This window comes from Pagrus major, chromosome 18 (assembly GCF_040436345.1).
Source record: "Pagrus major chromosome 18, Pma_NU_1.0".
Taxonomy (NCBI): Eukaryota; Metazoa; Chordata; class Actinopteri; order Spariformes; family Sparidae; genus Pagrus; species Pagrus major.
The window spans coordinates 37,830,411-37,902,499 of record NC_133232.1 but is presented as its reverse complement, the minus strand read 5'-3'; the positions used below and the strand labels follow the sequence as shown (position 1 = coordinate 37,902,499).

At 40.3% G+C, this 72,089-nt stretch overlaps 1 protein-coding gene across 2 annotated transcripts; it reads right to left on the bottom strand.

The window, feature by feature from the left end:
- Positions 1-15,859: 15,859 nt before the first annotated feature.
- Positions 15,860-55,565, bottom strand: adad1 (adenosine deaminase domain containing 1 (testis-specific)). 2 transcript variants are annotated; one of them, XR_012180430.1, is made up of 16 exons: positions 55,498-55,565; positions 54,301-54,480; positions 53,897-54,037; positions 53,001-53,171; positions 52,425-52,496; positions 51,751-51,876; positions 49,887-50,010; positions 48,495-48,665; positions 47,646-47,721; positions 47,329-47,485; positions 46,564-46,798; positions 46,210-46,342; positions 16,762-16,835; positions 16,627-16,662; positions 16,137-16,277; positions 15,860-16,039 (listed from the first exon to the last, which is right to left on the bottom strand). XR_012180430.1 is itself a non-coding variant. In XM_073487038.1 (13 exons), exons 2-13 carry the CDS (start codon positions 54,458-54,460, stop codon positions 45,683-45,685), a joined length of 1,680 nt encoding a protein of 559 aa, XP_073343139.1. In that variant the 5' UTR covers positions 54,461-54,480; positions 55,498-55,565; the 3' UTR covers positions 45,073-45,682. The 2 variants fall into 2 exon arrangements, 1 of the variants encoding a protein (XP_073343139.1); XM_073487038.1 differs by lacking the exons at positions 15,860-16,039; positions 16,137-16,277; positions 16,627-16,662; positions 16,762-16,835 and adding an exon at positions 45,073-45,796.
- Positions 55,566-72,089: the final 16,524 nt, after the last annotated feature.

Here is a 72,089-nt window from a genome sequence, read left to right as displayed (position 1 = left end):
AACCAGACTACACCGGCTACTAAAAGAAAATTTCACCCGTGCCCGCGCAACACACACCCCGCTACAAAATTACTCAATCATCTCCGCTCTACGTAAAAATCCCAGCCTCCGCGACATACCAGTCAAAGCCACCTTCTCCACCCAACCACCGACGCGCACCCAACATCATTCCAGACTACACCCCCAGAAATTCATTGTTAACTCCCACAGCAAGCACGGTGCACCTATAATACAGTCCCTCCACCTCACCACACCCAACATCGTCTATGCCATCACCTGTAGGTCGTGCGGACTGCTGTACGTCGGGGAAACCGGCAAAGGCCAGATGTTGTTTGAGCCTGACCAGCAGGGGAAACCCTCAAACCAACCTCACACGCCATTTTCACCTTCACACAGTGGACAACCTCATCATCACAGGCCTGGAATCGGACCCCAGCTGGACCAGCGGACAGCGCAAGCGAGCAGAGCGCATTTGGATGTCCAAACTGGACACATTAGCACCCCACAGGCTCAATTAGATGCCCCTTCCACCAACCCTCAACTGGCTTGATCATACATATCCTGCGCACACACACACACAAACACACACAAATCTCTTCCTCCCCCGAAAACAACCGCCTGTAATAAAATCTAAAAACAAGAGAACAATAAATGATATCAAATACCCGGTCTTGGAGCATTTCTTCCTTAATCCCTTTTCTAAGTGTTTTTTTTCTCTTTTATCATGCATAATTTCCTTTTAATGTTTTCTTGTTATAACCATGTTATTATATCTCCTCGCACTTACTCTTGTTTTAATATTTATCTTTGTCATGGTTTGATGTTTGCATGCTTATAACGACTTGCACTTTTTACCTGCACTTATTTTTAATTATTAAATTATCCCTTGTTTTTACCCTTCCTTGTTTTATTTTAATATTTCGTTTTATCGTGATTCCCTGCCTGGGGACATACAGGCTTGCACTTATACTATGCACTTTACTTCCATCTACATTTACCTTGTCTGTTCCTCTTTTTCTGTCTCTTATTCTACTTACTCATGCGTCATATCCCACTACTTTTATAAAACGCATGTCTTAGCACTTACATGGCACATATCTTTATACTTTTTATCTCATTTTAATATTTCTCACAATTTAAGATGGAGCCCACTGCGACGAGGGGACATTCAGGTTTCCCTCAGAGGATGACCGCCACAAGCATGCTTCCCCCCTTTTAATACTGTTACTCACCTCTTGTGTGTTTTTTTTATATATATATATTCTGTACAATTTTGCCTTGTTTTATAAATTGCCTTTCTTAACATGTCGCCTATTTTAACTTTGATCTCCTCTGAGGGCTGCAATCCGACAGCTCCCCCTCCTCGCCGAAACTCCATCTCTCTCCCCTCCCTCGTCACACTCATACATTACCCACACCAACACAGTAGCACTTATTACCTCTCCAATTTCTGCCATACATGACCTTTGTTTGATTTCTCTCCTGCCTACACATACTACAAGTAGACGTGACATCGTACAAACATATACACACACACGTCTTTATTTAGTAACATATACATATACATCCACAACACAACATACATTGCTATAATACTAACATATTCGATATCATATGTCTCTCCTGCCTCGTTTATTCTTCTTTCTATCTCCCCCCTCGCTCTCTCTAAGCAACAACTTCATTATGATGCCCATAAATATCACCATGCTCCACACAGTTGCAACCAATGCCGTGGCACATGACGTAACACATCGGCTGGCCACTGTGGATGACCCGGGTTTGAGACCAGCTTCCTGGCTGACACCTGTTACCAATCTAAAGACATAGACAATGTCAGCCGTGCACAATCTTCTCTTATTTGCCCCTCCCTTACCCCATCATTTATACTCACCACTGTTCCAAACAGGAAACCTGGGTTCACATCCCCATTCGGCCCGTCACCACACATATACACACACACGCACACATTATTTAGAAGTAGACGGCACCTTGTCCTTCCCTGTTGCCCGTGCACAGAAACCTCCCCAGGAAACAAACCATCATTATCCCATAACCCTAACCCTTCTTCATTAACCTTAATCCCCCAACCCCCAAACCCTAATCCTAACCTTTTTCTTTCTCTTTCTTTCTTCTTTTTTGTTTTCTCCCTTCCCCCTTTTCTCCCTTTTTCTCTTCCTCTTTTTTATTATTCTCTTTTGTTTATTTTTAAATTAGATCCAGTTTACTTTCCTTCGTCATCTGGCCATGTTATTACTTTTGTAATGTTTTGAGAGCTGTGGCCTCTACCTGAGTTTTTGTTAATTAGTTTTTTTCTCTTTTATCCAAAATTTCTTTCAGATAATTGTCCATAGTTTTGTTTACTTTAGGTCCACTAATTTATTTTCCCCCTCCCCCGTCTTGTTTGATAAAGACCAGTGAGTTCGTTTTCTTTCCCTTAATTTAACTTACAAATGATATGGCCTGTGCCCGTGCCGACGTGGTCCTCCTTATGGAGTTTACTACTGTTTCTTTCCCCTCCCTAACCCTAACCCTAACCCCAGAGTACCAGAGCAATACATTTAGATAAATCTTTCATGTTTGTTATATTCCAAAAGATAACCATCTTTTTTTATGTTGTGACCCTTTGACTTCTAACATACCCTAACATTTAATGTAACTTTGTATGATATTTTAATAGGTTATTAACTTCAATCTTGACATTTATGATAACTATACTGTCTCACCTATTTTCACGTTATAATGTGAATATCAACCACTGACAATGAACATGATAGGTGGTACAGAAATTAGCTGAGAATAATGCAAAAGTGACACTAATACTTTGTTAGCAGCAAATCCAAAAAGAAAATATCCAAACTTACTCCACGAGACCATGCACACATAGATCACTATGAGAATGAGAAGAGCAACCAGCAGAATGAAACCAATGGTGAAGGGATCTCTGCACTAAGAAATAAAACAGTCATTGTATTTCATATTTACATTCTTTGGCCACAGTCATAGATACTTTTAACACTTACACAGTATTTTCCAACAGCAGCAGCTGAGTGCCTAAAGAGGATGTTTCAAGAATAAATACACACATTGAGTATTGAGTAAAATGTATAGGGATGAAAACCACTCAAATTGAGACTTTTTGCGAATAACTCGAAAGGGTCATGTCCTATCGATTCGGGACCAAGCTCCGCCAGCCCATTTGTGACCACGCCTGTTCCAACGGTACCACCCACGGGTTAGGGGCTAGGTTTAGAGAGGGGGAGAGGTTAGGATTAGGGCCAGAACTGTGGTTAGGAAAGGGGAAATTGCCCTGTCTTCCGTCTCCGCGGAAGAAAGGAGGTGCATGGTCATTCCACCCAAGGCACCCCCCCATGATCCCAGTGGCATGGTCTTTCGTCCGTATGGTCACGGGGATGACCACGCTTGCCCCGTACCATAGGGTTAGTTGTGTATTTAAGTAATTATTTATTTATTTATTTATTTATGTATTTATTTATTAGATATGAAATGAAAGTGCTCATAACAAATATTTTTTTTTAACTTAAATTATGAGAAATGAAATATGTGTGCTAATATGCCGCAACGTTTCGACCATTGTCCGTCTTCTTCAGGCGAAAAAGCACACAAAATAATACTGGCTTTTATTCTTTGCAGACTGTCAGGATGTGTATGTTCTCCTTGAGAGGCAGAATGAGGAGAGAGAGCCGTGCTTCTGCTTTCATAGCCTCCTCCTTCCTGTTTGGGGTACGCCCCTTTTCGTGTCCGGAATTGAAGGTCAGTATCAGATTAAGGTAAGTATAATTTGTATTTTTGTGTTTTTAAGGTAAGTATGGATTTTACTTTTAACTTTTGTAAAGCAAGTACACATTATAAGGTAAGTGTGGACTGGACTTTTTTACTTTGTGCGGTAATTATGAACTGTAATTTGTCTGTATTTAAGGTAAGTATGTATTGTATTTTTAAGCTTGTAGGATAAGTATGAATTGTAATTTTGGCTTTTTGTGGTTATATTTATTATTTTTTAGATAAGTATCAATTTCTTTAATTTTAGAAAGAGCGGGGAGTGGTTGGAGTTAGGGTTAGAAAAGGGAAACGGGAAGGGGAAGTAGTTAGGGTTAGAGAAGGGAAATTGGTTAGGGGTCAGGCCTAGGATTTGGATAAAAATTAGAATTAGGGTCTTAGGGTCAGGGTGAAATGTCAGTTGGTGATTGTTGGCTACATTTTGTACTGTTTTGTACTGTCAGTCCTTGTCAGTACAGTAATGAGTGTCAGTACTTTTGTTGGTATGTGTATCCCACTGCACAAAACAATCTGGATCATTTTAATCACACTCTGGAGCACTGTTGGTAACAGTCGGGCAATACTGCCAGATCCCCGCAGCAATGGACTCACCTACACCCGGGAAGCTCTGCTCCACCTCCAATCCTCCATGCCACGCAGTATCAAGCCATCCCAGGGTACTGCCAGCAGAAATCCGACCGAGGAGGAGAGGGAAGCGTGGAGTGGTTCGTACCAGGCTGAGAAGTGGGCCCTTTAAACCACCGCTACCCTCCATCATTATGGCTAATGAACGGTCTCTCGGGAACAAAATTGACACACTCCATGCAAAATGCCTGGCGGAGAGATCCTACAGGGAAATCTGCATCATAGCCCTGACTGAGACGTGGCTGGACGATTCAAGATCTCTTTGTCATTCAGCACAGAACAAAAAAAGTAGCGAGCAGAACGAAATTACGTGCATGGCTTTTTTAAAAAACACTGTAGAAAACTCTGTTAAAACACAGATGTAACAAATGTATAACAAAATGTACAAATACTTTATATAAACAGTGAGTAAATAGTACTAGCAAGGTTATTACAGATATAAAAACGAAAAGAAGTGAATTGAGCAGACATAAGTAATAGATGATAAATAGATATTGCACAGGACAATTATTATTGCACAGATAACGGATGTATTGCACCGGATATTTATTATTGCACATGTTGAGGTTAGTGTGGGTGTTTGTTAAGCAGTTCGATAACAGCAGGGTGGAAAGGTTCCTAAACCTGACCGTGCTGCTTCGCAGGCTGCGGTATCTCTTGCCTGATGGCAGGAGGGAGAACGCTCTGTGACAGGGGTGGGTGGAGTCTTTTAGGATGCTGGCGGCTTTGGTCAGTAAGTGCTTCTGGGCCAGATCCTCTATGGGTTGCAACGCCACCCCAATAGTCCTCTCTGCTGACCTCACCACTCTCCCCAGGGCATTTCTGTCTGAGGTGTTTGAGTTTTCAAACCACAGAGAGATGCTGCTGGTCAGCACACTCTCTATGGTGCCCCTGTAGAAAGTGGTGAGGATGGAAGGACTAAAGTGGGACTTCCTCAGCCGCTGCAGGAAGTGTAGGTGTTGGGGAGCCTTTTTCACCAGAGAGGAGGTGTGCAGGGACCAGGACAGGTTATCAGAGACGTGCAACCCCAAGGAACTTTGTGGTCTGAACCATCTTCACGGCAGTTCCATTGATGAAGATCGGGGTGTGCACGGGCTGTTTTTCCTGAAGTCGATCACCATCTCCTTGATTTTTTCGACATTCAGGACCAGGTTGTTTTTCCCACACCAGTCAGCAAATTGTTTCACCTCCTCTCTGTAGGTGTTCTCCTGATTGTTCTGGATCAGGCCCACCCCTGTCGTGTCGTCTGCGTACTTAATGATGTGGTTTGTACTGGACTTTGCACAGCAGTCGTGGGTCATCAGGGTGAACAGAATGGGGCTCAGGACACATCCCTGCGGCGATCCGGTGTTCAGTGAGATGGTGTATGAGGTGTTGTTGCCTACTCGCACAAACTGAGGCCTCTTTGAGAGAAAGTCTAAAATCCAGTTGCACAGTGGGGTGTTCAGTCCAAGTGGGCCGCGTTTATTGACCAGATGCTGGGGGATTATGGCATTGAATGCTGAGCTGGAATTGACAATCAACATTCGCACATGAGAGTTATTTTTCTCCAGGTGTTGGAGACTCAGGTGAAGTGCAGTGGATATAGCATCCTCAGTGGAAAGGTTTGGGTGGTAGGCAAACTGGAGTGATTCAAGTGAGGGGGGAAGGACAGAGGTTATGTGGTCCTTGACTAACCTTTCGAAGCACTTCATTATTATGGGCGTAAGTGCTACCGGTCGAAGCTGTCTCTGATGCCGAGGTGAACTTAGACAACTTCACCATTCTGCAGGCAGACCAGACGAAGGACTCTGGTAAGGAGAGGGGCAGAGGGGTAAGTGTGTACATCAACAACTGATGGTGTACCAACATCAAGATCCACAGTAAGATCTTCACTCCGAATCTGGAGATGCTTACACTATACCTCCGTCCCTTCTATCTCCCCCGGGAATTCCCCTCTGTCATCCTTAACTGTGTGTATATCCCACGAAGCACTAATGTCAACATCGCTACACAGCTAGTGACATGCAGGGGAAATATCCCGCGGCTCCCGTGTTTGCCACCGGTGATTTTAATAGCTGCAGACTCGACAAAACCTTGCCTTCATTTCAACAGTATGTGGACGTACCAACACGGGGGGGAAATACACTGGACCCCTACATTTAACAGGCACAGCCACCGCTCAGCTTCTCCGACCACAATGTTGTCTTTCTGCTCCCACACTACAGAGCAGAACTGAAGCATCAGAGGACAGCATTGCACAACTCTAAGGCTCACTGGCCTGCATAGACTGGGACATTTTCTCTGGTGGCAGTCTGAACGAGAGAGTGGAGGTCATCACGGATTACATAAAATTCTGAATCTCCTCAACAATCCCAGTCAAAGCCATCAAGAAATATCCCAACTCCAAACCTTGGACTACCCCCCACATCATTCATAGCCTGAGGGAAAAACAGAAAGCCTTCCAACAGCAGGACTTGGCCTCACCCAAATCCATAACCCGGCAAATCAAGAATGAAATTTTTAAAGCCAAACTCAGGTACAAGGAAAAATTTGAAGAGGAATTCAGCACAATGAACACAAAACAAGCCTTCCAGAAAGTGAAAACACTCACCAGCCACAACACAAAACCCACTTTACCCACAATAACTGATCCCATCTTGTTTGCTGAAAACCTGAACATCTTCTACACCCGGTTTGACACCAGGGATTATTCAGAGGACTGTAGGGCACTCCTGGAGACCATACCCCTCCCCGATCCAACACATCCCGCCCCCTTCTCTGTGGACGACGTACGCCAGCAGTTGAGCCGGTGTAAACCAGGGGAATATCCAGGGCTGGACCACATCCAAGCACGAGTCCTTAAGGAGTGTGCATCAGAGCTGTCTCCCGTCATGCACTCCCTCTTTCAAGACTCCTACAGGACTGCCACAGTGGCCACCCTTTGGAAAACATCCATTATCATTCCGGTACCCAAGAAACCCCGCCCATCAGAACCTAATCATTACCATCCAATTGCTCTAACATCAATACTCATGAAATGCCTGGAGAAGCTGGTCCTTAACATCATACTTACATCTTTCAAACCACAGCTGGACCCTAACCAGTTCGCATATAAGGCCAAGAGAGGGACTGAAGATGCAGTGCATGTCTTCTCCACTCCCTCCTACAGCACCTTGAATCCCTAGGTAATTTCGCCAGACTCCTCCTCATAGATTTCAGCTCAGCCTTCAACATCATCCAATGCCACCAGATGATAAGGAAACTCTTCCACCTCAATGTCCCACGACTCCTCATCCACTGGATATACAGTTTCCTCAGTGACAGACCACAATCCACCAGAGTGGGCAGTACTATCTCCCCACCCGCCATCACCAACACGGGAGCCCCACAAGGTTGTGTCCTGAGCCGTTTCCTGTTCACCCTATACACCAATGACTGCATCAGCCCCTCACCCATCATCACCTACTTGAAATACTCAGATGACACTGCAGTACTTGCACTACTTAAAGACAATAACTCGGTAATGGACTATTACAACTCCATCTCATATCTCACATAGTAGTACACAGACAATCACCTACAGTTAAATGTCTCCAAAACAAAATAATTGGTTTTCAACTTCTCCAGCAGGTCAACCCCTAACTCCACCCACAACCCTGTCAGCATAAACGGCGAAGCAGTTGAGATGGTGGAGAGCCACAAATATCTCGGACTCACCCTAGACATTAAACTAAGCTTTGAACAACACACCACTGACATCCATAAACGCTGCCAACAAAGACTCTCCGCCATCCGCACACTCAGAGCACTCTTAGTTGCCCCCCCACCTCCTGTTGCTACTTTATAAAAGCATCATTCAGCCCATACTCCTCTACTGTTCCCCTGCTTCTTCAACATGCTGTCAGCACCCAACAGAAACAAACTAATACAGATCACACACAAAGCTGCCAAGATCATCGGGCTCCCTACCCCCAACCTCTCAGGTCTCAATAGCACAGCCACTGCACACAGAGCACACTCCATAGCACTTGATCCCAGTCATCCCCTTAACACATATTTCACACTCCTTCCATCTGGCCAACGATACAGGTTGCTGGCTTGGAAGAAAATAAAATTCAACAAAAGCTTCATACCATATGCCATAACTGAACTAAACAAAAGAATGAAGAGATTGTAACTGTGGTGGAATGTATGTGTTTGGTGGCGGGTATATGTCTGTGGTATTGATGTTGTTCTTGTTAAGTTGTTTGTGTAATTCTTGTGGCTGTAAGGAATGTGAAAATAATTATTCTGGAAAGGACAATAAAGTCTATTTATCTATCTATCAAATGCTGCCAACAGGACCCCCCTACCATCTCTTCCTTGGTCGTTTTCTCCTCAACGGAAGGTCGTAGAGACTTGAAACTAAGTCCTTCTCTCCATAACGTCTGTATGGGCTTTCCAACGGTACCACTTTTAACTTCCTGTGACGTGGGGAAGTTGTGGTAATTAGCAAAAAAACATTTAAAAAGGCTGTATCTCCGGAAAGGGAGGTTGTAAAGACTTGAAACCAAGTCAGGCATGTTCAGCATCCTCAAATTATGATGCGACCAACTTCCAAGACCTTCCGCTCCGGAGTTTTTGAGCAAAATGTGTTCCACCATAGGAAATGAACGGGACCGGAGTTATTGGAAATTTGCCAAGTCTTTTTTGCCAAGTCCCATAGAGGTTAAGGTTAGTAAAAGAGTTTGGTCAGGTTGTACTTTAGTAAGGTAAGTATAAGGTAAATTCAAGTAATCACAATGTAATTACAAGGTAAGTATAAGGACATTTGTTGAAAGTCTTTGGTTGGTCAAAAGACCGTAAGCCCCAACACCACGTCAAGGTAGAGTTCCCGTTGGGGTTTTTTTTTTTTTTTTTTTTTTTTGGGGCGGGGTTACTGTTGTTTTTTGTTGTTTTTTAATAATCTACACTACTGAATATTTAACTAAGCCATTAAACATATGGCTATTCCACAGCACACACTAATAAATACACTGCTCACTAATAAATACACTAGTCACAGCACACATTACTCAATAAACTACATAACAGCACACACTACTTTGGTCTTACATAGCTTTCATCAACTCTCTTCTCTTTTTTGAGAAGGCAACAAATGTCCTGATATGGAGCTGCATCTCCTGACAGGACTTCATAGAGATGTTATATGCCTGTCTGTGGGTTACAGTGGGTTCTGTGTCGATCAGATTCATCTCAGTTGAACTCCACTTCAAGTGTACAGGCTTCCAAAGCACCCTGCTGACTGATCTGATGCATGGATCATCGGTTCAACGGTTCAACCTCCCCAAACACCCAAATCTCTTCTGGTTCCTGCTGTGGTTCTTTGACTTATTTGACGGGCTGTTTAGGACCAGATGGTAAGGTCTTGAACAATCTGTAATCAATGCTTTTATGGAGCTTCCAGACCTGAAAAGCCATGAGGTTCTCCATGAGGTCACGTCCTTAAATCAGCCGCTTCTGGAGTTGTGCCTGCGGCAGCAATATCTCCTCAGACAACTGCTTCAGTTGAGAATAATCAACATACTCCCCATTCATGCGGAGACCTACACAGCTGAGGAACGTCAGCTGAACCAGCTTTTGAGGCCCACTCACCTGGGGGAGTCTCCAGAGAATAGGCTTGAGCCAAGGCATGCTGTAAACCTTGTAGCACTCAAGGTTTTGTTGATAACTCAACCCCTGTCGCTCAATCTCCATGCAAATATCCCCCACTAAGCCCGCCAGCTCAGCCTCCTTTTGAAGATTTGATTTGGATGGGTGAATGGCATTGAATATGTTGGGAACTTTCTGCACAACATAGTGTTTGTTGGGGTCCGTTAGCCTCAAAACAGGGAAGAACCTCAACTTCATCTCTTCAAACCCCAACACCAGGCACTCAACAACATTGTGGCCAGCTTCAGTCACAATTGCCCTGACAAGGTTGAAGGTGAGGGGGAAGGAGAAGTTATACTTGCTTACAAGCTGCTCAGCAAGAGTCTCAATTGTTAGGCTGCCAACAAGGGCATGTCCCTCCATCAACTTGTCAGCTTGAAGAGTGGAGTATGGAATGCCCTCTAGGGAATCGGCATAGAGGGGACCCCAACACAACCCTCAAAAGAGCTTCACCCACAAGCGAGGGTGCTGCTTGCAAGACATTCGTTACAGGAAACATCTTCTTGACCCTCGACATGAGCTGTCTGTTTCCTGTCCATTTGGACAGTGGAGGAGGATCCTCCCCAACAGATGCACTATTACATGGCGCAAGGCCCAAGAAGCCCCTAGAGTGAGTCAGGTTTTTTCGGTTGACACTACAGGTGCCAAGGGCAGAACTGTAGTGTCCGTGATGCAAGGACAAGGGATGCCCATAAATGAGCTCTTCAAAGGCTAATTCTATTTGGAAGGGTTAGGTTTGGGAAACTGATACTGGATAGGAAGTGCGCACTCCGTCCAGCCCCAAGACCACCCTGTACTGATCCCACATCCACACTAAATTATAGTGGGGTATTTAATTAATAATAATAGCCAGCTATTGGTTTTTGATGAACTATATAGTTATGTTTCAGTTAGACTCATATTTAGGTCTTATTTAGACTCTTATTTGGTCTTAGTTATGCCCATTTGCGCAATATTTTTTCTTCTTATATTTTCTTCCTCAGACTTAGGCACTGCTGACCTTTGTGGCTTAGTTGTTGGAGCTAGAATGACCTTTTTATGTTAACTGCCTCCTTTTGTACCCTCCCTGTTTTGTGTTCATTAACTTATGTCTTTCTCCTCTTTTTAGGTTCTCCTGTTCCCGCCCCTTTTCCTCCAGGTAAGTTTTGGTTTTACAGATAAGATAATTCATATTAGGTTACCCTATATTTAGGTTGGCCTCTTTAATTCATGGACGGGGTTAGGGTGAGGGTACTGAAACTGCGCCCAAAAGGGCACAGGAAGTGCACGGTCCATCAACCCAGATGTCTTAATACTCTGGTCCCAATCAAGCTGGCGGTTGCGCCGGCGCCTTCGGCCATAGCGCACCTCTGTCCAACTCCCATCCATCACTTGTTTATTTTATTGTAAGTGGTGAATTTAAACAATAACAACAGGTGAGATATTTATAATATTTATTTATTGTTATATTTATTTTGTTTTATTTACATGTTTTTAAATGAAATGATCTATGAAATGAAATTAATAATTTGTGTGTTTTTTTGTTTTTAGGACTGAAAAGAAAAGGACATGTGCCACAGGGCGACGTTTCAACCCTCCGGGTCTTCCTCAGGCCTGGGCACTCGAGAAATTAAAAACTGGCTTTTTGACTCTCTCAAGGTTGGTTGTTTCCTCTCTGATGGTCTGAGCATGAATGAGCTCCCTCTCATCAGCTCTTCCTTTTATATCCCTCCAGTGGGTCCTCCCCTTTCCTCCGTTGCGTATCTATAATTGCTCTATGGAGCTTTTTGAAGGTAAGTCGATTGATTTTTCAGGTAAGTATATTAATATAAAGGTAAGTATGAAATGTTTTTTAATTTTAAAGGTAAGTATGAATTTGAACTTTTAATTGTTTTTTTAGTTTTCAGGTAAGTTTAAATGTAATTTTTAAGGTAAGTATGAAATCCAATCGTTTTAGGTTTTTAAAGGTACGTAGGTTGATTTTAAGGTAAGTATATTAATATAAAGGTAAGTCTGAAATGTTTTTTAAATTTAAAGGCAAGTATGAATTTTGAACTTTTAATTGTTTTTTAGTTTACAGGTAAGTCTAAATGTAATTTTTAAGGTAAGTATGAAATCCAATCGTTCAAGGTTTTTAAAGGGATGTAGATTGATTTTAAAGGTAAGTATGTTGAATGTAAGTAGGACTTAGAATTGTTTATTGTTTTTTAGTTTTCCGGCAAGTATAAATGTAATTTATCATTATTATTCAATCATTAAATTTATGGCTCTGGACTAGGAGCTTTGTGGTTGTTATGGGTGGTGGTGTGTAGTAGTTGGGGATATTGTTCTACCAGCGCAGGCCGCGGGCCCAAGTACAGGCCTCTGGCTGGGGGGGCCGTGGGTATGCTTACCTTAGGGAACTGGCGCTCGTCCCGCACATCCAGCTCAACCTCGGTGGTGAGCTGGGGGGTCACTGTCTGCTGCTGTTGTTGAGTCCCGCTCTGACTCCGATACGTGGGTATCATTGTGAGCGTAGGGGTTGTGGTTGAGGGAGGAAAGGACGTTAAAGGTTTCTGGGTGAAGTCTGTGGCTGTAGCGCTTTTGCGCCCAGCCCATCATCTCTGTGAGGGCAGCCTGGTTAGTCCGGATGTTAGTGTGTCGTGCTATGATCTTGATGTAATGGTTTTGTAAAAGTGACATGTTATTAGCCATCCATGTGTGGGTGTTTGTGGCTACACTATTCCTAAAGTGCTCGGTGGTTGAAGATGGTTTGATGAACGCTGTGAGGCGTTGTACCTGTCTGTTCATACCAGTCGGAAATGTGTTGGTGCATATGGCTTGGTCTATTATCTGTTTGTGGTGGAGTGCCTGAATGAGTTTGAAAATGTCTTTAGCTATAGCCCTAGTGTCTGAGTCTAATGCCTTTCTAGGTGGGGGTGCAGTGGTCTGTATGTGGTGTTTATGATTGGCTCGCCTACCATAGTGGGGCTGAGCAGGTGTATTACGGGGAATGGGCCAGTGGAAAAGCAGGGGGGGGCTGTCTGTTGTTAAAAACTGCATCTGCCTGGGGGTGATGGCCGAAATGGGTGGGTTGTCTCCTATGTGTGGAGTAGTAAACCGCGAGTGGGTGCTTACCTGCCAAAGTTGCTCACCTCTCTATACCCGCATTGTGTGTGAATGAGGAGGAATCAGCCACAGCGGTAAGGTTTGAGTTCAGAGTGGAGTCCCTCTGTCCTGGCGTCTGCGGCTCCTCGTGGTGAATGGCGGCTGTGTTATCCCTGAGAGATGCTCAAAAAGAGGTTTTCAGGTGGTTGTTGCTCCGGGGTGGAGTTTGGGCAACATAGTCAGTTTAAAGTCTTTCACACAAAAAACCACATATGCAGTTGTTGTGATTAGCAGAGTTGTGGTTTAGTCGGCTGGTTTTGCCTTCCGAGGCAGAAGAGAGGCGAGCGTTTGTAAGACACCCCCACACACAATGATCAAAATGGTAGTGCTGTTGGTGGAGTTGAAGAAGAGGGACCAAGATCCATGTAAAACCTCCATTAAACAGCTTAGGATGGTGTTTAGAGGAGCTCAGTCTGCCTTTCCTAATGCTTCCATTCACATCGCCATGGTCAACTACTCAGATACCATTCCAGAGGAGCAGCAAGAAAACCTTGCTATCATAAATGAGTTTATAGCCAACCATCTCCGCTTCCTGGAAGACCTGCCCAGGAACAAGTTCAAAACCGACAGCGATAACATTCACTGGACGTAATCAGTGGCCTTCAAAATATTAAAAAATTGGTGTTTACAGCTTGAAATAAAATGCCAGTGGGGTGTAGGGGCTCCAATCATTTCCAAATTCACCCTGGAAAACAATAACACAGTCTTGCAATTTGCTACATATAGGTGAAACAAACAAAACCCTGCCAATAATGTTTAAACAACTGTTATGGCCTCCATCAGCAGGGATTAAGCTATAGCTCAAAAACCAGGGGTTGGAGACGCATCATATAAAGGACACCACTCAGAGGATTCAGGTTTCAATCAAATGTTTTTTTATTGAATCAGTTAACAGAAAAATAAACAAACAAAAGGGGCTGAAGGTCCCGGCAAAAAGGAACAAAAGGATGGTTAGACGGTGGACCAGCCGCGCAATGGGCCATCGTTCCCCGCGTCTCCCCCTTAACCTGCCTATGTGAAAAATAAACCCTAAACAAAGAAAACCGAAAACAGGACCACCGGTAACCTTCAACCCAAATCTAGCAACATAAAACAAAACCACAAAGCCCTCGCACCCCAGCATGCATGGAGGCTGAGAAACCAACCTTCCAAAATTCAGAACCAGGAAACCACTTCTCACCAGTGCGCTGCTGCTCGCGTGTGTGTGTGTGTGTCAGCTTCCCTGTCCCTGCGCCCTCTTATCACCTCCCCCACTACAGCCAATCACCAATCACACTCAGGTGTGCTCAGGTAGGGTGGGGGATGAAAATCGGGGAGAGAGATAGAGAGAGAGAGAGAGAGCAGAACATGCGCAGTATTGAGGAAGGCAGACTGACCACCCTCCTGGTACAACACTCCCAAACTCACCCCATTCAGCACTTCTGCATCACAGGTCTACAGACCTGTGCGACACAGACGGGGGACGAGCGCAGAAGACAGGAGAGGTTGTCAATCAGTAGATTGAGGAACGAGGTGCCTTTAGCCCTAAACATAGCTAAAATTAAAGGGATAAAAAATGTTAATGCTATGATCATGCTGCCTGAGTAGAGTTGCCATAAAGTGTTACTATGACAAATGTGTATGCTTGTGTGCTGTCTTTTTTTATTGTACATTGTTTTTACCACAAAAAAAATGTAAAAATACTATACATTTTGGTCAATACTCACCTGCCCTCAACACTAGGGCTTGAGTCAGGAGGTCCTACCCAGCTTCATCCAGCAGGGGTCCTCCTCACACCACAAATGAGTTTTTCACCTCCCATCTTGCTTTTTAAAGGCCTCACAGGGAGGCCTGCAGGCCTAAAGAGAAATTTAGAGAATAAAAAATGTAAATGTGGTGGGTGGGAGGGAGTCATGCTATGCAGGGTCAAGGTGAAGTCTGAACAAGTGAGTCTTGAGTCTTTTGCGGAACAAACAACCCCGGCTTTTGTCAAGGACAGTCTCCAAGACTTCATAAAGTTATTAGAAAATGTCATAATGTTTGTGAAGTGTGAGCTTTTATCCTGAAGTAAGTGTATTAGGCGTATTTTGGGTTTTAGGGTACCCTTTGAGTTATTCCTGTCTTTTGATGCTTGCCAGAGTTTGATGAGTGCATAGGTAACTGTCCAGTGCACTTGTGTCACCTTTTATCCCTAACAGATGAGTGGCTTTCATGGTGTTAAAGTAAGAAAGGGGATAACCCTATTTCAGCACATTAGCATGCCACCCTTATGTCAGTCTCCAATCTAGTGAATGATTAACACAAGTTTATAGCAAAGTCTGCCATATGTGTATTGTCTATCGACACGAAACAAACCAATTTCTTTCAAACTGATACAGTTTTAGCCATTTCAAGACATTCAAAACATTTTCTTCCAGTTCTAAGCCTGTGAAGATGCCAATAACAACCTTGATTTCTTTAAAGAGGAGTTACCATTTTACATAAGCAGATGCATTAATGCCTCTTAAAAAAGAAAAAGTCCAGAACTGCAGTTATAATTGTTCACATTTTATTGGTAAAGTTTCACATATCGTGTACATAGTAGATGTGGTACATCAATTGCAAAATGAATAAATAAATAAATACATAAATAATTGAGAACTTCTTGCAGTGTTACTAAAATCACATTTCAGTGCAGTGTGTACTAATAAATAATGATAAAGTAGAGGAAACATCTGTAGAGTCTTCACTTTTTCTGGTGTTGTTGAGCGTTGAAGGCTTGAACCAATGTCTCGGCGGCCGTTACAAACTTTGCAAACTCCCCGTCTGCTGTCAGGGTAAAGTTGCAGGTTGCCTGTGTCTGATGAGAGAAGGCTGATTTAGTACTAGATCATGCATTTTAAACAAGGAACTTAAATCTAAATAATTTATAAGGAAATATAACTGTGGATACTCACTTGTCGCATGCACCTTGTTAGTGTCTCCTTAGTCTGGTTAATGGCAAGCTGGGAATCGGCATTGTCTCTGTCACACTTCTCGCTGGCATCTCCAAACCCTTTCTCAAAGTATTTCAGGGCTGCGTCAAAGCACTCGGCCCGCTAAAGACGCATGAAAAGTTTCGGTCACACTTCAATGATCAAAATCATCAACATATTTGAGTGTTGTAGGCATAAAGTTAAAACAGGTCCAATTGATGTTCAAAAGCTGATTGCAGATGTTGGTGTAAGGGTTGGATTTACTGTCAGATAGAGTGGTTGGCACTAGGATTGCTAACAAATGCTTGAGATTGGCAGTCTCTCAAAATAAATAAAAAATTAGTGTGGCGATGTTAGCACAGTTTCTGAGGTGTTATAAAAGTCTTTTTGACAGGTTTGGGTACTGCAATCAGCAAAAGCTGCATCTACATCCCAAATGACAAGTTACACCTGCTCTGCAGTGATCTCTTACCGTCTCATTTGTTGGATAAGTGAAAGTCACGTTTTCCTACAAGAATTTGGAGATAAAGAACAAAGTCAGTATTCACTTTCAGTCGAAGCTCAGAGGTGAAGCACAAACTCAGCTTTTTAACATATAATTACTTACACATTTGACACCTTGTAGATTGTCAAAGGACAGGTCATCCATGTTGCAACTGACAGGTGCTGCTTGAAGATATCCTAAGAGAAGAAACATCCAGAGGGCAATTCTGAAACACTGGTCCATATTTAACTTTTGAAAAGTTTGAGTGCTTCTGTCCTGTAGAGATGTAATAGTACTGTTTGTCAGTCACTTGTGATGCCTTCTTGTGCAGTTTGCTGATTTATAGGGTGGAGCTGAAAAAAAAAAATGAGTGGGCCAGTAAAGGTGTGTTCTTGTAGGAACAGTTTATTTTTTCCAATTAATCATGTAGCATTAATCATGTAGCAATTTTCCCTTATGAACTTCATGGTGAAAACCCAAAGTACAAAGAGAAGAAAAAAAAGATCAGGCTGGCAAAGACTGCCCTATCTGATGGTGACTGAGAAGTTTGACAGTTTGTCCCCATTTGAACAGATTTTTAAAATTCTTTCTTTAATGTCACTTGTATATAGTTATATTCTTTAACAAATACAATCTTCACCCAATGTTTTTTATGTTTTTACATTTGTGTAAATTCTACACTTGGACACTTGTACTGTAGGGGAGTGTTTTACCCATGTTAACAGTACTTTACTGGCTGGTGTTTTGCATAGTTTTTAATGAGTTACAAAGTGAGCATAGCAGGAGATGTCAGAGGTTTGGTTTCCTTTGTTCAGAGAAGTTTGTTGGTATTTCTATTTTCTTCACTATGAAGAAGAACCGCTGGCAAGACCACAAAGTTATGTAACCATTCATGCCTTTCTTTCCCTTTTTTCTTTGTTAACTTTGATTACTTTAGCTGGGGTAACAATTTATTTGAAACTATGTTTGACGTTGTTAAAAACAAATCTGTCACATACAGTGTGCATTACAAAATGATTTAGGTACATAGAAATTGCAAGTAAATGTACTACAAATGACACGGGTGTTTTCTTTTGATGTCTGAAAGGCAAAAAATGTGAGAGGATCTGTCAGATTGGTCTGATACACAAATGTGAAAAACATGAAACAGGATGTACTCAAAGTTCTGTGTTTGCAATTATACTAGGCAGAAATGCATGTTTAAGGAATCAGAGCTCTATTTGTGTTTTTTTCTGCGTTATGGGGGTTAAAGTCTCCATGATAATCCAAGACAACTGGCTGCTAGCTGAAGCTTCAGCTTTATTGTATGCGTTGCGTTCATTGTTTATTTGATGTCCCATTTACCAATGGTGGTATTAACAAAACACGAAGCAACAATTAAAAACTGACAGGAGTGTGACTGGCTGCAAATAGAGGTATCTTGAGTGTTACATCACACACTCAGAATGAATGAAGGGTTTTTCTTACACCCACGACCTCGTGGGGATTCCCCACAAGAATCCCGGATAACATAGGTGGCACTGCGAACAACCTCTGCTTATTGCACCTTGTCAGTTGTTCCTTATTTCCAAGTCTAGGGTGCCTCAGGTTAGGTTTCAGTTTTGAGGTTTCTTCAGGACTTGCCAAAAATACTGATTGTGACAGGATTTTGACGCGAGTGAAGAGGTTGGGGAAATTTCAATCCATGGAATTTGTCGCAATATGGGGGCATCCCTGCTGTTTCCATGTCTTTATGCAAAGCCCTTGCCCACACTTAAGATTAGCTATAGATATTAAGGTGCAAGTGCCTACCTTTTTTAACTTTTACTTGACCGGGCAGGAAAGTAAAGTTTCATAGACAATGCATTAGGCATTCTTATCGCATACAGCATGCAATTAATTGTTATCTGTGTAGGTAAACCAAGATAATCATAAACCAAATTCACTCATTATAAACTGCCGCTGAAGCAACATTTAAAATCCTGTACTCAACACAAATTTGACCCTGTGCAGCTTTCCTATTTTTATGTGCCGTTAGTCGAGTCGAGTGAGACTCTGAGTTGTTATGTTTGATGTTTGTAACCACAGTCGTAAAAAGCTGAAGATGCAGCTCATTTACTCCCACCCTAAAATATAATTTCTGAGATTATTTAACACTCTCAATACAGCACCTTCATTCAGTATTTTCTTTTTCAATTTCCACTGTTGATTTTTCTTTGTGCTTCTGTTTTTTTTAAAAATTTCTCTTACACAACTGTCACTTTATTACTTTGTTCTTGTTTTGCTTCGAACATTTGGTTTTATTTATTTATTTTTGAACCACTTGAGCAACTCTATTTATATTAAATGTACTATATACCTTTGTAATAATGTATTGTGATTAATCCAAAATCAGTGGTAAAAATCTTTACCATCCCACAAGTGACCTTACTTTCATGCCTTACTCCTACTTTCTCTGCCTTATTTCTTCTTATTGCTGCAATAGCTCAGGAAACTTCTCTGTAAGGGGCAATCATCAATGTCTCCTATGTGACAATAATAACTTCCGTGAGGTAGATCTTGATTGATAGAGATAACAGCTCTGCATTAGCACGTCAAAAAATTGTGTTGTACATTTTGTTGAGTTGTGTTTCCAACAATATTCAAACTGTTCGTCCGTTCATCCGTCCATCCTATTCTTGTGAACTCGATATCTCAGAAGCGCATTGAGATATTTATTTCACGTGGCACAAATATCCACACGGACTCAAAGATGAACTGGCATAACTCTGAGGGAAACATCAGATAATATGTCATAGTGCGGTGGGAAGCCAGCAAAGTGGGAATAAAACTTGAACGTATTGCATCATCTGTGAACATTTCTGCCTCAGTCACATCAGATGCAAAACTGATGAGTTACCCTCAGAAAACCGGTTGTTAAGAGGGTAACTCAACCAATTTCACACATTAAGGTGTGTAAACAGGTCTTGAGGAGTACTACTGCACATGTGACTAAAGCAGTATAAAGCTTTTTGTGGCTCCAGAGGAAGCTGCATGTAATCTGATAAATTGCCTCTCATGATGTCACTCAGTGGCTAAGTTGCATTGTGGGTAATGGAGGCAAATCCCAAAGCATTGATATTTACCAGCATTTAAGACTAAAAACTAGCAATGTTCACATTTTAGAAACTGGAATCAATGAATTTTTGGCATTTTTGCTAAAAACAACACAAAAACAAACCTAAATGGATTCATTATCGGAATCTTTTGCAGATTCATTTTCTGTCGATTGATTGATTAAAACTTTTTTTAGGTCTTCAATTCTAATTCAACAAACCTGTTTCATTCTTTTCCTTTTTTCACGTTTTTAGAACAGCGACAACACAAAAGTGGTGTGTAATAGTTTAACCTGAGAACAGTTCCCTGAAGCTGAAGGCAAATAAAATTTACAATTTTACTGCTTTCAAATGTTGAATTGTGGTACATTTTATAGACAGACAATAATCCAATGCACTATCTTCAAAAGAGTAAAACACCTGAAGCGGTTGATTCCAGCTTTGCAACTGTTTCTTTTGCTGACAGTAAAAAAAAAATTGTGGAAGTTGTGGGGTGGATCAAATACCATGCCTCATAAAAGTGAAGTCATTTTGTGGCCTTTAAGTGAGTCAGTGTATCACTTCCTATGACGTTTTGCGTGATGATGTCATTTAAATAACACACTGACCAGAAGATACTCTTCATGCCCCAAAAAGTAAATGTTGACGCTTTCACTACATTTCACTAGAAGGAAAGAAAGAGGAAATAAAAACTTTGGTTTCCATGATAGAAGTGATGTCAGTGGAGACGGTGGAGGCTTGGTGACCACAAGCCACAACTGCATAGTATCACACTCAGGTAGTGGCTTAGGTGAGTTACCGTGTGTTATTAGAGTCATCTTTAATTTATGGATTATTACAAATTCTAATCGGTCCTTTTAAAAAAAAAAAGAAATATATACATATATATATATTTAATTTACTGCATGGTTCCTATAAGCTTCCATCACTGAAGGAGTGAATGAAAGGGGGATTTTTCAGAAACAAAAGTTCGCATTACAGATTCTCCATCATGTACAAATTGTAGTTGTTCTCTTTGGAACAAGGATCTTAGGAGGCTGAGCGTTTACATGTTTTCATTCCATGCATGATTCAGTTTCAGTTAAACATTAAACTAACTCTTGGTAGAACAGTGTGGCATTCTTTACAAATACAGCCGGAGCAGCTGGGGGCTAAGTGCTTTGCTCATTGACAACGAAGTGGTAATTGGGGGTGAAACCAGAACTTAGCTTTTCACCACAATTTGGCTCAAGCAGGGCAGGTGTTTGTCTTAAATGCAGCAAGGACCCGATTGAGAGTTAAGGGACACACACACACACACACACACACACACACACGTTATATCACATTGGTGTAGAATCGACTGTAGTTATGATTAGATGAACTAACTGATTGGATCAAGTTGGACAGGGTCATTTAATGTTTGGGTCAGTTAGTGTTGTTGATTGGTAGGTACAGTAAGATCATGCAGTGTGCCTGTTCTAATTAAAGGATAGGCTGTATTTTTTCAAGTTTATCTCAAAACAGTATTCACATGCCCATATGTACATTGAAAGAGTTCTCATTTGCAGTATTCATTCTCTTACAAGATCTCTTCCTAAAGCGATAAAAATATATTGTTAATCTGAAGTTAATATGAGACTTCAGCTCTGTGAATTTGTCTTTTTGGTATAAAATTCCCCCTTTGTACAACCCTGCCCATGCTTTGTAAAATAAAACAGAACATGACAATTTGCTCATCCATTTTGACTTACACTTAATTAAAAACAGAACATAGACAATATGTTTAATTTTAGCAGCTCATCAACTTCATTCAGCTTAATTGATTTTGCTATATACTTGCTTATTCTGAATTTGGAGCACAGGCATGTTTCAAACAATTTCAAACGCAGTTAGTTTGCAAAAGATTGGATTTTATTTATGTTTTACAGTGTCCCAACTTTTTTGGAATCATGGTTTTATAACTGTCCCTTCACTGCAGCTAGACAATAAAGATTTGTTTGGTGCAATATTGGAACCCATCAACTGTCGTCTGATGACGATTAGGTTCTGGGGGCAGCAGCCCATGTTTCCAGGCTTTTGGTATAGCCAGTAGAGATCCTGCTAGCTGGACAAAGACTTCTTCTTCCGTGTGTCTGTCATTGTTCACAGTCCAATTGGCAACATAGGATGTTAGAAAAGAGTTGGAGATAACATTCTCTAAACAGATATCTGCATATAGTAAATGCAGGTAACTTTTTTTTTTTAAATCTCATACAAAGCCAAATTGTTGTCAGACAATAGCCAAGGGGTCCTGAGGGTGCATTTCTGTCTATGCATTTCGTGTCTTTTGCTCTCCACATTGACTGATCACCTGTGTGCAACCAAAGCCCACTTAAATGTGAGTGTTCGATATGCTACTTGAACGACAAACAAAAACCAAGGAACCTAAAAAAAAAAAAGGAAGGGTCATCACATCACCAAATCACTCTTTGAGGCAAGACTGTGGTGACCGCTGTAAAGGAGAAGCACACTTGACCCCAACATATATACGTCTTATGACTTCTGATGAAGAATGCCTCCAGAAAATGAAAGAACACACTTATCAGAGTAGGTTAACAACATATTTTTTAGCGACAAGTTGTTTGTCACTCAACTTTGTGTCGGAAAGGCGCCTGTTCCCGCTGTAAGTACTGTCTCATCAGCAGAAATCATTCGGACCTGCCCCATTTGATCACAATATTACCAGCCCTGTCAATCATTTGTGTAGGAAAGGCCCCTGTTCGCTGTTTTTTCCCCCCAAAGTTGAGGGACGAAGTGTCGATAAAAAAAATGTATTTAACCTACTCTCTGACGTGTGGTCTTAAATTTTCTGGAGGCATTTCTTCATCAGAAGTCATAAGACGTAGATATGTCTGATTTTAGTGTTTCTCCATACATCTCCTATTGACAGATGTCTGCCCCCAAAGTGTGATTTGGTGATGTAATGACCCTTCTTTGTTTTTTTAGGCTCCTTGACAGAAACCAGGATGCTTTTGATACCTAAATCTGGGCCCTTTCCAGCAGATTCAAATTTAGATATCTGTTTTTAAGGATTGTGTCTGGTGAGACGTAAAGAGAGAACATTCCCTGTTAACATGGATTATAATCTGGATTACTGAATATGATTATGATTGATCATGATGAAATATAGTGATGAGATCACATGATAAAGTGAGATTAGGTAGTGTCTCTCGGGGACAAGTGAATCTTAAAGGATGTCACATCACAATGCAAGTTGCACTGTGATGTGACATCCTTTAAATTTCAAAAGGCCTTAATGTGACAGCCAGCTGACCTCTGACATGCATGTATATTATGCCCCTGCATCAGAGGAAATAAGTAGCCAGTAGTATGTATTTATAATACTAGACAAGCTGTCAGTGAGTTTAAGAGTGATGTAAAATGGAGGTTAGATCATCCAAAAGAAGAAAACATGAGTAGGGTGTCTGTGATGTCACATAAACAAATATTCCATGATGGAAGATGCTAAAGATAGAACGAGCAAATTTGTACAACTGGGTGAAGCAGGGAAAAGCAACCAGCAGCCACCACAGGCTGAGGCTTATGTCAGTGCTTCTTTTGCAGACCTGTGTGTCTCCAGTTTGCACATATTACACATTTGGTCTACTTGGTATGCAACAGTGTTTGGGTATTTGAGTGGTTGGCATCCACATGAAAACCAGGATTCTACTTACCGGGATCGCTACTTTGTTTCTACTTGCTTCTTTGTTTCTACTTGCTACTATGTCTTTGTACTGCTGCAACAGTTGAATTTCCCCTCTGGGGATCACGTTCTTTCCAGCAGATGATGTAATGACATGATCCATGTTATTTACTTCACCTGTTAGTCATTTTAATGTTGTAGCTGGTGGGTGTAAATTTTTGGTAAACTTGATGCCATCATCAACACGTCAACATGTTCTCAGTCCCAACTCTTTGGTGGTCAGTGGTCCTAAGCTTCAAAGCTCTACTTAGCTTTCAGTTTCAGTTTTGCACATGCAGGGCTCACAATCAAGTTAGCAACAGTAAATATGCAATGTCAGGTTAGACTTTAAAGTAAAACTCACTGACGAACATTTAACGTATTTAAACTGTTACCGTTGTGAAATAGTTGCAGTTTGCTTAGGTTTAGGCACCAACACTACTTGGTTAGGTGTTGGAAAAGATCATGATTTGGGCTAAAACAAGTATGGGGTTAGGGTTAGTTACATTTGCTAAATTCGGCAAGTTACCCCAAAGCCCTGTCCACAATTCCAGTTGATTATTATCCTTGTGTCTCAGTCATTTTGAAATATAGCATCATAAATTCAAAAAAGGCAGAGAAGAGATGCACCAAGTACCTCGAGCAAATAAGTCCTCTTATTCTTAGACAAGCAACATTTTTTTTTTACTGTGATCTGTCCACTCCATTGGACGTTATGATTCTGCCTTATGTTGCGTGTTTAATTCAATTTTCCAGTATAAATTGTATGTTGATTTTGAATAAACAGCAATATTAAATAGCATTTTATCGCGATATAGGCCTAATAGCCAGAATATACCCTTTGGTGCATTACATCCACCGGAGTGGACAGATTTATTTTCAGTCACAGAAAAAAGATGTACAAGAAAAATGTGAAGAAAAGTATTCTCTAACATCTTGTTTAGTTAGAAATATTTTTACCTGTCCATTTCTCTGAAAATAAAAGGATTTAACTTTTTTTTTTTAAGAATCACTTTTTTATACTGTTGATGATTGGTGTCCACTGCAGTGGTTACCTACATAACTCCTTCATATATTGATGAATAATTCATGTGTGAAATTAAATGCATATACTTAAGCACATAAAGTCTTGTCTGAGAAGTGTATCAAGGGTTACTCAGGCTGCAATAACAGCTGGAAGAAAGAGAAAACTACTCCTGGTCATTTTCTATTTTCCTCTTTGGCAATTTCACAAAGTTTGACAGTGTTGATTGACTTAGTCACAGGCTAAGGTCTATAGAGTGGGTTAAATCAACAGAGGCTTCAGCGTCGCAAGAATCTTTGTTCACAGGTGTGAAACACATCTGGGTAAAATTCGATGAGTTTGTTTGTGTTGCTGAAATCCCCTTTGTCATCTGGGAAGTCCACAGTAGTGTTGTTAGATAGGACACCTGTTTAAAAACAAGCTTGCACCTGTCATTGTGAGAGTTTTGGGAAAGTGTTTTTGTGGTAGTTTGCTTGCCCAGGTTTTTTTTTTCAGTGCACAAATACAATTTCTTCAACCTCAGGTGACACAAGCCTGATTTCCTGTTGTTTTAATTATTCAATGAACAATATAACACAATAAGAATACAGTACATGGCACAGCAATATCAAAAAAGCCAAGAAAACTTTTTTTTTAATGAGTTTGAACAGCAAAAGCTGGACTGAAACTTTTATACCTGTTTCTACAATATGCACATCACACTGCCTTAAACTTGTCTCAAACTTGGTGCCCTCTGGTGGTAAGTAAGGGCAGTTTTTCCTTTAATGTGTAGATTGTTTTCGCAATTAATTGATTGGTTGTTTGGTCTATAAAATGTCTTTCCCAAATCCCCAAGATCATGTCCTCAGATGTCTTGTTTTGTCCACAACTCAAAGATATTCAGGTTACTACCAAGAAACCAAAAAATATTCACATTTAGGAAGATGGAATCAGAAAATGTTTAACTAAAGTAAAGTAACTAAGTAAATTCCAAGGAGATCAAATGGTGAAAGATCCACATAAAGGGCAATATTGAGCTGCATATGCTTTTGTTTTGCTTGTTTTTATCCCAACTTCCCCAGGGCAGTTTTATCGGCAATGACACTAATTCCATTATACTTTTACAGCAACAACAATTGATACACCAGATCCTAGTGTTGCTTTATTTGAGCTCATATCTTGGCAGCAAATCCCATAAGTGGTTTTGAATGGGGAAAATACAACAATGTAAATCAAATTATGATTAAAACTTAGAACATAAATACAAATTTACTCTCATGCTGTGTGAGCAGTACCAACTGGAAGGATTCATATTGCCACCTACTGTTGGTATTTAGGAAAAGTATATCCTCTTATTTTATTTGGGTCCTTACAAATGACTGAAAACCCCTTTTTTTGCTGTGCTGTGGCCAAACATCCAGTTACAGTCTTAAGTTCATGTAAATGTTTGCCTTAACTGTGACATACTGATGGACCACATAGAAAATGAACATACTGTTTTTAAAACTCATCTCAGCCGGTAATCTCGGTTTACTCTCAATATAGAAATTGTAAAGTTTAAGGCTAAAATTAGTGCTAGTTAGGACAGCAGTGTTTCAGGACAAGGATGAACTGGGATTGAAAAATACAACCTATGCCATTCTATATGTAAACAAGATTACTGAATAATATTTATTTTTACAATGTCTTTCATAAAATACATGTAAAATGAAACAAGCAGAATGTGAGGCTGGCTCGAAGGAGCACAGACTTTATTGGCGCAATGGCTCTGGCATCCTGGCACTGGCTAAATCTACATCTGTCCACTGCAGATTTACTTTCCATAACCTGGATGAATAAGAAAGATGTAAGCGTAGTATGAGTATTAAATAAAAAGTTGATTATTAATCTTTCCTTTGCCCTAATCCTAAAACCAAAGCTACAAGAGATCCAGACTTCTAATTGTATCTTCAGAGATGACTTTTTCTTTTTTGGGGACCATTGAGCTAAAAGATACGCTTGGGAACGACTAAACCGCCCTGCAGTTTTTTTTAAATGACTGTTACCTTATTGTTGATAAATGCTGAAATTGACCATCATAACATTATGCTGCAATATATGTACAAATAAATGGTACTAACATTTATTGACATTTAAACACACTAAATCATTTACAACAACAACAATCTACTCAAATGGACTATCAATGTAGTGGGCCTATCTTGCATCAGTAGAGCCCCTAACCCCTAACCCAAACAGGGTTACAAAGCAGACTATCAATTTTGATGTACATAGGTGTGATACCAAATATATAAATTATAGGAACATGTATGCCTTCATACATGCATCAAATAAAGTGATCTAAAATTGTATGTGAGTATTATTCAGTTATATTTTGCCTAATCTTTCCTAGATTCAGAAATAAAACTAGCCAATACTTGCCACTCAGTTTGTAGTTGTCCTACAAATACACTAAGCAAACAAAAACCTTGGTTCTGTAATTTATTATTTTCCAATGGTACAATTATATCAATAATAATAAGCAATAAGGCATGTCAAACACAGTGTAAATGTCATTTTATACGTAACATTCTTTGAGAACTACAACAAAAAAAATTAACTTTCCCTTTTTCAGTGAAAAAGAGGTGGAAAGAAAATCAAAACTGCCAAGTCCACTGGTGGCAGCAAAGCAGCTTTCCTGAGAATACTTTCTACATAGCTTGAGTGGTTTCACCACCACTATCTAAAGAAATATTAAATAAGTATAGTTAAATGTTCAGAAGGCTGTAACAAGTTTAGCATCTTTTCAGCATAGTGTCTTCTCTACATTCAATCGTCGGTCACAAGTAGATCTTCACCTCTTCTCAGATCATGGTCAGTCTGGATATGGCCTAAAAATGGGGAAAAATTCTAAGTAAATGATCACATCATTTTTGCCATTTCTACAACATTAATGACCTACAATGCTACAGATTTGCAGCCACCTTTTCCATATGCTATAATGATAGACCAAAAGAAACACAAAAAAAACTTGGGGAGCTATGTGTGACATGCGCCGGCCCATGCCTTGCCTCTGGCTCTCTATCCCAAACCATGCCGTCCAGAAGGACAGTATTGGGGAGAGTAATCGTGTTAGCCTAATGAACCTAACCCTTCGCTGAGATAAGCCCAAAATTGACATGACTGTCTTCTACGCAAAACATGAAGTGGAACTTAATTGAAACCATATTTGCCAATTGTAATCCAACGTTAAACATTCCTTGTAAGGAAACTTGCTTGAAAACTTTTTCACTGAAATACAGCTTGATTTACTTTACTGTGCAAAAATATTCATATATCGCTGAGAAATGGTCAAAATGGCCACGAGTGAGTTTTGACCAAAAATGAATTGAAACCATGTTTGAGATGAGCCCAAAATTGACATGACTGTCTTCTACTGAAACCATGTTTGTCCTAATATTTATCCAACTTCAAAGATTCCTTGGTAGGAAACTTGCTGGAAATTAGGAAACGTCGGAAAAGTGTCGCCGACTTGGAAGGCTGTAGCGGGGTTCAATATGCTCTATCAACCGGCGAAATCCTCGGTCCTCCACTATGAAAAATGGCTGGTCGTGAAGAGCAATCATTTCCATTACCTTGTTCGTTATTGACCAGGCTTTTGCGCTGTCCTTGGCAAATTTCTTGGTTTGGTCGAGTACATGCTGTATTGGGCTCCCAACTGCGGCTGCTGCTGCTTTTGTTTTTGCTTGCTGGCTAACGTTAGCAGCGTTAGCTTCCTGCCATTGTTTGTGAACTTCAGGATGGCGATTTTTCAAATGACATATCAAATTTGTGGTGTTGAATGACTTGACGCAGCATCCTCCTCACATTACCTCGACTTTGCAAGTGTTGCATATTGCTTTTCAAGTATCTTCTTTTGACACCGTGAAAAACGACCACACTGCTGACATTTTTTCTCCTCTTCAGTTTAACACCCCACAATCCTGTGCTGCGTTTGCATCACTGACACTGTCACATGCCCAAACAAATACCGCATGGCCAAATCCCTCTCCCCCTCCCGACACACATACACAAACAGCAACTAGACAGATATAAACATCGGTTGTTAATATCGGCCCAGTTTTACTCATCAGACCGATGCCGATATGTTAAAAAATGACAAACATCGGCCAATACCGATATTAATGCCGATACATCGTGCATCCCTACTGGAAATACTTTGTTTCACTGACATATAGCTTAATTGACTTTACTGTGCAAAAAGACAGTCATTTTGAGGAGATAAGCCCACAATTTTATGTCAAACATGGTTTCACTTGTTTTTGAATTATTTTTTTGTCCAAAGTCACTTCTGGCAATTTCAAGCTTTTCTCAGCGAAAAGTCTTTTTGCACAGTACGCTAAATTAAGCTATATTTCAGTAAAAAACAGTTTTTCCAGCAAGTTTCCTACCGCGGACTGTTTGAAGTTGGATAAGCATTATGTCAAACATGATTTAATTTGTGTATCAAGTCATTTTTGATCAAAACTCCCTTATGGCAATTTTGAGCGTCTGTCAGCAAATAAGCGTTTTTCGCACAGTGAAATAGCCAACAATGACTAGAAACACAATTGACACCATGTTTGCCATAATATGTATCCAACTTCAAACAGTCTGCGGTAGGAAACTTGCTTGAAAAAACTTTTTCACTGAAATACAGCTTTATGTGTGTCCCCCTCAACTCTTAATCGGGTCCTTGCTGCATTTAAGACAAACACCTGCCCTGCTTGAGCCAAATTGTGGTGAAAAGCTAAGTTCTGGTTTCACCCCCAATTACCACTTCGTTGTCAATGAGCAAAGCACTTAGCCCCCAGCTGCTCCGGCTGTATTTGTAAAGAATGCCACACTGTTCTACCAAGAGTTAGTTTAATGTTTAACTGAAACTGAATCATGCATGGAATGAAAACATGTAAACGCTCAGCCTCCTAAGATCCTTGTTCCAAAGAGAACAACTACAATTTGTACATGATGGAGAATCTGTAATGTGAACTTTTGTTTCTGAAAAATCCCCCTTTCATTCACTCCTTCAGTGATGGAAGCTTATAGGAACCATGCAGTAAATTATATATATATATATGTATATATTTCTTTTTTTTTTAAAAGGACCGATTAGAATTTGTAATAATCCATAAATTAAAGATGACTCTAATAACACACGGTAACTCACCTAAGCCACTACCTGAGTGTGATACTATGCAGTTGTGGCTTGTGGTCACCAAGCCTCCACCGTCTCCACTGACATCACTTCTATCATGGAAACCAGAGTTTTTATTTCCTCTTTCTTTCTTTCTTTCTTTCTTTCTTTCTAGTGAAATGTAGTGAAAGGATCGACATTTACTTTTTGGGGCATGAAGAGTATCTTCTGGTCAGTGTGTTATTTAAATGACATCATCACGCAAAACGTCATAGGAAGTGATACACTGACTCACTTAAAGGCCACAAAATGACTTCACTTTTATGAGGCATGGTATTTGATCCACCCCACAACTTCCACAATTTTTTTTTTACTGTCAGCAAAAGAAACAGGTGCAAAGCTGGAATCAACCGCTTCAGGTGTTTTACTCTTTTGAAGATAGTGCATTGGATTATTGTCTGTCTATAAAATGTACCACAATTCAACATTTGAAAGCAGTAAAATTGTAAATTTTATTTGCCTTCAGCTTCAGGGAACTGTTCTCAGGTTAAACTATTACACACCACTTTTGTGTTGTCGCTGTTCTAAAAACGTGAAAAAAGGAAAAGAATGAAACAGGTTTGTTGAATTAGAATTGAAGACCTAAAAAAAGTTTTAATCAATCAATCGACAGAAAATGAATCTGCAAAAGATTCCGATAATGAATCCATTTAGGTTTGTTTTTGTGTTGTTTTTAGCAAAAATGCCAAAAATTCATTGATTCCAGTTTCTGAACTGTGAACATTGCTAGTTTTTAGTCTTAAATGCTGGTAAATATCAATGCTTTGGGATTTGCCTCCATTACCCACAATGCAACTTAGCCACTGAGTGACATCATGAGAGGCAATTTATCAGATTACATGCAGCTTCCTCTGGAGCCACAAAAAGCTTTATACTGCTTTAGTCACATGTGCAGTAGTACTCCTCAAGACCTGTTTACACACCTTAATGTGTGAAATTGGTTGAGTTACCCTCTTAACAACCGGTTTTCTGAGGGTAACTCATCAGTTTTGCATCTGATGTGACTGAGGCAGAAATGTTCACAGATGATGCAATACGTTCAAGTTTTATTCCCACTTTGCTGACTTCCCACCGCACTATGACATATTATCTGATGTTTCCCTCAGAGTTATGCCAGTTCATCTTTGAGTCCGTGTGGATATTTGTGCCACGTGAAATAAATATCTCAATGCGCTTCTGAGATATCGAGTTCACAAGAATAGGATGGACGGATGAACGGACGAACAGTTTGAATATTGTTGGAAACACAACTCAACAAAATGTACAACACAATTTTTTGACGTGCTAATGCAGAGCTGTTATCTCTATCAATCAAGATCTACCTCACGGAAGTTATTATTGTCACATAGGAGACATTGATGATTGCCCCTTACAGAGAAGTTTCCTGAGCTATTGCAGCAATAAGAAGAAATAAGGCAGAGAAAGTAGGAGTAAGGCATGAAAGTAAGGTCCCTTGTGGGATGGTAAAGATTTTTACCACTGATTTTGGATTAATCACAATACATTATTACAAAGGTATATAGTACATTTAATATAAATAGAGTTGCTCAAGTGGTTTGAAAAAAAAAATTAAACCAAATGTTCGAAGCAAAACAAGAACAAAGTAATAAAGTGACAGTTGTGTAAAATAAATTAAAAAAACAGAAGCACAAAGAAAAATCCACAGTGGAAATGGAAAAAAAAAAATACTGAATGAAGGTGCTGTATTGAGAGTGTTAAATAATCTCAGAAATTATATTTTAGGGTGGGAGTAAATGAGCTGCATCTTCAGCTTTTTACGACTGTGGTTACAAACATCAAACATAACAACTCAGAGTCTCACTCAACTCGACTAACGGCACATAAAAATAGGAAAGCTGCACAGGGTCAAATTTGTGTTGAGTACAGGATTTTAAATGTTGCTTCAGCGGCAGTTTATAATGAGTGAATTTGGTTTATGATTATCTTGGTTTACCTACACAGATAACAATTAATTGCATGCTGTATGCGATAAGAATGCCTAATGCATTGTCTATGAAACTTTACTTTCCTGCCCGGTCAAGTAAAAGTTAAAAAAGGTAGGCACTTGCACCTTAATATCTATAGCTAATCTTAAGTGTGGGCAAGGGCTTTGCATAAAGACATGGAAACAGCAGGGATGCCCCCATATTGCGACAAATTCCATGGATTGAAATTTCCCCACCCTCTTCACTCGCGTCAAAATCCTGTCACAATCAGTATTTTTGGCAAGTCCTGAAGAAACCTCAAAACTGAAACCTAACCTGAGGCACCCTAGACTTGGAAATAAGGAACAACTGACAAGGTGCAATAAGCAGAGGTTGTTCGCAGTGCCACCTATGTTATCCGGGATTCTTGTGGGGAATCCCCACGAGGTCGTGGGTGTAAGAAAAACCCTTCATTCATTCTGAGTGTGTGATGTAACACTCAAGATACTTCTATTTGCAGCCAGTCACACTCCTGTCAGTTTTTAATTGTTGCTTCGTGTTTTGTTAATACCACCATTGGTAAATGGGACATCAAATAAACAATGAACGCAACGCATACAATAAAGCTGAAGCTTCAGCTAGCAGCCAGTTGTCTTGGATTATCATGGAGACTTTAACCCCCATAACGCAGAAAAAAACACAAATAGAGCTCTGATTCCTTAAACATGCATTTCTGCCTAGTATAATTGCAAACACAGAACTTTGAGTACATCCTGTTTCATGTTTTTCACATTTGTGTATCAGACCAATCTGACAGATCCTCTCACATTTTTTGCCTTTCAGACATCAAAAGAAAACACCCGTGTCATTTGTAGTACATTTACTTGCAATTTCTATGTACCTAAATCATTTTGTAATGCACACTGTATGTGACAGATTTGTTTTTAACAACGTCAAACATAGTTTCAAATAAATTGTTACCCCAGCTAAAGTAATCAAAGTTAACAAAGAAAAAAGGGAAAGAAAGGCATGAATGGTTACATAACTTTGTGGTCTTGCCAGCGGTTCTTCTTCATAGTGAAGAAAATAGAAATACCAACAAACTTCTCTGAACAAAGGAAACCAAACCTCTGACATCTCCTGCTATGCTCACTTTGTAACTCATTAAAAACTATGCAAAACACCAGCCAGTAAAGTACTGTTAACATGGGTAAAACACTCCCCTACAGTACAAGTGTCCAAGTGTAGAATTTACACAAATGTAAAAACATAAAAAACATTGGGTGAAGATTGTATTTGTTAAAGAATATAACTATATACAAGTGACATTAAAGAAAGAATTTTAAAAATCTGTTCAAATGGGGACAAACTGTCAAACTTCTCAGTCACCATCAGATAGGGCAGTCTTTGCCAGCCTGATCTTTTTTTTCTTCTCTTTGTACTTTGGGTTTTCACCATGAAGTTCATAAGGGAAAATTGCTACATGATTAATGCTACATGATTAATTGGAAAAAATAAACTGTTCCTACAAGAACACACCTTTACTGGCCCACTCATTTTTTTTTTTCAGCTCCACCCTATAAATCAGCAAACTGCACAAGAAGGCATCACAAGTGACTGACAAACAGTACTATTACATCTCTACAGGACAGAAGCACTCAAACTTTTCAAAAGTTAAATATGGACCAGTGTTTCAGAATTGCCCTCTGGATGTTTCTTCTCTTAGGATATCTTCAAGCAGCACCTGTCAGTTGCAACATGGATGACCTGTCCTTTGACAATCTACAAGGTGTCAAATGTGTAAGTAATTATATGTTAAAAAGCTGAGTTTGTGCTTCACCTCTGAGCTTCGACTGAAAGTGAATACTGACTTTGTTCTTTATCTCCAAATTCTTGTAGGAAAACGTGACTTTCACTTATCCAACAAATGAGACGGTAAGAGATCACTGCAGAGCAGGTGTAACTTGTCATTTGGGATGTAGATGCAGCTTTTGCTGATTGCAGTACCCAAACCTGTCAAAAAGACTTTTATAACACCTCAGAAACTGTGCTAACATCGCCACACTAATTTTTTATTTATTTTGAGAGACTGCCAATCTCAAGCATTTGTTAGCAATCCTAGTGCCAACCACTCTATCTGACAGTAAATCCAACCCTTACACCAACATCTGCAATCAGCTTTTGAACATCAATTGGACCTGTTTTAACTTTATGCCTACAACACTCAAATATGTTGATGATTTTGATCATTGAAGTGTGACCGAAACTTTTCATGCGTCTTTAGCGGGCCGAGTGCTTTGACGCAGCCCTGAAATACTTTGAGAAAGGGTTTGGAGATGCCAGCGAGAAGTGTGACAGAGACAATGCCGATTCCCAGCTTGCCATTAACCAGACTAAGGAGACACTAACAAGGTGCATGCGACAAGTGAGTATCCACAGTTATATTTCCTTATAAATTATTTAGATTTAAGTTCCTTGTTTAAAATGCATGATCTAGTACTAAATCAGCCTTCTCTCATCAGACACAGGCAACCTGCAACTTTACCCTGACAGCAGACGGGGAGTTTGCAAAGTTTGTAACGGCCGCCGAGACATTGGTTCAAGCCTTCAACGCTCAACAACACCAGAAAAAGTGAAGACTCTACAGATGTTTCCTCTACTTTATCATTATTTATTAGTACACACTGCACTGAAATGTGATTTTAGTAACACTGCAAGAAGTTCTCAATTATTTATGTATTTATTTATTTATTCATTTTGCAATTGATGTACCACATCTACTATGTACACGATATGTGAAACTTTACCAATAAAATGTGAACAATTATAACTGCAGTTCTGGACTTTTTCTTTTTTAAAAGGCATTAATGCATCTGCTTATGTAAAATGGTAACTCCTCTTTAAAGAAATCAAGGTTGTTATTGGCATCTTCACAGGCTTAGAACTGGAAGAAAATGTTTTGAATGTCTTGAAATGGCTAAAACTGTATCAGTTTGAAAGAAATTGGTTTGTTTCGTGTCGATAGACAATACACATATGGCAGACTTTGCTATAAACTTGTGTTAATCATTCACTAGATTGGAGACTGACATAAGGGTGGCATGCTAATGTGCTGAAATAGGGTTATCCCCTTTCTTACTTTAACACCATGAAAGCCACTCATCTGTTAGGGATAAAAGGTGACACAAGTGCATTGGACAGTTACCTATGCACTCATCAAACTCTGGCAAGCATCAAAAGACAGGAATAACTCTCTCAAACTGTTTTTTAAAAAGTTACCCTAAAACCCAAAATACCCCTAATACACTTACTTCAGGATAAAAGCTCACACTTCACAAACATTATGACATTTTCTAATAAGTTTTTGTAGTCTTGGAGACTGTCCCTGACAAAGCCAGGGTTGTTTGTTCAAACAGATTAAAACAAATGTTAACATTCAGTAACAGCGTTGTTTTCATATTGCAGAAACTAACTGAAAGGATCAGAGGTCTGGATAGCTGGATGGGAGTACAAATTGTTTAAGCTCCACACCTGAAACTGGTTTCCTTTAACCTCACTTCCTTTAACCTAACCATGTAGTTGTAGCCGATCAGAAATGCTTAAAAGTGGCATATGGAGCGACCAAATTTGCCTTTTAAAATGAGGGCTTGTTGGCATTAGGTTCACATCAAGAAATCACACCATTTTTATGACCTTTTCGCTAAGTCTAAGGATGGATAAGTATTTGCAATACTGGAAAAATGGATTGTGTTTGTGACCACAAGAGATGCTCACTGAGCCATTACTGTATGAACTGACTTGTATCTCCATCAGTATAATGTCTGTATGAATGTGTAGGTGACCAACTGTTTATTCTATGGTTTTCTATATGTTGTATGTTGTTTATGTTCTTTCTATAAAAATAAAGTACAAAAAAAAAAGAAGAAATCACATCATTTTTTGTGTAAATATGTATATTTTTAAATTTCTTGTTTGAATTTAGTATCATCAGACAAAATCTACTGTATCAGTTTACTGATACTGGCATTTTCGAACTATGCATGCAAGTGCCTTTCTAGATGATTTTGTGAAACTAACCATCTGACCAGTCGAGTGTCAAAGGAGACGCACATCATTCAGCCCCTCAACAATATCAACACTGAAATTTCTGTATGCCATTCACTTACAGTGCATCCGGAAAGTATTCACAGCGCTTCACTTTTTCCACATTTTGTTATGTTACAGCCTTATTCCAAAATGGATTAAATTCATTTTTTCCCACAAAATTCTACACACAATACCCCATAATGACAACGTGAAAAAAGTTTGTTTGAAATTTTCGCAACTTTATTAAAAATAAAGAATGAAAATATACCATGTACATAGGTATTCACAGCCTTTGCCATGACACTCAAAATTGAGCTCAAGTGCATCCTGTTTCCACTGATCATCCTTGAGATGTTTCTACAACTTGATTGGAGTCCACTTGTGGTAAATTCAGTTGATTGGACATGATTTAGAGAGGCACACACCTGTCCATATAAGGTCCCACAGTTTACATTTCATGTCAGAGCACAAACCAAGCCATCAAGTCCAAGGAATTGTCTGTAGACCTCCAAGACAGGATTGTATCGAGGCGGGTTCTGGGGAAGGGTACAGAAAAATTTCCCACAAAATTCTACACACAATACCCCATAATGACAACCAGAGCCGGCCCGAGGCATAAGCGAACTAAGCACTGCTTGGGGCCCCCAATCAAGAAAAAAAATTAGATTTTTTTTTTTTTTAAATTTATTTATTTTTGCTTGTGTAGCCAGGTGAACAAGAGACCAAGACTGTTTTCAGACTGTTAAGACAGTGTTTTATTATTCTGTAGGGAATTATTACTGTGTTAGCAGTTTCTTTTTGTTTAGGTGACACTGTCACTTTAAGAGCGGCGCAGCGGTAGGTTGCGCGAGATCGCGGGAGATCATGGGGGATCACGGCGTTCCCGCGCAGAGTTAGTTACACAGAAGTAGCAGTAGTGGCAGTGAAAGGCGGACTGCTGAGGTGTGTATTTTGATGTCGCGTGTGAAAAATCTCCCCGTAGATAAAGCACAAGAATAACTGTTTGCATAAACTGTGTCCATTTTTATGTGTTTGGTGAATTTAGAGGGGAGGTAGAGTGCATTGAGGTCAAGGTGTGTGACTTGGCGCACGAGCTGCACACAGGAGTGCCAGTGAGTTTAAGACTATTCACAAAATGTGTTTTAAGCTCATGCAAGAATGTTTACTTGAAAATGTATTTTGTTCATTAGTGCAATTTACAGTATGTTTTCTGTGAACTAAAGAATATGCTGTAAAGTGACTATGAGTTATGTGGCTGGGAAAATGTATGTATTTGTTTTTTCTGTTTTTTAGTTTATTTATTCAGAAAGAGCCACTACTGTTGTCTAATCAAGTCTAGAGTCACTTTTAACTGGAGCAAATGTCTAGGACACAGAGATAAGTGTTTGAAGTTCATAAGCTAACTGAGGTTTACTGTCAGTGTGACGTACAGTGAGGAAAAATATTTTGCTTGTTTGATACTGATTACCTCAAATCCTCAAAATTGCAGTGTTAATGCTGTTTCTTTTATAAATTGCAGTCGGAGAATAAAAGACCCACAATAATTATTCTACTGTGTCCAGTCTCCTCATTTATGACCTGGCCACACTTATTTACAACAAATGCAATCTCTGCTGTTGTATTTTGTTATTTTTCAATTCAAGTTCAGTAAATCACACTTAGTGCTTCACTTTGAATATGAAAGCTTAAAATACATTTGTGAATTTAGTACCCTCTAAGGTTAAAAGGTGACTGATTTGGTGTAAATAACAACTTTATTAATGCAGGGGTCTACCAAGCCCAGGGGGCCAGAGGTCTAGAGGGGCCAGGAGCCCCAAAACATTTGTGGCATGTGAGCAAGGATGGATTACTGAATGAGCCTACCGGGCCCAAGAGGTCAAGGGGCCCTGAAGCCCAAGTCGTTGCGTGAAGTCACTACCTCAATAAGTCAAAAAGCAAAAGGCCATGAATCTGAACGAATTTAGGTATTGCCCTTCTCCAGCTGGCCATCCCAAAAATGCACCAGAATACAGGAAATCACATCTACCAAATTCAGAATTTTCTGGGGGAGGGCCCCAGACCCCCCTTCCCCATTTGCACCCACTTTCATACAAATAAGGTGGGGGGGTCGTTATGCATCTGTGCCCAGGAGGACAGTAGTTCATAATCCGTCACTGTATTAATACAATTTATAATGTAACATTATAGTGTGACATTTGTGTCAATAATTGTCAAGCACAGGTGACTCCGCGGTGGTGGGAGGGGAGCCCCAAATCAAATTCTGCTTAGGGCCCCCAAAAGGCTTGGGCCGGCACTGATGACAACGTGAAAGAAGTTTGTTTGAAATTTTCGCAACTTTATTAAAAATAAAGAATGAAAATATACCATGTACATAAGTATTCACAGCCTTTGCTCAGTACTTTGTTGAAGCACCTTTGGCACCAATTACAGCCTCAAGTCTTTTTGAGTGTGATGCTACAAGCTTGGCACACCTATCTTTGGGCAGTTTCTCCCATTCTTCTCTGCAGGACCTATCAAGCTCCATCAGGTTGGATCGGGAGCGTCGGTGCACAGCCATTTTCAGATCTCTCCAGAGATGTTCAATCGGGTTCAAGTCTGGGCTCTGGCTGGGCCACTCACAGAGGACAAGGACAAAGGACATTCACAGAGTTGTCCTGTAGCCACTTCTTTGTTATCTTGGCTGTGTGCTTTGGGTCGTTGTCCTGTTGGAAGATGAACCTTCCCCCCAGTCTGAGGTCCAGAGCGCTCTGGAGCAGGTTTTCATCAAGGATGTCACTGTACATTGCTGCATTCATCTTTCCCTCGATCCTGACTAGTCTCCCAGTTCCTGCCGCTGAAAAACATCCCCACAGCGTGATGCCGCCACCACCATGCTTCCCTGTAGGGATGGTATTGGCCAGGTGATGAGCGGCGCCTGGTTTCCTCCAGACATGACGCTTGGCATTCTGGCCAAAGAGTTCAAGCTTTATTTCATCAGTCCAGAGAATTTTGTTTCTCCTGGTCTGAGAGTCCTTCAGGTGCCTTTTGGCAAACTCCAGACGGGCTGTCATGTGCCTTTTACTGAGGAGTGGCTTCCGTCTGACTACTCTATCATACAGGCCTGATTTGTGGAGCGCTGCAGAGATGGTTATCCTTCTGGAAGGTCCTCCTCTCTCCACAGAGAGACACTGGAGCTCTGTCAGAGTGACCACTGGGTTCTTGGTCACCTCTCTTACTAAGGCCCTTCTCCCCCGATTACTCAGTTTGGCCGGGCGGCCAGCTCTAGGAAGAGTCCTGGTGGCTCCAGGTCTAGGAAGAGTCCTGGTGGCTCCGGCTCTAGGAAGAGTCCTGGTGGCTCCGGCTCTAGGAAGAGTCCTGGTGGCTCCGGCTCTAGGAAGAGTCCTGGTGGCTCCGGCTCTAGGAAGAGTCCTGGTGGCTCCGGCTCTAGGAAGAGTCCTGGTGGCTCCGGCTCTAGGAAGAGTCCTGGTGGCTCCAAACTTCTTCCATTTACAGATGATGGAGGCCACTGTGCTCATTGGGACCTTCATTGCTACAGAAATTTTTCTGTACCCTTCCCCAGATCTGTGCCTCGATACAATCCTGTCTCGGAGGTCTACAGACAATTCCTTGGACTTGATGGCTTGGTTTGTGCTCTGACATGAAATGTAAACTGTGGGACCTTATATGGACAGGTGTGTGCCTCTCTAAATCATGTCCAATCAACTGAATTTACCACAAGTGGACTCCAATCAAGTTGTAGAAACATCTCAAGGATGATCAGTGGAAACAGGATGCACTTGAGCTCAATTTTGAGTGTCATGGCAAAGGCTGTGAATACCTATGTACATGGTATATTTTCATTCTTTATTTTTAATAAAGTTGCGAAAATTTCAAACAAACTTTTTTCACGTTGTCATTATGGGGTATTGTGTGTAGAATTTTGTGGAAAAAAATGAATTTAATCCATTTTGGAATAAGGCTGTAACATAACAAAATGTGGAAAAAGTGAAGTGCTGTGAATACTTTCTGGATGCACTGTATATGCATATGCTACTACATTATGCACTTCATATTATCAGTGAGATATCAGTACATATAAAAAGTGTTGTAGTCTACTTATATCAAATGATCCTTAACTTGGCAGATAATCGTATGCTGAGCATGAGGCCTAAACATGAAACACCTCATTAAATCTGCATGTTAGGCGAGATCTTTTTCAAATTGTTTTTCTCCAGTGAGCTGTTCTTTATTTAATTGTGAATCACAGAAAGACAGATAGTTGAAGATATTGTGGCTGTTTTACATGCATTTTAATAATTACAAAAAAAGTATAAGTTTCAGTTCATGACAAACATTTGCCCAACAGAACAGAGAGAAAAAAAAAACCTCTGCACCACAAACTAGGGACGGCCAACCTACTTTCACAAGACCTTGAAGTCAAATGCTGTGCTACAATAGGCCACTTTAGGGATTTTACCATGTTGTAGTAGCATCATGAAAAAAAAATTCCAAGAGTCATCTAAAGGAAAAACAACGCTGTATACATTAGTAGATATACAACTAATTCAGCCCACCCTTTCCACCCCACAGCTATATAAATTCAATAGAGCACAAGGGGTAAGTAAAGCAACACAACACCTCCACTTAACAACTTGCACATCACACTGACAAGCCTTTGAGCTCAACATGGAGCATTTGACACTCTGGATTGCCTTTTGGATTGTTACCCTCTCTGGTTGTTTTCCAACAAGACATCTGAATCTGCCGCTGGAGGACTCAAATATCGACTTACTGCAGGAGAGTCTCATATGTGTAAGTTACTTCAAGCTGAATATTTTTACTCAGTTTGCTAAGTTTTGGCCAGTGGCTAACAGTCTGATATCTTCTTTTGTCCATACAGGAAAATGGTTCAAAATTCTATACTCCATCAAACGTGGAGGTAAGTGTATATTTTCAGATTAAAAAGTTTAAGTTCTTTAAAATATAATGATGTACTCCCATATATTTCATTAAGTTACATGTATGTATGTACTGTACAAAATATGATTACAATGATGAACTGATGAGTTTGTGAATATTAAGCCAGGAGAAAAAAGTCATGTCGGGTACTCCCCAGCATCAAAGAAGCTCAAGCTTCAGGGTGTACTTGAGCTTTTTTAAACCACATGTGAAGGTTCTCTAGTACAGGAAATGAGCTTGCCAGGTGTTGATACTAACACAGCTGTGACAGCTTCTATTCGCTGACTTCTGTGCATGCAGCCACAAGTCTGCCTCAGTCAGAGCAGTAACATCTTTCTCCCTCTCTCACACACACAGGATGATTGCCTTACTGCAGCACTGGAGTGCTTTAGGATAGAACTTAATGGAACAGTCAGGAAGGAGTGTGAAGACCCCGATGAATACATAGGACAGGCTGTCGAGTTCCTGGAACGAGCCAAAAACGTGAGCGGCAATGTAAGTACTTCTACACAATGCGTTGACAAATTGGGTGCCAATGGTAAGGAAAAAATGACTACAACATGAAATCTGTTCATATGGACTAAACTGACTTTTCATCTCCTCCCTAGGCACTGACAAACTCCACCGAATGTCCCTGTGAGCGATGGCCTACAACTAATATCACCAATTTTCTGGAAGCAGAAATGTCTTTACTTCAGCTTATGAAAAGTAAAGCCGTAATGCAGTAGATAACACCGGGGCCACCTTTGCGCCACAGCTTCTCCATCAGCAGTTCTGAGAAACACCACAGGAGCTTCTGAAGCAGCTATCAGGCGGTGCAGGGAAAGGACAATTAAACTTCATCCAGTTTGAGATGACAGGACTGACAACCACTGATTCTGAAGAGGACGGACATTTTAAGTACATATGTGCCTTGTAAGGATTTTAAGTTACCAAGCAACATCTACACGTGTTGAATGGAGTGATCTCAGGTATATCTATTTTTAGTGATGCTATGAATCTGAACACTGCTATAATATAATTGTATTTATAACCATGTCATTGCAATATGGAGATAAGGCAACTATAGATTCTGAATGTTTTTTTTTTACTACATATTATAATAATCTTATATGTCTACAGTTACATATGTATTATTCAATGATTTCTATGAAAAACTGCTGTGAAGTGAATTTAAAAGTTCTCAGTCAATTTCCAACACTGAGAATGTATTTGATGTAAGCTCCTGTAAAGCTCTGAATTTCTATTTATATATTTATTGCTTATTTAATATGCTGTATGTTGGTGCTCTAAACCTGAAATTATAACTTAATAAATGTTACCTTTAAGAGTTTGTGTGTTGCCATTAAGAACATTAACAAATTATGGAAAACAAGCTGAAAGTTTAACATCCTCAGAAGATTTCGAACATCTTGGTCCAAAAAAAACACAATTTAGGTCTTTAGACTTCATCAAATAGGATTCTGGATTATGTCTTGGATTCATCTATCCATAAGATGTATAAGACACAATACAAATTCTGTCTTAGAGTCAGATTTTTCTACTTACTGTAACAACAGGAGTGATGCGAATGTGGAAGATGAATAGGCGTGTGGCCTCTGTAGGCGGCTGTATTTCCTCAACGTTTGGGGTAATTTAACTAGTCAAGCTGTCCACAGAGGGTTTGAGTATGGAAATTCAAGTCATAGTGAAGTCAACGTCAAGTCACTTTAGGAACAAGTACAGATTCTGTGCAGTCCCACGGTGTTTAGCTGATTGTGCCCCCAAAAAAATCCACTTAACTTTTCACTTATGTTGGCAGGTTAGCTGTTCTTACATGTCACAGTCTAATAGCATAATAGTCAATTTTTTTGGTATGATCATCTTAAGTTAAAAGTTGTCAGGTACACTGCTAACTTACTCCAAAAACTGATGCAAGATGCACAATGGTACAAGGACCCCAGGTAACTTTAATTGTCATTCTGCCCACCGTGCTCAGATTATAATACATTATTAACAAATTAACAAAATATTTGTTTGTTTATTCACTAGAAACATCTGGTGGGGCAATGAGATAGCGTTTGTTGAGAATTGGCACTGTAGAAATAAAAGTGACTGGACATGACTTTGGGCAGCCCTGATATAGACCATATTATCGTTGATATATTTTTAAGTAAGTACATTTGCTCGAGTAATCTACCTACTACTTAGGTACACATCACAGGTACTTGTACGTTACTTGAGTATTTCCATTTTGTGCTCTACTTCCCCTCCACATTTGTCTGACTGCTTAAGTTACTAGTTACTTTTTAGATTACTATTTTCTTAACCTTTTCTGCTTAACTGAAGGATGATGGATTCCTTTATGGAGTAAGTACTTTTATTTTTCATAATTTAAGAACATTTTCCAGATAATATCTGCGTACTTTTACTTAGGCGTAGGTTTGGAATGCAGGCCTTTTGCTTGTAGTGAAATAATTTCACGTTGTGGTAATAGTACTTTACATGGGTAAAGGATCTGAATACTTCTTCCACCACCGAAGGTGGCTTAGTAATATGGTTTGGTATGCAAATATACCAGGACTGGCGTCAGTCTCCTCCCAAGAAAAAACAGTGGTTGGTATTACGCCTTCTCTAAAATGGGATCTTTCTTTCCATATTTGACAGTTTTCTCCCCATCGAATCATGGAAGAAGCTATTTTTGGCACCGTTATGTCACTTTATTGTAGCCATGGTTACTCTGATGTCATGTCTTTCAACTGTTATTTAAATATCGAACACAGTAGATGTCACAGATAAAATGGCCCATTGAATTCTTAATCCAGCCACGATTTACAAGAATGCAGCACATATTACACATCCTCCTGCACAGCACTTCAGCATAGGTGCTACAGCTTCTACGAGCTTGGGTCTCAAATGTTTTCACTGCTTAACCACATCAAGAGAGTTGCATATCCTGTTTATCTCTAAACCTACTAGTATCACCTCAGTGACTGATGCAAATTAAAGGTTGGGCTGATATGCTTTTTACAATGGAAAAAGCATATGAATAACTAAAAAGTAAGTTTAATTTATTTCACTCAGTCTCTCTAGTTTCTAGTGATATTAGACATCACAAGGCCCTGACTCAGCTATGCAAGACCTACTGCGTAAAAACTGAATAAACAATACTGATATTAATAAGATTAGTGTCTAGACAGAGCACACCTTTTGACAACATGAAAAATGCTACAAGCCACAATAGATTCCAGTCCAACACAAGAATACAAGAGAAAGTCGCATTTAATTGCACAGAGAACATGCAGAATCAGCCAAGATCACAATACTAAAACAATGTGGGTTGGCGCCATTTGATAGAAAAGTCAACTATGAGTGGGCTGCCTGATGTTAGACACATACACAAAACCTAGCATTAATGAAGCCTTACAAATGGACGATTAGAAGAGAGGATTTCATCCCGCTTCTGATTTACAGGGCAATTACTAGTCTAAACTATCAAATTTTTCCCTTCTAACTGAAAAACAACCAAAGGAATTCACAAACCAAATATCTACACAATGTGTTGGCCGCAGCAGTAAGGAGGGCAGTTTACAAGCAGCGCCTAATACAGCCTTTTAGTATAACATGCATTGAGACAACACTACTTCGCTTTTGTGCTGCCTTTAAGTTTTTCCTCTGTATCATCATTTAAAGCAGTTTGGGGGCTGAGCATGAACTTTTCTTCAATAGAATCACAAACAAAGACATCGACTTTGCACATCTGCACATCTAGAGCAGAACCTAACAAATCCAAGTTGTAAGTATTCCAATAAAACTGATCTGCATGTAACCATTTTACTACATTGCTGCACTGACATAAAATTATAACTGTAAGGTGCAATCAGGGTTTGGTGCACTGCATTACACTTTAGAGTCACACTTTGCAGTGTATATGATAACATATAAAACACAAGTATGAAACCTGGAGCTGTACATACAACTGAAAGGCTTGATCCTCGGACAAAAGTTCCCTGAATGCACTGGTAATTCCTCCTGTTGTCCACACCAGTAGGAAGTAAAAAAAAACACCACTCCATTCACAGGACTGTTCAACACTTAACAGTAAATCATCCACTGCATCGCATACACAGGAAACCAAAGCATTTCCTGTATGCATACAAGGCAAATCAACCGTTTGTATCAACTTGGGAGGTCAACAGTTTTGAATCAGGTGGCAAGCAGCCAGATCTCTGCATAAAGCCTGTGTCCTCAAAACAATGGGAAATCAGTACTTGTTGATCATCAAATGCTGGTAAATGTAGGCTTGTTAAGTCCGCAAAACAAGCTCCAGGCAGCACTACACACACGCAGAGTTTTGTATTTGAACTATCCTGTTTTATTTTCATTTTCATGCCGATTATTAAACCACCTGTGGTGCTGCTATCACGGCTTCTTATTTAAAAATACCATTTTCTGAAGTTTGGGTGGATGTTTGGATATAACGACAGCGCACACTGTACTCATTTGAGTTTCGATTGATTTATTTTATTGATTTATATTCTTGAATTAGCCATGTTTATCATGGCTCAAATCAAGCACTTTACAGTAACAAGTATTAAATCAGAACAGTGAATAAGCACCAAGACACCAACAGTAAATCTACTGAGACCAAACTAATGTCTTTTATATGTAACAATAATGACATAAATTCCTTGTCATATGTAAGAGCCCTAACCCTAAAAAAAAATATGGACCATACATTCTTTATTGTAATTTCCATTACACAAAAGCATAAAATACAACAATGTAAACAGCATGCTCTCATCAACTGAAGGAAGTAGAATCATTATCCCAACAAAGGCCCATTATGGCTATTTTATACAGATGTATAGTATTTGTATTCCTCTTTTGAAAACTGGACATAACGAGGGGTTAACTGAGGGTTTAGGGTCACAGACAGAGCTCACAAACACAAAAGGATATATAAAATTTAAACTTTTGTCCCTTTAGAAACGACAACAGAAACCGCTTATAACCATCATGGTGAAGCGAAGTGCTTCTCACGAACTAAACTTAGTTTTATCATTCTAGTGTACAATTGCTTCCAGAATGTAGCTTTTTTTTCTTGCAGCAATGTGGTTTCCTTCACATGCTGAAGTTATCACTAACTGAAGGCTTGAGCAGCCAGGGCCCAAAGCCCTGCTGTGACAGGTACGCCCTCAGCACGTTCTTGGCCTCCTGGTACGGCTTTGCCATGCTCTTCAGTGACAAAACAACAACAAAAGTAGTATAAATAATGACGCTCACATAGAACTTTTCTGAACCACCTACACATCGATCTTCACAAAATCCAATTTTGTGTCCCAAAAATGTATAAAGTTCATTGAAGATAAAAAGAACAAATACATACAGACTACTTGTGAACAAGTGTTAAGTAAGTGAGCTACAGTAAATCATAGGCTTGAGTGGGCCCGCCAAAATCACTAAGTCACCAAAAGTTTGTAAACTAAGAATAGCACAATATGAAAATGTGTTCATTAATTTTAAAATAAAGGGTTTTCTTTTGATTAACAAATCATGCGAATGTCAGTGGATCAGTGTTGCAAGACATGTCAAAAGAGAAACTTTTCTAAACATTACACAGAGGTGCGAGGAGGTAATGCTGACGGTACCTTGGCTTCTCTGTAGGAGCTTGTGGCCAGCAGGTCCTGCCTCTGGGCCTCTTTGGCCACCAACTTGAAGCGGTGCAGCATTGCTGCTTTGCAAAGACGGCTTGCCAGAGCAGAGCTACTCTTAAAGGGAGATCTACAACAAGAGAACCAATGTAAAAAATTAATGTATGATTGAATGACTGTAATCCAGTTATCACCCATTAATTATTCTGTGATCGAAGGAAAGCTATGAAGTGATGTTACAGATTTTTATATAAATGCCATCCACTTACTGTGGTAGAGACTTTTTAACAGTTTTAGAATAAAAACACCACACTTCATGCTAGTGCCAGCTTCCTGTGCGGTCATCCTTACTCCTCTATTGTCTTGCCCTCCAGGCCATCCACAACCTCCAGGGAGCTGTCTCCTTCGCTCCAGTTGATACCGTAAGTAAAAGATCCACGGTCTGTGCTGTCGGTAGCTACAGACGGCACCAGGCTGATGTGGGGCCTCATCATGCAGTAGAACGTGGGCAGCTGGGAGGTGATCCCCTCCACACGCTGGCTCACAGAGATCTCCATGCCACGGATATCACTGCAGCTGGCGTCACCTGTAGGATTTAAGATGAGTTTGTTAAGTTCAGTTGTTTAAGTTTACATCTTTCAGGAAATATCTCTGGAATACGTATCTGACTACCTGACTTTGTCAGAGAGGTGCTCATTTATCAATATAGATGCTGATGTTTGTGTTGGACTGCACTGGAGTTGAAGGTGAATCAATGGGGAAAAAAATAGTAATCTCAAAATGATCTCTTGCAGGAGCCTGGATAGAGATCACAAGTTCAGCTGGCTGTCTGTGGCTATAGTACTTGTGCTGTATACAGTACATACATCTTAAAATAAGAAGCAGTTTGGAGCAGCAACCACCAAAATTAAGTGAAAGTCTTCTGAGACACCATAACTCTTCTGTTGTTGCATTCGCAGTGATGCTTTTAAGGCAATGCTCTTAAAACAGACTCCTTTAGCCAAAATTATCAGGAATGGAGAAGGTAGCATGGAATCTGAATAGCGTCTTCACATTTAAATTTCATACCAGAGAAAACCATGATAGTTCTAGTCTAAGGAGCGTGATTTGACTTGCCTATGAGGATGCTTTCCACATAGATGGGCTCGATGAAGTGGCTGAGCAAGGCTCCCTGGTATCCCAGCACCTGCCACTGAGTGAGCTTGTCTGTGGCGGACATGCTGACCACCTTGGAGGCAGAGTGATCAAAGGCTGACGAGAAAACTGAGAACACCTTTAAAAGAAACAAAGCAATCTGTAGTTATCCAGCAATAATGCTGATAAAAGTTGTAAAGCCATTTATATACTGACTCCATGATGCATTTAAAAATTTGAATCTTAACTTTTGTTGCATTTACCGTACAAGCAATAATAAAAACATTTTAAAAAATCACCTTGCCCTCCACTGACAGGTGTAGGCTGATTTCATTGTTGACTTGCCATGCTGAAATGGAGAGTGGGTTTAGACGCCTGAGAATAGAGAATAGAGCACAGAAATCTTATTCATGTTACTTTACCCAGAATTGGCATTTTTGTGGCTTTTATAACGACAAACAAAACAGTCATATAACCTTGAGAGCAAAACAATGGCAGAGCAAGTTTGAGGATTGATTTTATGCCAGAGGCTGCGTGATGTACATTACCATTTAAAACTTTGGAATAGCCTGCCACAAAACCTTTATTCAGTGCAGGCAGATGGTTCGGAGGACTTCACTCTACTTTTGAACAATTGTTCATGTTTACAAATGTATTGTTCTATGAAGGGTGTGCAAAAAAATTATTTTTTGGCTCGACAAGTTTTGTACATTGAGAGCAAAACACTGTACAGTGGATTAACCACACTGACAACTAAAAGGGCAGGGGGAGACAAAGATACCTCTGAGCTACAGCTAAGATACCACCAGTCATTGGACAAAGAAACTGGAATCTTACCATCAAAATCTGACAGATTACAATGGGGACAGCCTCCTGTTTCAGTGTCAAGTGCACAATTATGCCTTTAACAAGCTGGAATTCACAGGCATGTTAAAGTAGCCATTATCAAAGGGAAGCATTTAAACATTAATATAAGAGGTGATTCCAAAATTTTGAACTGTATTTTATGTATATGTCATGACAAATGTCAGTAGTTTTGAGTAGTATCACTAAATCATCATTCCCTTACATCACATGATCTCAGCACCTCGTGACCAAATGGCAGCGAGACCCTCTGAGGGGATGAAGCTGATAATCAAAAAACTCACATCTTGGAAGGCATCTGAGCAGCACCCTTTGGCAGTTGGTTCACGTAGAGATGGAGGGTGACGCCGCTCTTCAGGCTGAGGAGGCCGCTGCTGCTGTTGTGCTGGAAGACAGACCTCTCCTTCAGATTGGCCATTTTGCTGAAGAACATCAGCAGGTTCCGGTACAGAAACCTGCAGCGTGGGGATGGCTCATGATGACACATCTTATAAATGTGCATAAGAGCAGTTAAATGGTGAAGACACACATTGTAAGAGGAAAGAGATCATCATGAATAATCCAGTAAAACAATCTATATTTTAGCTGATGACAGCTGAGTGTGAACCATCTTTAAAATAGAAAAGTTCACACAGTGTTAAATATACCTTAAACATGCTTCTGTCTTTAATCGTAAACATACAGTGCTAAAAGTATAATGAAATGTAAACCAATATTTCTATAACTAACTTCTCTAACTGTGTGATACATGGCTAGGCAATATACCAATATTGAATTGTTGTCATGGTATGAGGCTATATATCTTCTCAGATTTGGGATAACTTGTTCCAATACTTGCCGTTACCAACTTTTATATACATTTTATCCACATTACTGATGATTAATATTGAAAATCTCAGCGATCTAAACAGAAACTTGCTAAATTTTAGTAGGAAGAAACAAACAGAACGGCCTCTGTTTTATTAAATGATTGCATATTTCCTTGAATCATATTAGTGCTTAATGTCGATGTGTAACATAGGCATTTTTACAACTGTGTTTTCAGTTTTTGTCATTTGTTCAACAGTAATCACCACTGTGATATATTTTTCGTTACCTCTTCCTCTTTCAGCCACATGAGATAAACTTTGGCAGTTAGAATGATGTGAGAATTGCAGGTTTCCACTGACAACAAGACCATGTCCACAAAGTGTAATGCAGTGCACCAAGTCCGTAAGACATTTTGTAATACACAGGCAACATTCATATTTCCAACTTGCAAATAATGACAATCAGCTTTGACAAGGCAAATCATAACATACATGTGATCTCAGAGCAATGGAGGACTGCTTAACGAAACAACAGGAAATGCAACCACATTCAGAGTCATTCTCAGAGACGTTTGTAGGTTACTGTGGTCTACACTTGTATGTTCACTTACTTACCCAACTGGCAAAAGGTACACATTCACACACAGATGTGTTATCTATGTGACCACATTTTACAAACTTCTCGGTGTTAATCTAGATGTTTGGGGCCCTTCAGGTGTTCATGAAATACAGTGTTTTCCTTTATATGCAATATGGTTTGTATGACGTGAAAAGCTTCTAGATTATGTATCATTACTCATAAAAAAAGAACACTTCCACTTTTCAGTACATTGACACTTGCATCAGAGGATCATGCTTGCAACTAACCTCATAAGTGATCTCCTTGCAGTTACCACCGCATGTGAATCATGCACAATCCGCCCACTGGTCGAGGCACCCTCTTTAGTATTGAAGTTCCCGGTGCCGAAAGCAACCACCTCGCATCCCCCAGCTAGAGGGAGAGAGAAGTTTGTACAGAGGTAAATAAAGCCTGCTTAGCTAATAGCCACTCCACTGTTAAACAGTTTTGTTCAGTTGTTTTTGGCTAACGTCTAGTTGTAATTATGTAATTTAAAAAAAAAAAAAATTTCTTTCTTTATTGTAATTGGCCTTAGTAACTATTGAGGGTGCTCCGATCAGGATTTTTGGGGCCGATCACTGATTGCTGGAAGCAGCATCGGCCGATATCAATAGCCGATCACCGATCGAAAGGACGTGTATTTACTTTATTTACATCTAAAGTTGTTAGTTATTAGTGGCATAGTTTAGTTTAGTGGCATTCAAATGTTGAGGAAATAAATAATTAGATTTAATATATTTACATATATATTAAAAAAAAAGTAAATGGGACACAAAATTCAGTAACAGAGAATTTGGGAATGATTGTGTGTCTCAGTCTCTGTAGTGATGTATTTGTGCCCTGAAGCCAGTACTCCACCACTTGGTCAATATGTGTATCTGGTTTCATTCATCTCAGAGAAGACTGATAAAATGTACACTGATGTAAAGTGTCTGTAACTCCAAACTCAAAGTCAACTGTACTCAGCAAAAGCAGTCTATGTCAGTACATTTATTTTGTGTAAACTTGTTGTGTTGTCACATTACACTGCAGTTCACTGTTTAACACTTCATGTTCCTCTGAACAGTCCCACTGTAAGCCGTTAGCTCAGTCAGCTATTAGCTCAGTCAACTGTTAGCTCAGTCAGCTGTTAGCTCAGTCAGCTGTTAGCTCAGTCAGCTGTTAGCTCAGTCAGCTGTTAGCTCAGTCAACTGTTAGCTCAGTCAGCTGTTAGCTCAGTCAGCTGTTAGCTCAGTCAGCTGTTAGCTCAGTCAGCTGTTAGCTCTGGTTGCTGTTAGTTTTCACGCTGTAAGGCTCGAAACAAACAGCGTTGCTTCGTCCTCCAACGCGGGATGACAGAAAATATACTTATCATAACAGACAATCCCAAATGATAAATTGAACAGACTATTTCTGACTCCAACGGATTGCGTCTTCTCCTACTGTTGCCGTAGTTATCTCTCTCCACAGCACTGTGTCAGCGCTATTTATACTCATTGTCTGGCCACTCAATGTGAGACCTCATGTTACGAGAATTGTTCCATGGTACCAGTCCATCTATCCCTTCAGTCACTAACGGCTTGCTGGCAGGACATTACTAATACGTTGCGCTGATTAAACCAAGAGGGCACTGAAAATCTGTATCGATATTGGCAGGAGGAAAGTTAGTTAGCTGTTAGCAGCCAGTGAGCAGCAGAGCTGCCTGTGCTGTGTGTGGCTTTGACATTTTAGCAGCGCATAGAGAAACTGTCTCCTGTGTTTATCAATCGGCTCTTCTGATCAGAGACCACCAATTAAAGTTTTTACAGCCAATAACGATCGGTGCCCAATCAATCGGAGCACCCTCGGTAACTATGAGAAATACTGAACAAATTAAGTTTGCACCCAAAGCGTCAACTGATTCAAGTTGACAGAAGGTTGTAATGTCTTTTTGTGTCATAAATCTCAGTTATGTCATAATGGCAATAGTTTACAAAGTAGGACTGTCTTTACTGTGCACACCAGTGTCAAATTGTTATTGTACATAATTTGATGATTCAACCACACAATCAGACTAATAAAAAGTATTTTCAGATGAAACTATCTGCTGTAAAACTGTTAACTAACCAACCTTCGGACCCCAAGCTCACTTACAGGTCTGCATGATGAATGCTGCTGTGGTGTCTGCACAGGCAGAGAACTCAGGGTGGCTGTTCATCAGTTTTGTGAGTTGATCCCTCACAGCATGTGGAATATGGAGGTTAACAGAATTCTTCCTTTCTGAACACAAAGAAAAAAATGAAACTGGTTATAACTGGTGTCATTACAGACACCCTGAACCCTGAGGAAGGTATGTATAGAGATATAGTAGCATGTCTTTCAGCAGTTTCTCTTTTTCCTTTATATAGTATGTTCCTCAAGACTAACCTATTATGGTTTTGGCTGACTTTAGATTTTAGTTTGAAATCAAACATGACATGTGAGACTGACCAAACAGGCTACAATTCCTACACTTTTCATCCAATATGGATGTCAGCATCATCCCATTAAACCTGAACATTAGAATGTGAACTTCAGTTTCATTTAAGAGAGAAAGTGTACTGAACAAACAGAACTCAAAAATGCGCCACTGTCAATATTTGAAGATCGTTGGATGAGGGTCCTTTTATTATTTATCTATTTTTTATTATTATCTATCTATCTATCTATCTATCTATCTATCTATCTATCTAGTGAGAGGTGCTAGACACTGTCAAGTACAACATGCCTCTGTATACTGAATAAAAAGATTTAAAATCTTATTGTGAAATGTAGAAATCCAGGATTACCGTGAATGGATCTATAAGGATGGAAGTCAGAGATGGAGGGCTTCTCTTTTACTGGCAGGGGTGGAGGGACTCCTAAGGAGAAAACAGGCATGGAAATGAATAAAGAACCATATTATCTTTTAACAGTCATCATTGACCACTCAATATTTGTCCTCCACCTGCCAGTAGCTGCTTCAACTGCGGCTCCCTTTATTTTATTCTCATTGCAAGGGTTACCAGGTTGGTGTGGTATACGAGCACCAACTTACCTTATAAATCAAGATTACACAGGTAATGTTCTGCTTTCCAAAACTACTGTCTATCCAGTATTTCCTTCAAGTAGTGATTTCTGCACCCTCCCATTTACTTTAATTTTCAAGTCTAAATGCAGCAAGACACCACCTTCATGTATATTGTTAGTACATGTTCAAGATTTTGTCTTTGATAGAAAAGATAACCAACGTCAGCAATAATGACATGTACAGTAACATCAACACTAATTGCGCACGGGAGAAAAAAATCTGGAAAATGAGGATAATCAGCACTAGACATATCATCACAGTCCGCTGCAGAAGCATGTTATACTTGGACCCTCACCTGATGCTTCAGGTAAGACAGAATTCAGGTTTTCCCAGGTGGGCAGCAGGTCCTGCACAGCGAGCACCGCCGCTTTGTGCCGAGCCTCCTTCTTGGTCGTTCCCATGCCTGTCTCATATTCGACCCCGTCGATCACCACACAGAAGGCAAAATAAAATCCTCGTATGTTGCCTGAGAAAAAAAGAGTTGAGAAACTGATTGGAGACAAATCCTCAGCTCTGGCTCTGGACCTGCCTTTTTTTCCAGGTGAAATGATTATTTTCATTGTTAATTAACCTTTTTATTATTTTCTTGATTAATCAATTCCTTTGTTTGGTCTATAAAAAGTCAGAAAATAGTTTTAAAAAAAAATGGCTAATGACATCCACAAATGGTAGATATTCAGTCATAGATTAGAGAACCCAGAAAATATTCACATTTAATCAGATCATTTTGACTCTTCTTTTTTTATTACTCAAAACTATCAATTGATTATCAAAAAATGTAATTTAATAGTTGATGACAGATCAGTTAATTAATTAGTGGAGTAAGCTGTCAGATTTTGGATATCTTTGCAGATGTAGTATTTGCTATCTACTGATACAGTAGATATCAATTATTCTGGTTCTCAGATACTACTGCTAAAATAATTCCTCAGTCAAACAAACTGGAGCTGAAATAATCAGTCAAGTATGCAACTAGCCAACTGACCGAACATTCATCAGAAAGCTATTATTTTGACAATTTGATAATCTTTAAAGTACATTTTTAAGCATTACATAGTTCTAGCCTGCTGCTTTAGCCTGCTGCTTTTGTTGTCTTTTATGAGAGTAAACTGACTATAATTTTACTTTTATCGACAAAATGATGAATTAATTATTCAAAGAAGCGCACACAGACATGCTGAGGAGCTTTACCTGTGGTCACCGTTTCCTTTATTTCCAAGTGGAACTGTAAAACCTGGGCGAGCTGATGGAGTAAAGCCAGGGCATTCACCTCGCCTTGCCTGTACCTTTCAATTAGCGTTTTGGGTGAGACTTTTGGCTTGACAAGATAACCTTAGTTGATGAAATAGGAAAAAAGATCAAGTTAAATTTCTAGACCTATATGAATTTCTCCACTTGGCTGTAGCAAAAAAAACAACAACAAAGTATTAACTTCCCTGCAACAGTAACCAGACCTCAACATGGGATTAATTAAGTCTACAAGTTATGATCGTTCTTAGTTATTAAATTAATCATCACTGGTAATAGATGTTATTTATAGGTATCTGTGGGATTCAAGCAAATCACATTCTGAAACTCAGCAGGTTTTGAAGTACCTTTCGATTGTTGGCCAAAGACATCTTGGCTCGGACCACTGGAGGCTGGCAGGGTTTCATATGATTCAGTCAGTCCCAGCATCGCAGGCAAATTCCTCATGAGGGTTTTTGCAGATGAGGCTCCTCTGGATCCTTGAAATGAACCCCTTGCTTGAAACATTGTCAACGCTTTCACAATAACTGGAAAGAAGAGAACAAACTATACTTCAGTGTTGAACATAAACCACAATTTTAAAAAACTGAATGATACTGACCAACGAACAGAGACATATTAACTACAGTTCCCAAGATAAAGTCCGAAGACTTTCAGCCAGGGCTGCACGATATTGTAAAAAACATATTGTGATCTTTTGAGCTATATTACGATTATGATATGATTATTTTTGGATCACAATTTTCATTTTTACTCAAACGATCATGATGATGTGACATGTATTGGGTTCGTGCCAAACAAACATGTTTTTCTACATCAGGAGCTCAAGAGTTATAGGCCAGGGTATCTCTGCACCACTCCAGTAGGCCTACTTCATTAAAATGCTTTATTTTATTGGCTTTATCACCTGGCCACAGCCCTACTGTCAGGGGTCCTTTCAAATGGTTCAAGCTAGAGCTGCACAATTAATCAGAATTCCCAGAAGCTGCATTTTTTAAATGTATGTGTGTGTGTGTATATATATATATATATAATGTTTTTGATAAAAGCTAAACGTTTGACAAAACAGCATTATAATGAGGTAACAGTTACTGTTACGGTCAGACATGTCCCAACATGTTTGTTAGGTGCAGACCTCAACAAATCAACATATGTTTGCGGTGGAAATGAAAATTGAATCTCTCCATCGTGAATCTTATCAGAATTGTTGTAATATCTGTCAAAACAATTGCAACATGATTTTTAACCATATTGTGCAGCCGTAGTTCAAGCGCATCCATTAACTAGCATTGTGTGGAGCGGTAGCAGGTTAGCTTCACTAGCTTCACTAGCTTAACTAGCTTCACTAGCTTAACTAGCTTCACTAGCTTCACTAGCTTAACTAGCTTCACTAGCTTCACTGACTTAGCTGGCTCACTGGTGACACTTTCACAGCTCAGCAAAACAACTGAGAAAACTAGTAGCTAGCTAACCGTAACCCGAACCCTAGCTAGCAGGTGTCATGATAAACATTTAGCCTATTAAAATATGATTTCCAAACTCACCACGGCCGGAATTGCTCCTAAATTCCCAGTTAACGTTAATAAAAAACTTTAAAGTGACGTTTAGGACGTTTAAGCTCGGACACTCACCTCTGACGTCAGGATCCTGAAAGGCGGTGGGCGTGTCTAACGCACGTGCATTGCCGGTTGTCGTTTGATTGATGGCGTGCAGAGATCGTTTGACAACCACAATGATCTACACTGTTTGGAAAAACGTCGACGCTTCGGTGTGCAGTGATGGAGAGCCGAAGTCACGCCCCTTCCGGTGGATCCCATGGGAACTTATTTCTGAAAAACTTTGGTAGTGAATGAAGAAAGACAAATCATTACTTTACTGTGCCACAAATCACACACATATGATGTATGTCAATTTAAAAGATAATTTTCCAAGTCAATAAAGTCTCAGTTTGTCATAATTAAAGTAAAACCTTGTGTAGTTTTGTGTTAAACGCTCAGTGAACCACATCGTCTCACTCAACACACATCACCAACACCAACATGGAGCCAACTGGGCTGAGAAAGGGCACTAAAAAAGATGAACATCACAATAAATCTGCTCATATTGATCTGGTCATGTAACTGCAGTTAAGTGAAAGGAGAGTTTGTTAGTTCTGTGAGCTGCTAATATACAGGAGCAGCTCCACAATGTTTAAGTTACGTTGTTTTGGTGACCATTCAACGAGATGACGTCACTAACGCGACTGCTGGCGGTGTAGTCTTTAAAATAACGTATTTTCACATTCTTATATTTCATTAGACAGCATTCTCTTGGGTTCTCAGTGAGACCCAATCAACCTCCTTCCTAGCTCCACCCTCGCGTTCCAATATGGTCACTTCCAGCTCCACCAAAACAAAATGGCCATGGCCACAATGCCAGCTTGACTTTCTAAGCGATAGTCCACAAACCAGTGGATGAAGTCCTGGTGGGTTAATACTTGGTGACCCCGAATTTGTCCTCTAGCAACACTATGAAGGAGAAATTTGTGGTATTGAGTCAAATTTAATACACATGTATTTGAAGTGACTGTCTCCTCATCCGCAGGATGGATTGCAATGAGGTAATGTATTTATATGCGATTTTATGTGATGTATGTGATCGGACCCGAGCACAGGCATTAATAATAGATATACAAAAATAGCAGTCTTTTCGCTGATGGTCTCGTTTGCTGTTACAGGTCATTTACAATCAGTTGCTCATAGCCACTTTAAGTTGGTGTGTCAATGTGCACAGGCTAGCAAGTAGGCTAGTTAGCAAACGTGCAAATATTCTGCGATTATAAAAAAGGTGTTGATGTTCTCCAACGCTGTGACTTTTTGTCAAGCAGCACTGTTTTTTATTTGTACCAGAACCCATGGAGGCAAGTCACCTGAAACCCCACAATGCCTAACAACTTCTCTCAAATCCCATAGAAAATGAAAAAGGGCCAAACTTAGTGTTTCCTCAAGCTCAGTGGGTCTTCATTGTTAATCTTGCTATCAGATGCAAATTAAGTAATTGCTAGAATTGTTGCTTTGTTTCAGTTTATTGATTCTGCTGGAATCGCTGAACAAATCAGAGATTTGGCCAATGATTGAGCAGTCTGAAACCTTTTACTCATTTAACTTACAGTCCTGGATCATAACTCACTCACAGACTCACTTTTTACATTTCAGTGGCTGCAGCAGATTTTCCACAAGGGGGGACTTTTTGTTCATTGTGACATTTAGTTCTATACAGGCAAATGCATCACAAACAGATAAGGAAAGTATTAACAGCAGCAGTTCATACTTGTAGATGTAGACATATCGATATTTCCAATCATACGCAAATAGAGCAATCTGCAGACAGGGGACAAGATAACCATAGCAACCAACTCTGGTATCTTTTATTTTTATTTTTCTACATTGTACATGTTATACACTGTAGTTTTTTTTTAAGGATTAACAGACCCCAACTGTTAAATGAGAACACAATGAACAAACTGCTCACACATTGAAAATGTTTTCCCTATACTTTTTCTTGGAAGTTGTGTGTCTTTTCATTTCTGCATGAAGATTATGACTGAGTGTCCTGATCCGTTTGCACCTTTGACCCATTCAGCTGTCTGACACCTGACAAATATATTTCGTTCCACTGAAACTCAGTGCAAGTTGTGAAAATTTGAAGTGCGAGGTATTCGAAAGTGGGCTTCCTCTCTCACCTCCCACCAGCCGCTTGTACAATGACACGTGTGGTTTATTGGTACATACACAGGGGCAGCTTCCTCCGCCTGATATACATTTGCTGACGGCAGATCACACTCCTACTCTTGCTTTCTGCATCCTCACCAAGACAAAATAAACACAGCTCCAATACCTTCAGCAGAGTAATTTTTATTTTGGTACCCACAAGTGTTCTGTAAGTGACTGGTTTTGTAGTTTAGGAATTTCCCTACATCCGTAACATTAAAAGTGCTGTGTGCTTTGGCTTATTCTGTCACCTCACACTGACTGCTTTAGGGGTTTTTGCACTCTTCTGCTTTATTTATAGACAAGGCATAGTCTCAGTCATACAACGACAAAATGACAAGGAAGGTCACGGGACACTTGGCCTATTTTCACTGAAGCAACAACAGATGCAGTATCCAGCTAATGATAGTTGCATTTTGTTTTCCTGGCTTCATTAATCATATTAAGTTTCCGAAGGTAACAAAATCCACCTTTGGCAGCTTAATAATTAACGTGTTGCATCTTGTTAGTTTAATTCATACACAAAATGAACTGTCTGAAGTCTTCTCACTGTGAAGCTTCAGGGAAGCCAGACTCAGACAGAAAATAATCTGCTATAAGCCCCCGTAAAACCTCAACATGTCCTTATAGCACTGTTTTGTGTTTTTGTGAGCTTTAGAGGGGCTGGTAGATGGATGTTTTTTTCTTTGGACAAAGTCAGGCTAGCTGTTTCCTCCTGTTTCCAGTGTTTATGCTAGTCTGTGCCACCGGCGGCTAGCTGTAGCTCAATTCTAGCTTTATACTCACTATACAGACTTCAGAGTGATAGCCTATTTATCTTCTCATCTACTGTAACCGAGACAACGAATAAGCGTATTTCAGTCAGGAGAGATTTTTAAGAGAAACAAAAGAGAATGAGAGAATTTTAAGTAAGATTACATTGATTGTGAACATAATAAACATAACATAATTAACGGTGGAGCTTGGACCCCAGCAGGAAGTAGGTTACCATGGGAAGCAGTCTGATGAATTTGGTATGTCCAATACAAAGGAGACTTCCCCCTAAGCGTAGACACTGGGGGTGGTGATGTGGAATGGAGCTCGATGTGGCACAACTTAATGTAAGGGAAACTTCTGATCAAAGGGTTGATTAGTGTTGCCAGCCACATCTGGTTGAGATGTTAAAGGGGAGGACGTGGGTTGCAATGTTGGTACGGTGCTGAAATGACAGCAGAGAGAGAACACTTTAAGTAATGATCAGTGACTGATATCACTGTGTTGGTGTTGTTCCTACAACATCATAATGTAAGTTGCTACAGCACCATCATTGCAACTGACCAGCCATATTATTATAATGTTTGAGCTTTGCCAAAAATGTGCTTTTCCATTTTTTTTATATGATCTTTTGCAAATAAAAGATCAATCAGTGCAATCAGTCCTGCCTTTAATTCGGTGACTTTGTGACATCACACTACAACAAAGAATCATACATGTGGAAATAATGCCTCGTGGCACATGTAATAATTGATTTAGCAGCTCTGTTGTTGTTAGTGGTGCTGGCTCAGGCATGCATCAGCTCACCAATCAAAGGAGACTCAGTTTTCGGGAGGGGGGGCCTAAATGAGGCAGGAGTGTTTCAGACAGAGGGGAATACAGTGCTGCAGCACTGGACAGTATGAGTAAACTGATGTGTTTCTTGAGCACTAAAGCATGTAAACCAAATCTCGTAGTAACCCAAAATAAAATTATGAACTTGAAAATGAGCATAAAATGTCTCCTTTAATGTTGTGAAAAGGTCTATTTGAATCCAAACCAACTTTTTCTAAACCTCACCAAGTATTTTAGTAGCCTTGTGTTGCCTAAACTTCACCAAACAGTGACAGAAATTTTAAAGGGGAAAAAATAAGGTAATATGAATCCCAGTCTCCTGGATAAATTCCAGTCCTGAGCTCAACATGTTCAACCACAACATCCTGTTCTGAATCTAGACTTTGTCGCTTTTGTTACGGTGGGGTTTTGCTCTAGACCCAAAGTGCAGAGATCGGAGGCTGGAAATCAGGTTTAAAGGAATTTATTTCAGTACAGAGTTCTTGAGGAAATAGCGGACGAGGAGGGCAGGCCGACAGGCAGGCAGGGTTGTCTGGTGGCAGCGTGGAGGGAACTCAGGTGAGCCAGTGGAGCAGGAAGCAGAACGGAGAGGCGCTGAAGGTTCTGCACACGAGGCAAACAAAACATGAACATGAGACGTAGCCCAGACAGGAGATAAACACTGGAGCATAGGCATGAGAGAAATCTCAGCACTAGAAAATATTTTTGAAGAGCTAAACACAATAGCAAACAGCAGTGATATATTCACCATACGGGACGGAACAATCTGGCAGTGGAGATGAGACCAGGGTTAAATAGCAGAGGTAGATGAGTTGATGATCCTGTGGAGCTTGAAGACATGGAGGACTAGCAGGTTAGTGGTCTCTAAAGCAGACGGGAGTTTAGGCAGGGGGACAAAATGTACAGCTTTAGAGAATCTGTCCACAATAGTGAGTATGGCGGTGTTACCTTCAGAGGACGGCAGACCCATGACGAAATCCACGGCGATGTAGGACCAGGGTCGGTGGGGCACAGGCAATGGTCGTAGCAGGCCGGCGGGGGCGCGATGAGAGGCTTTGCCGCGGGCACAGAGGGAGCAGGCAGAGACAAACTCCTTGGTGTCGGGGTAGACTGAGGGCCACCAAAACCGCTGTCGGATGAGGGATAAGGTCCTCTGAAAACCTGGGTGACAAGCCAATTTAGAAGAGTGCACTAGGGATCTGGTTGAATCCGGGACAAACATTAGATCGGGTGGACAGTCACTCAGGGGAGGCTGAAAGCACTGTACCGCCAGGATGGAGCACTCCACGTCCCACCTAGCTGTAGCCACCACACACTGGGGGGAAGGATCAGTTGGAATAGCATAGCTATAGCTGGTATTAATGGTGGAGGGTATTAGACTATGTATGCAGAGTATGGCTCAATGCAATAGGTGTGAGGGGGTGGCTGCCTGTGGTTAGGGGCTTGACATTGCGTATGCACAAGCAACTGCCAGAATCGAAACTTCCACTATGTTAAAGGGTCATTATGAAAGGCTACTGGCTTCACTGTTTTCAGTTCCCCTCTTGAACCATTGGAGCAATGATTAGCAATTATGAGAGCATAAAAAGTAAAGTGGAACAAGCAGCCCACAGGCAGCGAGAAATGAAGGTCACCACAGGAACAAATATGGTTTTCACCCCCCACGCAGATTGTAGGGACAAGGTTTGAATTGACTTCTCTGATCAGTCACACTTGAAAAGGGAAAGGATGCGGTCTGAAATGAGTTTGCAAGCTCCATCCTCCTGTTAATCTTCCCATAAGCAGCAAGACAAAGGAAAAAGATGACTCACTTGACTTTAAGTTTGTGACCTTAAACAGAGAGTTTAGTTTTCCCATTATTGAAGCTGGAAGAGAGGCAGTTTGTTCTGTTTTTCTTCTCTATGGGGGTAGATTTCATCTGTTAGTTTATGGTTTACATGTTCAACGAAACAATTTGTTTTGAATGTGAACTTGATCGCTGTCATCATTCAGTTTTAGAATCCATTTTAGGCATGTAGCTGACTAACAATAGAGTACAAATAGAGAGATGGATAATCTGATCTGACTCTGTGTCCGAACTGCTTTATAAACAGCCAAGATAATGATATAAATATGTTATATTTCCAGGAACTATAGACAAAAACAAATATCATTTACGTACATATGTACGTAACAATGAAGGCGTAAACTGCGCAAGAGAAAAAGTTTTAAAGTTTATCTATCTATCTTGGGGTTGTTTGTTCAGCATGGAAAAATCACAACAGCCCTGATCAGAAGTGAAACCACCAGCCTTGGAAATATTTGGTGTTATTAATAACTGCCTGCATGTCTGCACCCGCTTATAAATTTGGAAAAGCTAAACCCCAACTAAAAGCCATTACGGGCAGTGGAATTTCCCACAGCAGATTTTCAGGACACCATCATCTCTAACAAACTCAGACAGAAACTTTTTTCTTCTTTTATTCAACATTTATTTTGTAAAAAAAAAAAGGAAAAAATGCACCAGATGCACCAGGCTTGAGCATGGCACTAGCATGCAACGGGTCAAGACACGTAGAATTTGATATAATTTGCTTGCATGATGTGTATGTAAATCAATCTTCCATGCTCTTATTTTGGTTCTGCCCACAATAACTTATATAAACAATAGACTAATAACAGGCTTTCTAAACCAACTTCTGTCACTGTTTAAATTTTTACAAAAGCTATACCAAATTTAATTTACATGTGATTTGATCCATGTGCAGGATTCTGAAGACTATTTGCATAGTTTGTAGTTCAAACTACCACTGATGGTCACATGAGGTATTTTACTTTTGTAACAGTAGAGGGCAGTGTAAGAATAGAGAAAAACTCAAGGTTACAGACTTCACATGATGTGATTCATTCAAATATTCAGAAGCTTTCAGTGTTAATGATAGTGATAATGACAGGCCTCAGCAATATATGTGATAATGAGTCAACAGGGTTTGATGGGGACTTAAAAATATCAGTTAATGCAGTTAGTATTCACCTCATTAAAGATGGCCACATACTGCGAAAGTTCAGGCAAACTCCCCCTGTTTCCTGCTCACTTTTAGGTACTTTCAGATAATTCTGTAATATCTGAAAAGAGTGAGAATTTCAAAATAAAATATCACAATGAGTTTGCAAAGAAATAACGTTATCCTCATTTTCTGAAGCATTTGTAATGAAAACAGAATCTAAATGGAAAACATTACAATTAATTTCATTTAATGCCATTCACAGGACTTGTTCAGTCCCTATGAGTGCAGTCTGGACAGTAAATGTGCTCTGAAGAGAACATAGACCTCCATGTTCATGATTTATGATGAGAAATAAAATATCCAGCTCTCTAGGCTTAACACATGATGCACACATGGGCACGTCTTCCCAAGTATGATCTACACATAATGGGCTGTAGAGCGCTACACTAACCGCTTTACTGGCCAGAGTGCCCCCAGACCATCAGAAACCAGAGCCTAGCGCCCCATGGCTAACGCATCTTTGCTCTGACAGCAGCCCACCATTGATAAATAACAGCAGCTCTTCTTTAGCCTGCTGCTGCAGTCGTGTTCAGCTGCAGCTCTCCAATGCGTCTCCACAGCCAAGATTGAATCTTCCCCATTCATTAGACTAAGTGGATGAGGCTCTCTAATAGGGGCTCCCTTCCCCTCAATAATTGCCGTTGATTGGCGTAAATTAGACCCTAGTTGCCAGACGAGTGATTCTCGACGACGATAATCCGATTCCCAACTCAAACTAATAGGATTTTAACTCTGGCTTTGGCCTAATGTCCGTCTGCAAACCCTGGCGATGGCCCTATGCCCCATCTAGCCGACGTCCTCTGGATCATATCTGGGCCAGGCCGAGCTGAAGTGGCAGTGGTGTGTGGATTCAGCAGGGTTAGGGGTCAGGTCATCGCTGCCTTGCTCTCAGTGACTCATCCCCCTGCATGACATTCTTGGCATCAATTGGTCATTCATGTGTGTCACTTACATCATCAAGCAAACATGCGTGTGAATGAGACTGGAGTCTGCTGGAGCACAGAGCGGATGTTGGATGTCTTCAGTTGACACGTAGCCACAATGTAGGCCTGGATACTGACTGATAAGACCATTGAGAGCTCTTATTTTTCAGAGGCAGTGTGGACGTCCATCACAGTTGGCTAAGAGACACTGTGATCCCTGAAACAAATAGCATCACAACTGTGATGCTGTAAGCGCTATTTTCTCATCAAAAGAAGAATTAAATAGCTTTATATTCCAACAGTATTCACTGTTATAGGCAGTAACAGAGAAAATACATTTTCTGGTGGCTCTGCCCACTTTATCCAGGCAGGACAGAGAACCGTATAACAAAGTGGATCTGAGCAGGATCCTCCTGCTCTGGTACCTACACTGTGGCATGGCGGAACAGTGTTTTCCTGGACATTACAGCGACAGGCGACCAAATGTAACACACCATTGTCTTGAGTAAAATGATGCGTTTGAACATTGTGGAAAACATAAGTGAACTCTTTGACAGGTGGGCGGTCATGCAATTATGACAGCCGGTCATTACAAATGTAAGTGCACAACCTAACAAAATATATAACAAGTCTTTTACCATTTAAGAACTGAAATCTGGAGCCACTGTCTAATATTTTTTGTCTAGTGTGATGTGGGATTGAAAGACGCTGAAACACCACCCCATTTCATCCTTAATAACCAAAATGCCACCTTTCTATGTGCTTTACAAACAACATGAAGAGTACAAGACGAGCATCCTGAATGTTCTTTTGTCATTCAGTTGATAAGGGGACGGTGCTACTACTAAGGCCCGAGGACTAATGAATCTCCACTCCATTACGGCTGAATCGGACAGATTGCTCTCCCGGAGAAATGAATTGAGTTTTTTGTATTTGTGAGATCATTCTCCCTCCATTAACTGCTCTTTATCCCGTCTCTTCATCACAGGCAAATCAGGTTAGGCAGCCATGATTAGCTGGGGTGGCCTCCCTTTTTAAAAGGTAATTGGGTTTGGCGGCTCAGCTGATAGTGCCATTAGGACCAATAAAGGCTGGGCTTGGCTCATCGAGTGAAACAGATTCTTCAGCAGCAGATGGCAGACGGAGGGAGAGGGCTCTGATGCATTGAGGCCAAAAACAAAGTTTGTGTAACCAAAGTAGTTTGGGGGCATCCTCTTAATGCATATCGCCCACCCACCCACCCCCCAACCAGCTTAATATTTTTGTCGTTCGATAGTGTGGTGATGGTGACAGTTTTAAAGGGAGTCACTGATGGCTTTTAATATGCAGAACACTGATTACAAAACAATTTGGCCATGAGAATGTGTTTTTTTTGGGGGAGATAATTAGTCATTCATGCAGAAATGTTTTAATTGTGTATTTGGGGCAAAGATATCACTCAGGACTGAAGAGGGAAAGAGAAATCAGTTTCTCTCACACATATGTTGTGTAACACCTTGTTGTTGCTTTATAATCACCCACAGTCTGCATCCTAACCTGCCGGTATGCAAAAACAGCAATCAGTGGCTGATGAAGATCGAAGATGTTGAACGAAGATGCGCTGCGCGACCAGCAATCGATCCCCCTCCAACTGTATCATCTCCTGTCATCTGGACAAAAGGAAAGGTGAACTTGCCAATTCCGAGAAATCCTGCAAAGCCCCAGATAACCTTACTGCATCTGGGGCTTCGTCCTATAGGAAAAGGTGCATTAGTGGTGACAGGAGGGCCGGTGGGGACTGGTGCTGATGGGAGATTTAGACGGCTGGAGGTGGGCTTGTGTATTATGTGGCTGGCCATTGCTGTGACTGTCTCCCTCTTATCTCTTCCACCGAGGGGGTCCGATCCCCACCATCCCTCTTATCTGCAGGTTGGACTTAGTTTCTCCCCTTTGCCTTCCTGGAATCGTCCCGGTTTGGTGGACGGGGGCACTGGTCATGTGAAAGCCGACTCTGATGTCTTCTCTTCAACCACTGCAGAGTTCATGTAAAGAAGCCATCTTTTTAGTATCATCTTTAAATCATTTGTGGGATTTGATTTCAAGACAGTGCTATATTCATAATGTGATCAACTGGCTTTCTGCTGACCTTATCAACCTTGAGGATGGTTGGTTTTTGATTTGCTACAAAATCAAACAAGCCACGTCAATGAAAGGCCACTGTCTGTTTGACTTTTTTCACATATATTTTTTAGAGAGGTTTTCAGAGCAGGAGAAAAACTAAATAAACATAAAGGAAATCCAATCATCTATTCTGCTTCCGTACGTCTGTTTTTGTGCCTGCACACGCACACACGCACACACACACACACACACACACACACACACACACACACACACACACACACAAACGCAGTGATGTATTGCTGAAGTATAACCAGAGGGTTGCGGTGCATTTTCACCTGAGAGCTGCACATTTCCAGCCCTCCTAAATAAAACATTGTGTCGCCAGGCGCCGGTAAGTGTCCCTCAAAGAGCAGAGGGAGGAAGGGCGAGGGTAAAAAGCGTCCAGGTTAAGTTGTTTGAAAGGCCCCGGGTATTAAGAGGCATTTTACACTTAAGAAGTTGGTTTCGCTGGGTTTTCTGTTTCCCCTCTTATTGATTGATGCTCAACTATCAATGCATAATAGAAAAGCACTCAGAGCAAATGCAGGGTTATGGCCTTGGGAGGGAGTCGGCAGACGAGACTGCAGAACCCCCCCCACTCCAATGCCATTATTGGCCCATAAAGGATCCCTCGGGAAGGCCACGGTGTTCAGATCAGCACACACCAAATACCCAATTAAAAAAGGCTTTAAATTCCCTCCTCTTTCCTGGGTGAAAATCAATCTGAATTCAATCTATTCGGCTAGGATTCCGACAGAGCAGGTAATTGCCCATAATCGGTCAGCTAGGTGACAACAGCTTAAAGGGGAGACACTAATACAATCAGGTATTTGCTTTCAACGCCCGTCCTGGGCCCGGGCCTCGGCTGTCGAAAAACAGGTAGAGTGCAGTTTATGTAGCCATCAGACAAAGGCGTATATAAAGTTACACAAGTCTTCTATTGTGGGGCGCTCGACAGCTGATAAAGAGATTCTGTAAAGTACTGGAGGGATGATACTTCCTAAATGACCCGTCATAAAGCTGCAATAAATGTATTCAGCAATCATCTTTGAAAATAGCTTGTCAGGGAGCTGGAAATGAAATAGCTCCCATATTCTTCTATAAAGGGTTCTCATTGTCAACACGTATTATTATTAGCATAATTTGCACACAATCCTCACAATCATGTCAGGATTATATCAATGAAATTCTACGCTGCTGCTGCTGCTGCTGAAGACACGGCATACTTAATGGTAGCATTAGTTGAGTAGGATACTTACTGGGGGTGTATTACTGTACATAACCCCGCCCCACCTGGCTGGATGTTTTTCCATCGCCTAATGCATGTGCTCTCGTGCCGCATTAATGTTTCGTGCTCTCACGCAGTTCTCTGGAAAACTCGTCATCTTTCAGACTGCTGACACGCTCTGAATGGTAATTAAAAAAGACATGGACACAACGTAAAGCTGATGTGGAAAGTTGACATTTCGGATCTGCAAACTTGTCAGAAAATCCTCCATGATCAGCAGGAAGACAAAAAAGCAGTTCCTGTAATGCAAAACATAAATAATAACACATTGAAACAATAAAACTGTCAAAAGCTTTACCAGTAGAGACCGCCTCACTACTTTTTGGATTTAAGTTTTCTTGTCTAGGTGTCATGGTATTTTGGATCTCAAGATAAAAATCTTTACGTGACTTTGAACAAATTTGAGCATCAAAGACGGAAAGAAGGGAAAATAATTTACACGCATTTCTTTTTGACATTTTAAAAGAAAAACAATACATATTCGCACAAAACAGACAAATACTAACACAGATTTTCTTACAGTTATTGATTGGCATTTTGGTTAAAGGAACAGTTCACCCAAAAAGGAAAATTCAGTCATTATCTACTCACCCCCATACTGATGGAAAGTCGGGTGAAGTTTGGAGGTACACAAAACACTTCTGGAGCTTCACAGCAAAACAGTGTTGCAGTATTCTCTTTAAAAACATAAGGGTTAGGGACGTTAAAAAAACAATTGAAAAATTATCGTAAAATGGCTCCAAATAGCTCATCTGGCATAGTTTGAGTCTATGGAAGTCCAGAGATCCCAAATTGATTTGAAAAGACATTATATACACCCATGTTTAAGACAAAATCTTGACTGTAGCTGCTAAGCTAAAAGTGTCGGCATACAACCCGTCTGAAGTGGGTGCACAAGCTTGACCACATACCATATAATGGTGTGAATGTTGTCTTGTCAAATTACTTTGGGATCTTGCCACTTCTGGAGACTTAGATTATGCCAAGAGAGCTGCATGGAGGCATTTTGTGTTTTTTTTTACGTTTAAAACAAGTCAGCGCTGTTTTGCCTTGAAGAGAAATGTCTTGTGGACTACAGAAATTCACCCAACTTTCCATTAGCATGGGCTTGAGTAGATAATCACTAAATCTTTATTTTTGGGTGAACTTCTCTTATAAGTTGCTTGACCCCTAGGCTCCTAAAACTCATTGAAAAAACATGATAAAAAATACAGTAAAGTTTCAATGGAAAGAAAACATTGTTCAGATGTCATGTCTCCCTAATGATAACATGTACTGTGACGAGAAGTTGGACAAATGTAAACCAAAAGAGACAAATCAGTGAGCTGAAAATGTATATTATTAGGTTTAGTTCTTGTGTGTGGCTTTAACTCCAGTTTGCCCGGCTGGTAACATGATGTCCAGAGGTCAGCAGGGGTCAAAGGGTCAGCAGCAGAAGGCTACGATTAATGGATCTCTCAATAAAACCGGGAGCTAATATTACCAACGCTCTCTCCCTCAGCCCGACTTCGCCAAAGTGGAGTGGGAATTCCTCGTAGCAGACAGTGCGGGGCAAACAGCTTGGCTCTTGAAATTACTTTCTGTAATGGGTCCAAGCTTTAAAAGTGGAAGCGCACTTTTAATTGACCAATCAAAAGGAAACAAAGCAGCCAATCTTCAGACACGATGCAGAAAGCCAATCGAATTTGTTTCATTTCCTGCCAGATCCATCGCCGTTTAAGGCCGTTACGCAGTACATCAGAGCAGTTGATTATGAATATATCAAATAGCCAGCTGCTTTGAGAGCTTTTGACTTTGTTGCATTAATAAGCACAGTGAAAATCAATTTCTTCTCTTTTATAGTATAGTATTATCTCATTGCTAAAGAATGAAAATGTGGAACTTGATTATTATAACTTGATTTAGTGATACTTCAGGTCTTGTATTTCATTTACATTCTCTCTCTAAGAAAGAAATCAGCTTATAGCACCCGCAGAATAAAAACACATACTCATCATACCTACTTTTCACTGATAGAAATCTTGTGACCGTTGAGGACGTGACCTGTATCAAAACAGACTCTGCCATTCATTAATAAATAGGACCTTGAGTGACAAACCCTCTTAAAGTAGCCACCGAGTACAGTAAGAAAAATTGTCTTGAATGAGAGAAGAAAAAGTGACTTGAACAGAGAAAAAGCTTCTCTTGTGAAAAAAACCCCATCTGTTTTCTTAAAACAGTCAGTGGTCACTATCAGTCATTGTGATCCTGTCCAGCTGCTCTCGGCTCAGTGGCATCACTGAATGTGCTAAGCATCATTTGTCCATAAGGTGGCGTATAATGCTCTCACTTGCCAAGGCACACTTCTTTCTAACAAAGATTACAATGGTGAAGACCCCAGTCAGCTTGAATGGCATCAACCTGTCACACAAAATACCATTTGGTGGACAGAGTTACTCAAAGGGCCTGTGGGAGTAGAAGTATATAGATCATCTTCTAAAGGAAGACTACCAGAACTTAAAAATAATTTACAGCATTAGAAATCATTACATTTTTAAACCACAGGAAGGTTATGATGAAAATCAAGCATCAGAAATTAAAGTACTCATTATCACAAAGTTGTTGGTGGCCATCGTGGACTTGTTACAAATACCTTCATGAAAAATAGCATCAGAAAGAGGGCAGAAAGCACAAATAAGACAGAGGACATACAGTTACATATAAATATATGTACTTGGATACTTTATTCTGAAGAAACAATCAATTGTAACATTTTTTGTATCTAAAACCTTAATTTTATGTATAGAAAAGTGGATTTGTGTGACAAATGTAGTAAAAGCAGTAGTAGTGGAAGTATTCAGATTATTTATCAGTAACAGTAGCAGTAAAAGACTCCATTACAAGTGCATGATCTGCATTTAAAGTTCCACTTTAGTACCTGGCTATAAGTAGCAAAATGTATTTCAAATATCAATGTTAAAGTGTTATATTATTGCTGTATATATTGGATTATTATTACTGATGTATTAACGTGTCAGTGGTTTTCTACTGTTGCAGGAAGGAGCACTTTTGAGTGTCAGTAAAAACTTTACTTACTGCTGGGTCATTTAATCTATAACAGTGCATCATATATGATAATGTTTTCTGCGTAAAACAACTAGTGTCAAAAGTTACGAAATAAACTAGTGAAATCAAACGTACAAAGTACAAATTTGTACTTAAATCCACTTGAATAAATGTGCATGGTTACATTCCACATCTGTTAAAAATGGCTGTACAGCAGCTTAAATGTGAATGTAAAATGTAAGACTTGAGTCGATGTGCTTTGTTATTTTCTACTGCAAAAGAGGAGCTTTACAGTATTTTGGATTCCATACAATTTTTTTAACAGCATTGGAAAGAAAAACCCCTGATAGCATGTCAGTACCATGCTGTGTGAGTTCATACAGAACCAAACTACAAAAGGTAATGGTGGTACATACTGTAACATGAAAAAAAAAAAAAAAAAATACAATTATTACAGATTTGTAGGGCAAATTTTCAACACATAGGTGTTCGACGCTGATATTTGCACTGACCTGTGTAAACAAATCAAAGAGGCATCTGAGAGGCTTTTATATGCACATTTCTGCCGTGGATCAGAACAACTTTGAAGCTGTGAGTGACTCAATCTGTTGCTTTCACAAGGCTGAGGCGCTGCGAGCAGCTTGTATTTGATTTCACAGAGAGGTGGTAAACATGCCGGTCTTTTCCACATCTCTGTTGTTCTGACACGCTCAGCTGAGACAGAGCAGCTCTAAAGTGTCAGCTTGAGGATGTGGGAACTGCAGGTCAGCTTTCACACACACAAACTTACACTTCTCAGGTTTCAGCCCACAATATGGGTGGATGTTACTGCGAGTGTCCCCTTGCTGGCCCTGGATTAAACGCTGACGTGTACTGTATAAGTTGAACTTGGTTCCCTTGGAAAAGTAAAGCCGTGGGGAGAATAATGTGATTACAGTATGTGATAATTCTGTTAACTGAGTTATTCGCTTTTGAAGAGAGAGCATTTCCTTAATATCCTTTTAGGACTTTTATTTAAAAAAATGAATAGATAAAATGCTGCAACCTAATCGCCAGAATAAATGGAGGCAACGTACGTTCCTGCAAACGACAGACATGTTGAAACTTATGGTTTCTACTACTGGTTAGGTTTAGGCACAAAAAACACTTGGTTAGGGTTAGAAAAAGATCATGTTTTGGTTTATCTGGTTCTGTCACCACAAACAGCTGTAACATGTCCCAATGTCTTGTTAAAAATATTCAGTGGTTTCACGCTTACAAATGTTGAACAGTGGTCGGCGGCTCGGCAGCCGTTTGACTTTAGCGGTTAGCAAAAACGCACAATGCCAACATTTTATTCTGATGATTGGGCTGAATTACATCGTAATGTTAAAGGAACAGTTCACCCAAAAATGAAAATTCAGTCATTATCGACTCACCCTCATGCCGATGGAATGTCAGATAGTTTCAAGTTTCACATTTCTGAAGTTTCACAACTAAAAAGCATCGCAGCATTCTCCTAAACAGCTGAAGTAGCTGAAGACTTGTTTTAAAACTTAAAAAAACAACCAAGAAGAAAACATAAAATGACTCCACACAGCTCGGACGGCGTAGTCCAAGTCTCGGGAAGCCCTGAGACCCCAATTTGATTCAAAAAGATGTTATTCACGCCCTTGACACGCGGTTGAACTCGTGCACTCACTTGTGCATGCTAAGACTTTTAGCTTAGCAGCAGCAGTGATAATTTTGGCTTGAAAAGGGTGTAAATAAAGTGTTTTCAAGTCAATTTGGGATCTCTGGGACTTGGAATATGCCAGAAGAGCTTATAGAGACATTTTATGTAATATCTTTCAGTCCCCATGTACTTCAACTGTTTAGGAGAACGCTGCAACACTATTTTGTTGTGAAGCTCCAGAAATGTTTTGTGGACCATGAAACTTTGCCTGACCTTCCATCGGTATTTGATTTTTTGGGTGAACTGCTCCTTTAATAACTTTTGGTGTCATCCCACAATGTTTTTTTCTTTTTATAAAATTTGAGTCATTGTTCTTCGATGTAAAGAGGAAGTGAAAGGACAATACACTCTCTTAGGGCTTATCATTCAAAAAGCAGTTTCCTTTGTCTGGTGAAAATATATGGCCATTAGAGTTGATGAATCCCGTGAGGGTTGATAGGTGTGGTGGCACCAGTGTTTTCAGAGTGGGACACTGCAGCTGCTGAGGCACTAAGGGGTTTTGTGTCCCCACACTGGGAGCTAAACTGAGGCCCTGAGGATGTGAACGGGACCTCACCTCCCCCACCCGTCCTCCCCCTGCTCTCAGGCTTTCTTCCTCATAGCCCTGTCAAGCCCGAAGGCCACCCTGTTGTCACAGAGTA

Excerpts from the sequence above, each read along its gene's own strand:
- adad1 (XM_073487038.1), bottom strand. The coding sequence starts at position 54,460 with ATGTTTCAAGCAAGGGGTTCATTTCAAGGATCCAGAGGAGCCTCATCT. Across the intron at positions 53,172-53,896 it reads AAAGGAAACGGTGACCACAG|GCAACATACGAGGATTTTAT; the intron begins GTAAAGCTCCTC and ends TTTTTTTCTCAG. Across the intron at positions 46,799-47,328 it reads TGTGGAAAGCATCCTCATAG|GTGACGCCAGCTGCAGTGAT; the intron begins GCAAGTCAAATC and ends TAAATCCTACAG.